Source organism: Phaseolus vulgaris, chromosome 3 (assembly GCF_000499845.2).
Source record: "Phaseolus vulgaris cultivar G19833 chromosome 3, P. vulgaris v2.0, whole genome shotgun sequence".
NCBI lineage: Eukaryota > Viridiplantae > Streptophyta > Magnoliopsida > Fabales > Fabaceae > Phaseolus > Phaseolus vulgaris.
In genome coordinates, this window is record NC_023757.2 from 5,172,917 (window position 1) to 5,245,005 (window position 72,089).

General features: G+C 31.4%; 4 protein-coding genes across 9 annotated transcripts; 1 reads left to right on the forward strand and 3 right to left on the reverse strand.

Annotated features, from left to right (window-relative positions):
- Window positions 1–18,085: 18,085 nt before the first annotated feature.
- LOC137806392 (protein NSP-INTERACTING KINASE 1-like) lies at window positions 18,086–23,585 on the forward strand. The gene is made up of 11 exons (XM_068606499.1): window positions 18,086–19,327; window positions 19,423–19,555; window positions 19,659–19,730; window positions 19,813–19,956; window positions 20,064–20,135; window positions 20,232–20,291; window positions 20,428–20,519; window positions 20,801–20,950; window positions 21,045–21,386; window positions 22,179–22,558; window positions 22,930–23,585. Exons 1-11 carry the CDS (start codon window positions 19,228–19,230, stop codon window positions 23,248–23,250), a joined length of 1,866 nt encoding a protein of 621 aa, XP_068462600.1. The 5' UTR covers window positions 18,086–19,227; the 3' UTR covers window positions 23,251–23,585.
- Window positions 23,586–27,176: 3,591 nt separating this feature from the next.
- On the reverse strand, window positions 27,177–29,260 carry LOC137806394 (F-box/FBD/LRR-repeat protein At1g13570). Of its 3 annotated transcripts, XM_068606501.1 has the most exons (4): window positions 28,890–29,239; window positions 27,904–28,729; window positions 27,651–27,809; window positions 27,177–27,505 (listed from the first exon to the last, which is right to left on the reverse strand). In XM_068606501.1, the coding sequence occupies exons 2-4, from the start codon at window positions 28,714–28,716 to the stop codon at window positions 27,212–27,214; spliced, it is 1,266 nt and encodes a 421-aa protein (XP_068462602.1). In that variant the 5' UTR covers window positions 28,717–28,729; window positions 28,890–29,239; the 3' UTR covers window positions 27,177–27,211. The 3 variants fall into 3 exon arrangements, with proteins under 3 accessions (XP_068462602.1, XP_068462601.1, XP_068462603.1); XM_068606500.1 differs by having other exon boundaries at window positions 27,904–29,260; XM_068606502.1 differs by lacking the exon at window positions 27,651–27,809 and having other exon boundaries at window positions 27,904–29,195.
- An 8,743-nt stretch (window positions 29,261–38,003) lies between these two features.
- Window positions 38,004–41,994, reverse strand: LOC137806395 (formiminotransferase cyclodeaminase-like protein). The gene is made up of 3 exons (XM_068606503.1): window positions 41,821–41,994; window positions 39,083–39,494; window positions 38,004–38,588 (listed from the first exon to the last, which is right to left on the reverse strand). The coding sequence occupies exons 1-3, from the start codon at window positions 41,842–41,844 to the stop codon at window positions 38,071–38,073; spliced, it is 954 nt and encodes a 317-aa protein (XP_068462604.1). The 5' UTR covers window positions 41,845–41,994; the 3' UTR covers window positions 38,004–38,070.
- A 6,964-nt stretch (window positions 41,995–48,958) lies between these two features.
- LOC137806396 (inorganic pyrophosphatase TTM2-like) lies at window positions 48,959–63,372 on the reverse strand. Of its 4 annotated transcripts, none has more exons than XM_068606508.1 (13): window positions 63,035–63,352; window positions 61,778–62,124; window positions 61,346–61,460; window positions 60,597–60,792; window positions 60,398–60,511; window positions 60,093–60,266; window positions 58,253–58,447; window positions 56,887–57,009; window positions 56,692–56,813; window positions 56,170–56,290; window positions 55,781–56,053; window positions 50,359–50,488; window positions 48,959–49,563 (listed from the first exon to the last, which is right to left on the reverse strand). In XM_068606508.1, the coding sequence occupies exons 2-13, from the start codon at window positions 62,112–62,114 to the stop codon at window positions 49,505–49,507; spliced, it is 1,959 nt and encodes a 652-aa protein (XP_068462609.1). In that variant the 5' UTR covers window positions 62,115–62,124; window positions 63,035–63,352; the 3' UTR covers window positions 48,959–49,504. The 4 variants fall into 4 exon arrangements, with proteins under 4 accessions (XP_068462609.1, XP_068462606.1, XP_068462607.1 ...); XM_068606507.1 differs by having other exon boundaries at window positions 49,322–49,563; window positions 61,778–62,133; window positions 63,035–63,370; XM_068606505.1 differs by lacking the exon at window positions 50,359–50,488 and having other exon boundaries at window positions 61,778–62,133; window positions 63,035–63,372.
- Window positions 63,373–72,089: the final 8,717 nt, after the last annotated feature.

The following is a 72,089-nucleotide window of genomic DNA, read 5'->3' on the forward strand; positions in this document are numbered from 1 at the left end:
AATTATTAAATTATACCTAATTATTGTATGCAATATTGTAATGATATTGTAGTTAATTATATGCAATTAATTTAATAATGATAGAATCATGATAAGTGAATCCCTATCTAATTAGATTGTAATTTGGGGGAGAGAATGTCTCCTCCTTCACTATAATATATTTTTTTATATATGAAGTGATGTAAAGACATAAGATAATAAAAAATATCTCTTTTTTACCATTTTTTATATATCATTTTCTTATATACTTTGCTTTACAATTTTTTTAATGATTATTTTACCCTTGAAAAATTCGATTTTCAAGTGGTTATTCGGATTCCAAATTTTATAATTGACATGCATGCACCATCTTTTATTTTTATATGGAATATGTGCTATAGAACCAATGAAATTAAATATTATTATAATTTTTAGTGGGTTCTTTCTTTCCAGTTTCTAGAGTTTTTTTAGGGTTATATTCTGGGGATCAACATTGGAAGAAGATTTCTTTCCTTGGTGATCACACTCAAGCCACACATTTACTTCACCAATAAAGTCATATTCTACATCAGATGCCTATAAATATCTTATAGTAGAAAGAATTATTCCGTTAGAAGGGTTGCTAATAAAGTCAACACACACATATATATATATATATATATATATATATATATATAACAAAATAAACTAATAAAAAAATTAATTATTATATTAACTAAATTAAATACTATTTTATAAATTAATAAATTATTAATATTTAAAATAATTTTATTATTCATAAAAAATTATAAATTAAATTTTTAACTATTTAATTAGATACCAAAGTTTAAACTATCACAATTAGTAGCTAAAATCTTAGTAGCTAATTAAATACCAATTTAAAAATTAATTTATAAATTTTTATTAATAATAAAAATTAGCATAGATATCAATAGTTTTTTAATTTATAAAATAATATTTAATTTTATTAATATAATAATTAATTATTTTTCATTTTTAAAATTAGGTTTTATTTAATAACGTTTTTAGTAGTACACAAACTATATAAAATCATCACAAGACATGTTTAAATAATCATTTTCAGAGAATAAAAATAATAAATGTAACTTTTTTTAGTTATAAATTTATCAAGTTATCGAAAATCATGAAATAAAAATTAATTTTAGAAAAAAAATAATTAGTTGTTATAATAACTAAATTGTAAACCATTTTAGACATTTTTTGTTTTTAAATTAGTTTCTATTATTGATAAATAGTTTTTAGATTGATATCTAATTAACTATCAAAATTTTAACTACCAATTATTTAGATTCTAAATTTGGTAGCAAAAATCTTGGTAGCTAATTAAATACCAATTTAGAAACCATCTTACAATAATACAAACTAATTTAGAAACCAAAAGTTTTTTAGTTTTTAAAATAGTCTATAATTTAGTCACTATAACAACTAATTATTCTTGGTCTTTAGAATTACTTTTTATTTCATAATTTTCTTATAGTGTACCAAATAGTTGTAACCCAATTAATTAATATTTTCGGAACTAAGATCCAAATATACAGTATATTAAATGTTAAAAGACAGATTTTGATAATTTATAATAATCTTATCCCATTTTTTAGGAAACAAGAATTTTCATTACTAAGACATCAGTTATAACATAAAACATATGCACAATAAATTCTATAACCTAGATGGTTATATATGTATGTCAAGGCAAAATTAAGATCATGCTCCAAGTTCCAAGTTGCTCTCATAAAACTTAATTACTTGTAAATTTACCACCATGTCTATGCAGAAGCAACAACAATTATAAACATTAAAACATCATAAAAATCAGACAGAAGTTGAATAAATTGTAACAACAATAGTACATAATGCAGACGATGGGTTGCATTTTATGAGATGAGACTGGGCACATTGTGACATATGGTGACCGACATATATGTGAATTTCGTACGTTGTTTGTTGTTTGTAGGGAAGAAGTTGATGGGAAAATGCAGTGAATGGGTGAGAATGGATGCAATAAGGGGAACAAGCTGGTGGAACAGGGTGTCAATTGTGAACAATTTTGGAAGCTTTATAATTGTCTTCTTTTTTCTGAAGAACATGGCCAAAGGCATAATCATGTGGTGTTTGGTACAATTTGCCATCATAGACCCTCCTTCCCCTCCATTGAAACATTCCTACTCAGTAAAAACAACAATCATTTTCCACTCATTTGGGCTAACTCAGCAACGTTGAATCTACTCATTAGGGTCATCCTCAACTTCTCTCTTTAATCCATTGCTTTGACTCTCCTTTTAGGGCTTCAAACAACTTTACATCAACTGTGATTTTTTTGGCTAAAATTTTTGGTATTTTTTTTTCTTTTGGTTTTGAAGAGTTTGGTTAATCAAGGGGAAGGAACAAGTATGTCTAAGCAGAAGACAAGAAAATACTTTTCAAGAAATCAGATAATATGGCATGACATGGATAGAACTTCAAAGGGGAATTTCTACGCCCACCACGTACAATAAGTGTTGTTTTTCTTTAAGTAAATAATGTCACCTTTTGTACACAAGTGTACATTTCTAAGTTCTAATTCTCACCCTAATTACATATAGCTATATTTATTTTAAACTTTGCTTCATTTATTTGTAAATTAGCCACTGTAACACTGAAACATGGATGAGGATAAGTGACAAGAAAATAATGTCTAGACGTTATTAAAGTTGTGTCAAACTCACTTAAAAAAATATATTTAAAATATACAGTGTGTGTTAAAGGGATGTTAAGCTTACCTGAAAAAAAATATAAAAATTAGCTTGCGTTGTACAAGTTAGAAATAATAAAAAAGAATTAATTTTAGTATAAAATTAAGATAATATTATTTTAGATGGATAAAGTTGGCTTCACACATGTTACGAGCATTTATACTTTTGTGTTGGTCTAATAGAGAGACGCTTAGTGGAAGAGAAAAAAATATCTGAACATGTGTCTCTCTAGCCGACCCAAATTAAGAAATTAATTTAAAATTATACTTTTATATTCTATTTTTCTAAAATTTTGAGCGTTAGTCTTAATATCAGGATTTTCTCATCTTTCATTATGAGTTTGACTAGTGTGGTAAGGATTTAGAAAATAATTTTAGAGTAAAAATGATATATTTGTTGAAGATCTCACATCAATTAGAGATTAGAATCTTTCATTATGTATAAGTGGGTGTAAACCTCAACCTTATGAGCCGATTTTATGAGATTGAGTTAAACTTAAAGTTTACTTCGTAATAATATTTTAAATGAAATCTGTATATTTTATTATTAAAGTAAAAAGAATATATAAATAAAAATTAAGTTAGTCAGGTTTCATTTTAAAAAAATCATCATCTTTCTAAACTTTTCATTTTTTCTTCCTTTGTCTTCTCTCTAACTATTTGAATATTTCTGTCATTAGAATGACGATCAAAGTTTTCCATTGAATTTCTAGCAGCGAATACTACAAAATTGTCTTATCAGAGTTTTAGACAAAAGTTTATTTTTGCTCTTTTTTTCTTTGAGTTAATTTTTGAAATGTTAAGTATGTCTTGGTATATGTTGTTGCATGCGAGGTTTCTAGCTTTAAGATTAGTTCTTGTTAGCTTGGGGTTCTAGTGATGTAATTAGATCTTTGATCAGAACTTTGTGGTGCATGTTAAACTATCATTGAACTTTTGGTTGGTTTAGAACTCTTAGTGAGCACCTACTCAAATTCAGGTAAGGGAAGCTATTTTTAATTTCAAATAGAACACTAGGTTAGAAGATCTGGATGTGGGGGTGACGTGGTCAGTAATTCCAAATTTTGTTTGCAAGATTGATTGTTTCTGAGTAATGTAGGGTATTGTTTGAATCAAATGTGAATATGTTGATTTTGAGATGGATGAGTTATGGTAAATGTTTTTGTTTGAATATGAAAAATTGGTTGATTTGTATAACTGATATAATGTAAGTTAATTTTGAAGTGAATGAGTTATTGAATTTGTTCTTGCTTGACTCTAAATGATTTAAATTGGGTTATATATAGTGATGATACATGTATATGTGTATATATATCTTGTCATATTAGGTGATATGATATTGAGATTATTTATACGCATAGTTGATAGTTGTGTGGATTCACAATGAGGTAGTATGACAGGTGCAAATATCTGAGTCTAAGTCAATGAACGAATCTTCCAAAAGTAGAGTCAAGTGCTTGAGAATGTTGGTCAGTTGAAGTCTGACCTGAGTAATGTGAATTATGAATTATGATAAAGACTTGATGGATTTTGAGAAAATGTATGAGAGTTGATAACTTTATGTTTGTTAATTGAAATTGAAATTATATAACAATTTTTTTTATAGCTAGCTTACTCAGTTGTTGTTGTATTTTGTTTTTTTTTTTATTTCGGGTGAGAGAACTCCACAACGAGTTGATGAAATATATATTTTATTTTTATTACTTTATTTGGTGTATGTAAATATTATTTTTCCTATAAAAAGATATGTATTTTGAATTACTATACATGATATAAATATATGTTAAAAATTCATACATATTATATTATTATATATGGGAAAAATAGAGATCTTACCAGGCTTATGTGAAAATCATTGATTTCGTGGTGGGTGAGAGTTTTGGTAAGATGGTATCTTGAGATTCTTGGCTGTTGGAGTTTGTCTTTTTGGTCATGTTTGATGGACCTAGCACCTTTGTTAGCGTTTTTTTGTTATTCATAGCGTCCAACATAAACCTGGTTTATTTTTCTCATAGTGAATTTATTTAATAATAAATTTATTAAATTCTTTTAGGATTATATGTATTATGTCCCGAAGATTATTTTACTTTATAGGGATAATAAATATCCTTAAGACACTCTTGTTCTAGTCAAACAAGTGATAAATGTTTTTACAGGTGTGCATAATTTTTTATATCAAATGTTTAATTAAGTTTCGTTGATGATTAATTTTTATTGATTATCTTTAAACGTATGTCGGATATTTTCATAAGATGAAAAAAGAGATTTAATATAAAAAGAAATAAATAAACTCATAGGAAATTAGGAGACTATTTTTCATTTTTGAAACTCCAATACTCAATAAGATATTATTTGGTAGTGGTAACATCGGTTTGAATGTTGCAATTTTATATAATAAAGAAAGTTAAAAGGAATTATTTTCTAATAAATTCAACAGCAATTGCAAAAATATTTTTAGATAACAATTTTTAAGATGGTTTTAAAATAGTGAGAACATCGTCTAAAGTTATCTAATATAGCTTTCACTTTCTTGAGTTTTGACTTCATGTCACTAATTTTATGTTTATCTAGTGAAAACATTTATGTACAATGTCACAACAAGAAAATCATGAAATAGAAATCAATTTTTTTTTTTTAAATTAGTTTATATTATTGTTAAATAGTTTCTAAATTAGTATCTAATTAGCTACCAATGTTTTAACTGTCAATTATTTAGATTCTAAATTTGGTAGCAAAAATATTGGTAACTAATTAGATACCAATTTAGAAACTATTTAACAATAATAGAAACTAATTTAGAAACAAAAAGTTTTTTTAGCTTCTAAAATAGTCTCTAATTTAGTCACTATAACAACTAATTAATTTTTATTTCTAAAATTGATTTCTATTTTATGATTTTCTTGTAGTGGGTGATTGGAACCGAAAGTATATATACTTCATTTTGTGTAATGGTATTTGCATAAAGTTAGTACAATATATTTGGACTTTGTTCAGTTTGTCCCATTTTCCCCTTCTAATTAAAGTCATGGAAGCATTGGTCATATGCACAACTAGATCCACTTCTAGCGTAAGAATTTATAACCCACCCACCTATGCTTAGAATGTTTGGTTTGAGAATCAGTACAATCATTTGTTAGTTCATTATATTTTGTTTTTTCTATGATAAATAACTCCATGCATTGGTTCCTATTGGTATAAGAATGAGATATGTTTTATTGAAAAACCATCACAAATAATTAAATGAGTTAATAGTGTGTTTGGCAAATGAGTTAATAGTGTGTTTGGGAAAGAAATTTGAGGAGAGTAATTCAAATTTGAAATGTTTAATAACAAAATATGTTATTTGAATAAAGAATTTAAAAAAAAAAATTATAAAATTTCAAGAGAATAATGATTACATAAAATTTTAAATTTCACTTAGAAAAAATAAGAATTTAAAATTTTTTATATTCTAAAGTTTATATTTTTATCGGTATTTTTTCCTTAACTTGATTCTGGTTGGGACAATGATATTGACTTGATTACTAACTTCTTCTCTCATCACGGGATCATAGGAACATTGACCACTAAAATTGTTTTCTCCACAAGCCTCACATGTCCTTGACTGACTCTATACTTGAGGAGAATTTATGGCATGCAGTTGATGTGAAAATTTAGACATTTACTTTGTTAAGACTTCAGTCTACCGAGTCATAATTTTGTTTTGAGCTAGGAGTACATCAATTATGTTAAATTTTAACACTCATTTCTTTTAACCAACTTGTCTTTCATGTCGTACTCGATAATCTGTTGAAGACGAAGCATTAATGATTCTGGTTGCTTGCTCTGCATCTAATATCAGTTTAGTATCAAACCTTAAACCATTATGAAATATAGTTAGATGGGATATGTCTTCAAATCCAAAGTTTGGACATCTTCTACGTAGCATCTTGAAGTGCTCCCAGAAATTAGGATTTATCTAGTCCTTGTCTAAATGCAAAAATATCAGATTTAACTTTTATAAAGCGAGAGAGTGGAAAAAACTAGTTTAAGAATTTTTCTTCAACTTTATTGCAGTTGTTCAAGTTGTGGTTGGGATAAGATTTAAATCACTATTTTGCTTTTCCAAGTAGTGAGAAAGGGAATAATGTTAAGCAAACTAATTCCATATCCCTTTCTTCAAATCCTATAGTTCCAACTAATTCATAAAAAGTTAATAGGTGAGTGTAAGGGTCCTCATGATCCATTCCTCTGAATTCATGGCTACAAATCAAGTTAAAAAATGTTGGCTTTATTTCCAAAGATCTAGTTACAGTTGGCATGATTATGCTTAAAAAATACCTTGGTCCTTGTTTCATAGCAGATTCTCCTTGAGGATTTACAATTATTCCTCCATCATTGTTCTTGTTTCCTATTTGACCAGTCATGTTCTCAGGTTGAGGTGTTTGAGATTGTGAATTGGATGCGTTCAGATCTAGTCCTCCTTCCTTATTTTCTTGGTTTTGTTTGAGCCTATTTCTTCCTTTTCTCAAAAGTTTCTCAATATCCCACTCAAACAACAAGTCTTCTATAGAGGCTTTACTTCTTGTTAAAATAAATATAAAAATTCCTTAAAGAAAAGATAAAACAAATTCAAACAAACTCAAATAGTTAGAAAAACAAAAGAGGTTAGACTATTCTACAATAGTTAAAACTAAATCTATAGTTAGAAAGTTAGTTATACACAAAAATTACAATATTTACTACTTCAAATAGAAAGTTATGACTATTGGTAAATCAATTAATCCCGAACAATGATGCCAAAAATTTGAGGGTGGGATTATTAAAATCTATTATCGACAAGCGACAAGTCAACTGTAGTAAGTTGATAAGGGGTTGTCATATTCACATGGACTAAAAATTACCAAAGTAGTAATATCTTTAAAAGTGAAGTGAAAATACAATAAAGGTTGAGTGCATATGTGATATAAGATAAATATAATAATTTTAATACTATATTTAGTGATAACAAGTGTTAGGATTGAAGTAACTTTGTAAATCTCTTTTGTTGTTGTTACTTACAAATACTATGTTTATTCAAGTTCATTGTTTCTTATGGCCAAGCCAAGTCAATCTCTTGATCATAGTTATCTAGAATAAAAAACTATTATAATCAATTCCTTGACTTACAATAGCTTGCTTTTGCATTAAGATGGAACAATTCAAGCCAAGTACTCAATTTTGTTCCCAAACATTGACACACTTGATTGATTTAAAAGGGCTAAGATACATGATCTTGTTTCCCAATATCATTCATGTTCCATAGGTATAGATGGTGGGGTCCTCACACATCAAGCATTAAGCATTTAATCAAACCAAAAGAAATGAATGTTAGAAACAAGCATTCATAAATAACTACAACTCAAAAGATATTACATTGTTCTTCAATCCCAACAAGATAAGTTTAGTTACTCATGACACATCTTACAAGAAAGCTCAAAGTTGAGTGGCTAAGAACAATAAACATTGATCCCTATATGTTGTATGTCAGCTTAGGCTCTGCTCTTCTGCCTTTGACTTGCCTTTTTTTTCAACCTGCCTATAAAGCACTAGCACCTCTCTATTGATAGAGTTTCGTGAGGAGCTCCATTAGATTCAACACTCGCTCAACACATAGTCAATCCGCTAAGCGGATTGACTTTCTTTACTCTGAAGGAAACTTTTGGCTTCAAGCCTTTCTTAAGCTTCAACAAATTTTGAGGTTTCTCAATCTTGTAGGGATTCGCTCCAAGCTTGACCCAGTGAAATCCTTTCTTATGCATGAAGAAATCTTGGGCTTTGGATTCGCTCTTAGCCAAACTCAAGTCAACTCCAAGCCTCTCCCAAGCGAATTTGGGTTTTCTTCATTATGAATGACTCTTTTTGCTCAACCCTTATGGATTCACACAACATTATAAACTCTTTAAATTTGATACAACTCTAGCCTTATTCTTCCCAACGCATGTCTTAGTGCTCAACATTCTTGAGATTTTCCAATCCTTACTCTTTGGGGTTAATCCGCCTAGCCTTGGTTTCATGCTCTGAGCAAATTGATAATTTTGCTTATCCTTTGTTTGTTTTTTTTCCTTCTTTTTCTACAATATTTCATCAATTTCTTCTTTTCTTAATCTTTTTGAGTCAAGTACGAATTTGAAGGAAAATGCATTTGTTTTATGATGTTTTTCATGTAATCCATTCATTATGCATGTCTAATTTGATGAAAAAAACTTGTGGTCATTTAACACTTATTATAATGTCATCTTCTTCATTAATAAGATGTGTAAGTTTTGGATGTTTCTACATATATGTTTCTTATTGAGTCTATATAATGTACTCTTGTTTTTAAACTTTTTTTTGAAGAAAAGGAATAGGATTATTATTTTCTAAAAGAAAAGTTGCACCCAGTCATGCAATTGTGTAAACATTTTTGTGTCTAAATTTTAGAATGTACTTGTTCTTCTTTTTGGGTGGGGTGCTTTTGCCATGGTTTCTTAATGTAATGCAATGTGTTTTTTCTTATAGGCTTGGTTCAATAATGTTCCTCACCCTCGTCTTGTTGAAGATAAAAGGAATGAATACCTGATTTTCAGAGGCAAGGATAAGTTTAGGTTTCTGCGGTGGTACACAATTTATTCATGGAGCAGATCAATATTTGGATCATATTTCCAAGTTTATTAAAGGTAATTGATTAGTGCGAGTGCATGTTGTATTTAGTTAGTGTTTCTTAAAGCTTCCAACTCCCTTTCATTTTTCCCAATTGTCTTTTAAGTTTCTACTTTTCATGATATGAATGACTGTATTTATATGTTTCAATCTTACTATCAACATAATCATTAATTATTATTTCTAATATGAAAGTGATAATTCAATCTAAAAGATTAAATCATTACATAAGAAAGTCTCATGATACAATATTATTTTCAACTTTTTATTCTTAAAGAGGATAACACTTAAGGTTGGGTTTTAGATGAACTTGTTTGGATAAAATATTTTTTTATGGGTAGCATTAATTTTAATTTTATGAATATCTTTACTATTTTATAAGATAACTTTAATTTAACTTTTTTTTGAATATTTGTACATTTTTGTTGTAGGTAGTGAGTTATCATGGTTTTTTTAATTAGTTAGTTGTTTATTTTTAAGCTTTATATGTAATTATTGATATTATATTATTTATATTTAACTTGTAATACTAACATCAATCAAGGAGTTATGAGTGCATGTATTATGTGATGGGATATATGCATACAATCATATTTGTAAACATTAGTGATTATTGAAAGGAGATAATCTACCATGAATTCAACGTATGTTGTAGATATTTAACAACCTATTTTCATTGAAGGATGTAGTGTTACAAGAGGTTCGACAGTAGTGAACATATTTTCTTTTAGGTATTTATTGTAAATGACCATGATAGGATTATTAACTTTGTATAATTAACAATTTTGAATATAGTAGAACATATTAACCTTCAGTAAAGTTTATAATTGTTAATGTACCAAATCATTTAAGATTCTATTTGAGAATGATGTTTATTGTGCATGATATTTTTAATGCAAGTAGAGAAATGAATACATCACAAAATTTTAAAAAAAATCCACTTTTTATGACAACTAAAACTAAATATGTTATAAAAAATATTGCTTTTAAAACGTGTAAAATAATAATTATCATAGAAAGTAACTCATTTTAAGACGGTTAAAATTACACACCATAGAAAGTGACACTTTTTTAATATAGGCGTGTTTTTAGAAAATAAAGAAAAAAAAATGTATGTGACGTATTTTTGAAGCTTTTTCTATGATGGGTATTTTAGAACTAACTTAAAAATTATATTTTCTATGACAATTTTCATAAAAAAAATTAGACTTTCTATGTCTTGTTTGTATCTATGTCAATTTTAGAAACGACATAAAAAATTTATTTTAGATAGTAAGGTGAAAAGAAGGTGGGTAGATTTTGGTATGTCCAAGAGTGGGTGATGAGTAATTATGTATTGAGCATTTTCAGTATTAGAGATGGGTGAAGTAGAGAAAATGTAAAATAATGTATGGTGAAAGGCTCAAGATTCTCTTCTAAAGATGGTTTAGGGGGAAGAGAAGGATGTAAAATAATCGTCTAGTGAGTGCTTTTGACTTTAAATATAATAATTCGATTACATATACTTTAGTTGATTCTAAATAAAGAATCAGTATATATTGAAGTTACTTGGTTCAAAAGAAGAATCAATATTGAAGAAATAACAAATAACTATGCATTGCATTTTACGATAAAATCTGGTAAGCAATTATAATAAAAATACCGTTGTTAGTAATCACAATTCATACACAAGTAAAGAACTGAAAGGTGACCATACTTAGAAGAACAAGGAAAACGTCTAACATCATTTCCAAGAAAAAAAAAAACCCTAACTTGAGTAGCTTAATTAACTAAACCTAATGCAAGGCATAGCTTTTTTTTTTCTTTTTGATAAGCAATGCAAGTCGTAGATACTGTGGTTCACATTTGGTTTTTATTTCTTTATAATTCAGCTTATAACCTTTAAGTCAATGTTAATTTATTCTATGGAAAAAAAAATAAAAATATATATATATATATTATTTTTTTTTAAGCTAAAAAAAGTAAATATTTGAAGTTTATTAGAATTCATTAGTTGCCAAACTTAATTTCATTTTGTTTTGTAAAAAAATCAATGTTTTGTATAGGGGTGGCAAAGCGGAATGGGCCGTGCAAGCCGGCCCGCGGTAAAAATAGCGGGATGAGCGGGCTGGTCCGCTAACTCGAAAAAAAAAATAAAAAAATAAACTTGACAACAATGATCCAGTGGAAGAGTCGCAACTTTGAGTGAAAGAAAATTAGGTTTTCACTTAAAACACAATGCAGATATGCTGTTCCAAAAAATACACACAACACACTCTCTGTTGCAGTGTTGCCGCTCGCTCCGCATGCGACTCCGTGCGGCTTCACCTGCAATTGCCGTGCTGTTGCCGCTTCGCTGTTGCACGCCGTTGTTGTTGCACACTACTACTGCCTCCACTCCTCCTCCACATTTTAAAAAAAAAGATGCAGGTCAGTCCATAAACCCGCGGACCAATCGAGTCATAAAAACCAATCCGTATTTTGTATCCAACCCAAGATTTAAGCGGAACGTATGCAGAGCCCGCTTTGTCACCCCTAATTTTGTATCGGGATTATGTCATTCATACTTGATTTTGTATGGGATTATGTCATTCATACTTTTTTTTTAAATAAATAAATAAATTATAGTCCTCTATAACTTTTTTTAATGTGTTTTGATGTGACTTGGATAAACTTTTTTTTTTAAAAGACATTACAATGATATTTTTGACGATGGATGGGTGAAGTGGTAGGATTAATGCACGTGCACCTAGGTGCCATAATAATGTAGTTACAGCTATACTGTTTCAGATGGAAACAATGGGACCCCTTTAACCTATAAAGGAAAAGCTGTTTCAGCTTTCATCACTCACCACTTTCACCAAAATATGAAAAAAAAAAATACACCCTTTATTGCACAAATATTATTTTACTAATCAATTTTCAAAATATTGAAGGATAAACATCACATTTTGTAAATCATATAACCTTCTTGTGGATTTCATTTCTTTAACCATCCTAGTTGTGTTTTTTAATATATAATATATATAGTTGTGAAATATTATAATTTTATTGGAAAATTTGACTGATATTTTTTCAATAAAATGTATTACTCTTTTTATCGGTAAGGTTAACATTAATGAAAAAAACATTTTAATGTCATTTCTCTCTATATATATTAATCTCTAACTTTGTGTTTAGTTTTATTTTGATAAATTAATAATGTCATATACTTAGCTAAAGATAAAATTATTTATAAAAATAATAACTTTTGTTTTAATGGATTAAAAAATATTTTGAACCTATTAAAAAATACAACAGATTTAGAAAATAAAACTTTTTAAGAAGATAACTTTTGAAGTTATTTGGACCATAATGTAATGTAAAGAGATACAACGAAATTTATCTAGACACACACAACTTCCAAATCATGATGATAGATTGGATTCATCAAAGCAAGATCTTCTTGGTCAACAATCTCTCCTTATTTGATGAAGACAAATAACTGATCTTGTGTTGTAGATTTTGACTAAAGGAAATCTTGCAAAAAAATACAAAGGAAAGAACAAGCAATCAAGAATATACATATATATGAAAAAATAGCAGGATAACCAGATATGCAGAAATAAAATTCTACATAAGCTAAGAACGGTTATAACAAATATAGTAAAAAACACACATATTCCCCCTTTTGTCTTCAACAAATAAACATAAAATAAGACAAAGAGAGTATCAGAGAATTTTTTTTAAGATATGTTTTGGTAATTAAGAATTCCTAATTCATTTATTAAAACATTGAATCTATCTCTAGGAAGAGGTTTGGTAAAATATTAGTAAGTTGTTTTTCTGTTTCAACAAACTTAATTTCACAGTTACCATTGATTACTTGATCTCGAATGAATGATGTCTGATTTCAATATGCTTTGTTCTTGAATGTTGGATCTAATTCTTTCTAAGATTGATTACACTCACAATAAAGGTACCCTTCTTAGTTTTAAACCACAATCTTTAAGTTGTTGTCTAGGCCATAAGATTTGCGCACAACAGCTTCCAGCAACAATATATTACGCCTCTGCAGTTGAGAGCCACATAAGCTTGTTTCTTGTTATGCCAGGAAATGAGACTAGAACCAAGTAGGTGACATGTACCACTTGTGCTCTTCCTATGTAACTTACAACCTGCAAAATTTGAATCAAAATATCAAATGAGACTAATAGGAGAGTTAGAAAGATATCATATACCAACATAGTTTGTCCCTTTGAAATATTGAAGGATCCTTTTAGCAGTAGTGAAGTGAGATTCCTTGGGATTTGACTGGAATCTAGCACACTAACATACAACAAATATGATGTCTAGTTTGCTTGTAGTGAGGTAGAGATGGGATCCAATTAACCCTCTGAACTTGGTTTGATCTACAAATTTTCCAACCAAATCAACATTCATGTAACAACTTGTTAGGGGTGGCAATGACCCGCTACAAAAATGTGCCGGACGAATTCACTAATCTAGCCCGTTGACCCGCTTTGACCTGCCTCACATAACTTGTAGCCCGCACGGGCCAATAGCGGGTCAGGGTGGGTTGGCCCGCTGGCGTGCGTAAATAAAAAATATTTTTTTTTTGTATAAAAAGTTATACCTCATTCACCCATTATTATAGTGTGATCTTTATTTTATTTAAAAAAATTAATTTAATGTACTAAAAAAAGGAATATTTTATTTTAATCATCTAAATGAGTTAGTATTAAGAGTGACAGTGGATTTAGTTTTAAGTAAAGTCTTATATTTAAAATTTGTTAATAAAAAAATAATATAAAGAAGAGATTTCAATAGGATAGTTAAAAAATTAGTCATCTTCATTAAGATATTTTGTAGCAAAACTTTGATAAGGTACTCTTATATATTTACATACATATATAAATGCAAAACAAAACTTTAATTATTTTTAATCAAGCTTCTAACAATCCTCATACATAAATTTTTTATTTTTATCTTAATTAAATGAATTGAAACACGGATAAAATTTTAATTTTTCAATAGTAGGAATAAGTTTTTTATAATTAATTAAATATTAAATTTTGAAAAAAAAAATTTCTTATGCGGGCTCCTATTTCAAATAGGTTGTCCTTAGTAGCTTCAAAGATTATATCATCAACATAAACTTGAACTATCAGATATAGTCTTTTTAATAAAAAAAAAGTCTTATCAATCATGAGATAAGAGAAAATTGCCAAGTCTCTCTTACCACTGCCTTTTTGAGTTTGAAGTAGGATGCTTGTGATCCTTAAGACCACGAGGTTGCATAGACTTCTTCATTGATAAATCCATTCAGAAATGTGTTTACATCCATCTAAAACAATTTGAAGCTAATACATGCAAAAACAAACAATAATTTCACAACTTCTAATCTTGCTACAAGGAAAAATGTTTCATCATAATCAATTCCTTCTTCTTAATTATAGCCTTTGTTTTACCTAACTTTATTTTTAGTTATCATTCCAGTTTTATCAAGTTTGTTCTTGAATACCCATTTAGTTCCAATAACATTCATATAATCAAATTTAGGCACAAGAACCCAAATATTATTTCTAACACACTGATTTAATTCATCATGCATAACGGTAACCCAATTTTCATAATTAAGAGCTTCATTTATAGATTTTGATTCAATTTGTGACACAAATGCCATATGTTCACATAAATGATTTAGAGAATGATGAGTAGATATTCCCTTATCAATTTGACTAATTTTTTTTGTCTAGTGATAAATCCCTTGAAGTTCTCCATTCTTTTGGTAAGTCATTTTGTCCTATGATTTCAACTAGTTAATTCGCACATTCATCTGTTTTTTTTAGCAACACTTTAATTTCTGAAAACCATCATCTTGATCATCTTCTTCTATAATATTTCTTTAAGAATCTTGCTTCACATGATTAGTCTTATAAAACATACAACATGTACAAATTCTTCGATAATCATTAATATTATTATACCAATAAACCATAACAAACAACAAAATACAAAGAGCTACATGGATTCAACATAAGACTACATCAGTTTAACTTCATGATGGAGAAAACTTCATCTTGATGATAAACTCAAGGAAGAATTGTCACTTGACTCTTAGAAATCAAGATAAGGTTCCAAAGAAATGTGATCACTCTCATAAGAGACAATTCTCAATAATTTCTCTAACTCTCATGTATCATTTAAAGTATATGCACAAAGGAAGAAGTGACTATATATAGCAACTCAATAACATATATGGTCGAGATTTACCACAACAATGAGACAGAAAAAATAAAAGCTTAAGATTCAAATCCTATATCTAGATTAATGTCTAAGACTGTTTCATATTTTCCATACTTTATTCACATTTCTCCTTCATAGTTGTCATGTATAGTCTTCTACATTAATTTAAACTTGTTTTTGATCGAAATTTATTTAGGCTCTTTGGTTGATTTCAAAATATTCCTTATTTTCTTGTCTTACAATATTCACATCCTTAATTTTATTAAGCTTAATAATCTAAACAAAAAAATAACTATATACGCCTATTTTATAAATAAAAGAAAATACAATAAAAGTAATTTTTAATTAAAAAATTGTAGTTAACTGACTTATATTCTACAAACAAATACTTATATAAAAATAATAAAGCTTTTCCCATGCACTCATAAGAAATTGGGAGGAGTTATGAATAATTAAATTAAACAATGTTTTCCAAACATGCACTTTGTTTTTAGTTAAGCATTATTTTAATACAAATAAAACTATTTGATTATTGTTGGATAATGAATTTTGTCATTAAACATCTAGTAATAAAAAATAGCTTTTGAAAATCTTAACTAAATTTTGTATCAAACTTACTTCAAGTTACCATATTAATTTCATTAGCATCGTTTTCTTATTGGTGATTTATTGTACACTAAGAAGGAATGGACAGAGAATGAGGAAACCACTATTGATGTAACAGATTTGTGAAGGGAGCGTGTACATCGTGGTAAGAATGTTCTCCCCTTTTGTGAAGAAAAGAAACGAAACTAGGATATAATTATATGTAAATGACCGATTATTATAGTTAAAAACATTTTTCTAGTTCATTAGATCACCTATTTGATAATTTATTACGGGATATAATGGTTATGAGTTTTTTTTAATTTAAATAATTATAATAGTAATGAATAAATAAAATATTAGCAACAATAATAAACAAAACAGTTTTTTTTATTTTTTTTCAACTAAATAATTTATCTTTTTACTTACTTAACATAGTATTATTTTATTGGTTTAATTAAGTTTCAAGCTCATAATTTTAGATATTTTCAATTAGATTTCTACTAAATTTTCTCAGTATTAGTAATAAAAGATTATATATTTTTTAATTGAGTAATTTTCTATTAATGGAATGATGTGACTGTTATATTATCCTCTTACCTTGCTTAGTTCTTTGCACATGTTATTTTGTGCTAATATTAAAGAAAAGAGTTTTGTGGTTAACATAATATGTGATTTTATTGTTGAATAAGGATAAACAAAAACGAAACGAAAATCTAAATATGGTTTTGGAAGAATGTGAAACAAGTGTTGAGTTGAACAACAAAAGAAACATAGAGTTGGAGTTGTGTATCAATGTGACATCAAATAAAAAGTTCTATTTGTGGGATGTTAGATGTCCAATAACATGTAACTTATTTTGGTTCAAAATTGACAAGGAACAACTTGTTTGGATAAGATTGAATAGCAAGTAAAAACGAAAACTTGTTGGATCATAGTAAACAAAAACAAAGAATAAAGCAAAACGAAAACTTAAATACAACGTTGAAAGACTAGAAAAACAAGGGTGAAATTGAAGAGTAGAACAATAACAACAAAATAATATGTTTTTTGATCTCCATGACATTCACGTGCACCTCCAACCCCACCCTCGTTTCGTAGTCTACCAACATCAAATTTTTTATGTTTTTATTTTTTTCCTCGATCGTTTGTGTTTAACAATAAAAGTCACATGTTATACTAATTACAAAACTACATTGCTCAATATTAACACAAACATGCAAAGACAACTAAGTAAGATGAGAGAACAATATAACAATCATGTGACTTGTTAATACAAATTAAACAGTGGAACTCAATTAAAAATATCCAAATTTATAAGAATTTAAAACTTAATTAAATCTATTTTATTTAACAAATTTATAACTTTTTCTGACAGATAATTGTGTATCTCAATATATATAAATAAAAAATAGAATTCATAAAGAAATTATATATTTCTGAACAAATATAAACTCAATAAAGTAATATGACAATTGCTAAAGTAAACCACTATATTATACCATTATTTAAGGTACACCTTACAGCTGGACCATGCATGACTAGCTTTACTTTCTTCATAAAAACTGCATATATATTATCGGACAAAAAAGTTAATCCCAGATGTGAGTTTCAGCTAAGTTTTAAAAGTAATATAAAATGAATGAGTTTAAACTAAATGAAGGTCTGACAGAAAAGTTGCAATATTTGGAATTACACTCCAATTTCGATGATTAAGATTTTGTGAGTCTAATTTGAGGTTTGGAATAATCTTAGAGTATTAGAGAAACAAATTTTATATAAAGAGAGTGTCAGTGGTTTTGCTTGGTGGGTTCTGCATGTCAGGTCTGATATGCAAAGCAAATTTGATGAAAAATGAAAATGAAAAGTTCCTATAAAAACGGGAGTGAAATAGACATCTCAGACCCCTTGTACTTCATCACACAGCAATGATGGGAAAAACTAAAAAGCCCTCACTTTGGCTTGGTAGTTAAGGAGGGTCTTGTGGGAATTTCCCAGAGTGAGAATTCAGAACAGTGTGAGAACAGCTTTTGCTTTTAAAAGTAGGCTGCTTTTGGCTTGTTTATTAGAGGAACTGTCTGATGAATGTGATTATTTGGAGACAAAATGAGTGATTGAGAATCAATAAAGCTTAGCCAACTAAGATTAGCATGACCAAAGAAAATAGAAAGCAACAGTGAGAGAAAATGGGAGACATAATTGACACAACAAAGATCTCACAAGGAGGAGCCATTGCATCACCAATCTCAACCACAATCCCTTGGGATTCTAACTTTTTCTCATAATTATTGAATAAAACGAAAGAAAGTGGAGTTCGGTACTTAAAAGATAATGAATGGCATACCACAGGGACAGGGAATGTTTTTGGATTCTAATTTTTCTACAGGACTCTGAGAGAGAGAGCTTATAAGTCCAAGGTGATCCACTTTGCCTTCTTTCTCTTTCTCACACATAGTTGATGGCAGCTAAACTCATTGACCCACTTTGTTAATTTCTCTGATTAAGGTCCATTGACAGTGCTTAACAGATAATACTTCACTTGCTCTCACTTTTTTTTTCTTAGTTTATATTTGGAGGAATAGAATTATACTTTACACTCCTGCTCTTTAGACCAATGCATGATTGATGGAATTTTCTTTTTCAATCATCTTTTACATTTATCTAGAAAGAGGCTAATGGAGGGATGCCTCATGGCTTTTTATTATATATTCTTTCCTTTCTTTCTTTGTTGAACCATCAGCAGGCATGCTGGCTCTCTTTTAAGTCTTTTTACCATTGGCTCTGATTCAAGTCTGACACAAGGGTGGGAGTGAGTGCAATTCTGCCTTGAAAGCAGGTGGGAATGGTACTGTTGGACTTGGTTGATGAGGTTCCTCTTCTGATGTAAAACATGACATGTAACAAAAACAAACCAAGTTGGACTTGGTGGTGTTAGATGAATCATTCAAAACCTGCTCCTTTACTTGCCTCCTCCTTAAGATATAACTTGATCTAGTTTTGTTGTGGTAATAACTAATACAAGTTTCTGGTGATTCTTCAACCCAATGGAGAGAAGAGGGGATGTAGCTCTCTTTTGTTTAGCTTTGTTCTTCCTGTCTACTTCAGTGGTTGGTTTGCTTTCTCCCAAAGGTGTCAACTATGAAGGTGATTGACTGGGAGCACTTCCCTTACTTCTTAGAGCACACATGATATGTGTAAGGTCACTCTCAAGTGCTAATAAATTCTTGTCTTACATGCAGTTCAAGCTTTGATGAGCATTAAGAACTCTCTGATGGATCCTCATTCTGTCTTGGGTAACTGGGATGCGGATGCTGTAGATCCTTGCAACTGGGCTATGGTCACATGTTCTTCTGATCATTTTGTCACTGCCCTGTAAGTCAAACTGGAAAAAACCAAACCATAACAAGAAATATTCAATTTCACTGTTTTTCTGCTTCTTAAGATTCTAAGTATTTCATCCTTTTCTTTTTTGCAGTGGGATTCCAAGCCAAAATATATCTGGTCGTCTCTCACCAAGCATAGGCAGTTTAACAAACCTCCTCACTGTGTGAGTGACATGCTATTTATAGTAAAAGAAAGAATTTGGGGAAGTTTGTGTCAAGAATATTATCTTACTATGCATTTTGCAGGCTTCTGCAGGACAACAATATCACAGGACCAATCCCCTCTGAGATTGGAAAGCTCCAAAAGCTTCAAACTCTTGATCTTTCTGACAATTTCTTTACTGGTCAACTTCCAGATTCTCTTTCCCAAATGAAGGGTCTCCATTACTTGTAAGTTCATGAACATAATGCTACAGTTTCTTTTATATGCTTTACAGAAAAAAGGTGTCTTAATTCCCTATCTAGAATTTGAAGATAGAAGTTTGAATTTTTATCAGGCGGCTAAACAATAACAGTCTCACTGGACCAATTCCTTCCTCTTTAGCTAACATGACACAACTTGCTTTTCTGTAAGTCTCTTCTAGTCTTCTATCATCCACCTTTTTTTCCTCCTTAGTTCAGTTGATTTATGGTCAATTATTTGTCTTCTTCTGAATTTTTCTTAGGGACATCTCTTATAACAACTTGAGTGAATCTGTACCAAGAATAAATGCAAAAACATTCAAGTAAGGTGTTTGGTCTTAATTTTTTTAATTTTACTCATTCAAGTTTTTCTCTGTTTTCCTCACGTTAGTTAAAAAATGTATAAATTGTGTTTACGTGTTATTAGTTAATTGTATGTTTTTCCTTCTTTCGAAACAGTATCGTAGGCAATCCTCAGATATGTGCCACTGGAGTCGAGCAGAACTGCTTCAAAACAACGCCAATTCCTTCAGCTCCAAATAATTCTCAGGGTAATCATAGTTCTTACATGTTTTAGATTTGTTTTTGCTTTTTCACCCTCATGATGTTGCATCTAAAGTTTTTCTTCTTATCTGTCATAAAGTGGAATTAGTCTAAAACTTAGTCCAGAAGTACTGTTTTGGGGTGCATAATTATTTCACAAAACTGTTCAAAACTATCAAGTTCTAAGTTGTCTTAACATGTTTATAATCATTGCTTCCATCATTCTCCACCCCCATATTTACTTTTTTTTTTAACTTTTTTCATGTAACTTTCTCAAATGCTTTTCAAGATTCACGATCCACCAAAGGACCAAAGAGTCACAAAGTAGCCTTGGCGTTTGCTTCAAGCATAAGCTGCATAGGCTTACTAATTCTGGGACTTGGCTTCCTCATCTGGTGGAGACAAAGACATAACAAGCAAATATTCTTTGATGTTAATGGTTAGTTGATCTTGATGGGAAGCATTCATAGGCCAACTTGGTAGGCATATCATTGATTTACTCTTGTTTAACTCGACCCTTCTTCCTCTTTCAGAACAACACCGTGAAGAGGTTTTCCTTGGAAACCTCAAGAAGTTCCACTTCAGAGAACTTCAACTTGCTACAAAAAACTTCAGCAGCAAGAACTTGATTGGCAAAGGTGGTTTTGGAAATGTCTACAAAGGGTATCTCCAAGATGGTACAGTTATAGCAGTGAAAAGGCTCAAAGATGGTAACGCCATTGGAGGTGAGATCCAATTCCAGACTGAAGTTGAGATGATCAGCTTAGCCGTCCATCGGAATCTTCTTCGACTATATGGATTCTGCATGACAACTACAGAGAGGCTCTTGGTTTATCCGTACATGTCAAATGGAAGTGTCGCTTCCCGTCTGAAAGGTATGGAAAATTAATAATGCCAGATTACAGTTGTATATGTAGTTTTTCACACAATTTGGTTCTTCAAGTTGGTAGCTTGTGGTACTTTGGTATTTGAAAGTCCATGTTTATGCAAATTGATCCTCCATAGTGATAACTAGCTAACAAGTTAGTCAGGCTGAGTTGTTAACTTGTATACAATTTTATTCTCAAGGGGCTAATTTGTATAAACAAGAACTTTCAGTATCCAAAAGAACAGAAGCTGTCACTTTGTAGGACCCAATTGAATATTAACTTGGATAAGATACACTTAGTCCCATATTCTCTTGGTTTCACTTTGATCTCCTATATTTAAGAAGTTTCACCTAGTATTTCAAAGTAGCTTTGCTAAACCAAAATGGCCATTCTGTTAATTTTTTGTACTAACAGTATTAATTTTTGCTGAGGGTGACAAACATGTATGTCCACAATTTTCTACTAACTAAATTAATCTTGTATATTGATGTAAAGACTAACTTGGTCATACATAGATGTTTTAAGGATCCAATATTTAAACCTTTTAAATTTAGAGACCAAATTGAAATGAAAGCAAAAGAAAATTACATGAGGGGCCAAATGCTTATTTTATTCTATTAACTTGTATATGTATCAAGTATTATTGGGTCTTCTGTCATACAGATGAAACTTCTGTGCAAATCTGAACTCATCTGTACTCTTTATTCATACAATTGAAGTAAAAGAGTTGTTATTAGTTTCCAAACATATAATTTGTTTCATGAAGTAGGAATATTCATTACCTTTCATATGAAACAGCCAAGCCAGCTTTGGACTGGCCTACGAGGAAGAGAATAGCTTTAGGAGCTGGAAGAGGCTTGCTGTATTTGCATGAACAGTGTGATCCAAAGATTATTCACAGGGATGTGAAAGCAGCAAATATCTTGCTTGATGATTATTGTGAGGCTGTGGTGGGAGATTTTGGGCTGGCAAAGCTGTTAGATCACAGGGATTCACATGTGACAACAGCAGTGAGAGGCACTGTGGGACACATAGCCCCTGAGTATCTCTCAACAGGTCAATCTTCTGAGAAAACAGATGTGTTTGGGTTTGGAATTCTTCTTCTTGAACTAATATCTGGCCAAAGGGCTCTTGAGTTTGGGAAAGCAGCAAACCAAAAAGGAGCCATGCTAGACTGGGTGAGCTAACCAGAATTAATTTCTTTTTATTTATGGCTTAATATGCTAGTCAGTCCTTAAATAAAGTGAATTTTGACATTACTTTTTACAAATTTCTGTTACTATTGTAATCATTTAAAATAATTATATTTATGAGGACTATAACTAACCCGAAAAGTTTTTGAAGTGTACATGCCTAGATACATAGCACTTTACTTTGTAACCATTTAAAGTAGTTATGTTTATGAGACTAAAACTAACCAAAAAGTTTTTGATGTAATAAAATTTGTCTTGTTTACATGCCTTTTGTTGCCTATTTCTTTACTTAACTAATGAAAAAATATTCACAGATAAACTAGTTAAAGTAATTTCTTTCTTAACTTCTTTTGCAGGTGAAGAAAATCCATCAAGAGAAGAAAATTGACTTGTTGGTTGACAAGGACCTGAAAAACCACTATGATAGGATTGAGCTTGATGAAATTGTGCAAGTGGCTCTTTTATGTACTCAGTACCTTCCAAGTCACAGACCCAAGATGTCTGAAGTGGTTAGGATGCTTGAAGGAGATGGTCTTGCAGAGAAATGGGAAGCCTCACAGAGAGCTGAATCAACAAGAAGTAGAGGAAATGAACTCTCCTCTTCAGAGCGCTACTCTGATCTCACTGATGATTCTTCATTACTTACACAAGCAATGGAACTTTCTGGGCCAAGATGATATATACTAAGCCACTTTGTGTGATATTTAAGTTGGTGAAGAGTGAAAGAAAGTTATATTTTCTTCAAATGCAAGTTCCTTAGTTGCAGTGAACTTGGTGTAACATTAGCATCATAGTAGCATCTCCAAGAGTGATGCTAGTTTCTGACTGTACAGAATCTGATTGAAGACATTGACTTATAGATTGAGTGTTATGTATTTTTCTTAAGTGATGGACCGAAGATTTTGTGGGAAATGTCCTTCTGGCTCCTTCAACTTGTTAGAAGAATAACGTTCATATAAATATATTGTACTTAAACTGTCAATAATAGTATTTTGGGATTTGAGAGTTTTCACCTATGACTCATTGCTTAATTTGCTTCTGTTTTCTGCTATACATTCTAACAGATTTTTTGTGACCATTGTGTAACTTACACGAGAAAGATGGTAACCCTAAGAAGTTCCATTACAAAGGACTTTTACCTTGCTACAAAAACTTCTGCTGCACACACTTGATTGGAAAAGGTGCTGGTTTTGCTACCAAGATGCTGATTGTCTTCTCTGCTGTGCAGTCAGGTCGAGCAAATTTGGTGTTTGAAAAACCAGTTTAAATTTCCAAATGATTTCATTTGTGGTTCTGATGCATTGTGAAATAAATATTATTGGAATTATTATTGTCAATTTTTGAGAATTCCACATTCAACTTTGGATGAAGATTTTTGAAGGTTAAAATTGTGAGAGGTAATAAATTGACATTTAGTTAAATATTGTTGAAAACAGTCTCACCCCACCTCTGTATAAAGGGGATTTGTGAAGGGTTGTAGCAACCTAATCCAAGTCCAAGATAGGAGAGCAATGATATCATTGTCATTAGAAAAATAGGAATTCTAGAATTCCAGTGGTAATTTGGAGAAAATCCAAGGATAAGCTATAAGGATTTCCAAGAAATAGAGGAACTCAAATTTCTTATTGAATGTAGAATAAACAAAGACTCAGACAAAGTTTCTATATAACAACTACTAATCGTTCTATTATTTCTTAAATAAACTATTTATAGAAGAATACAAGGTAATGATAATAGTTATAACTGTCTATCAGAAATTATTTCTATTATTACCCTCTAGTTTCTTTGCAGCAGTAAAATTTTGTTGATACATGGGAGGGCTAATCCAACATAATTTTTTTAATTAAGATACATGGGAACGCATTATGCACTTTAGTATTTTCTAGCAGAAGCCGTTTATAAGCTACTATTCCCACTTAGTTATTGAGGGCCCAAAATATTCAGGTCTCAACTTCTCGTTGCTTTCTTTTGCTACTGAATTTTGTGTATAAGATTGTAACTTATCACGTTGTCTAGGAGAATTTAGTTCTTTCTTTTCGCAACGCCATTTCATTAAGGTGTTCAGAAACTATGATGTGGGCTAATGAAAACCCATCCAACCACAACATGTACAAAATAAGGCAGTTTCTTCTTGCACTCCTACATTTTTCTTCCTGCATCCCCACAATTTTGTAAATCTCAAAATTGACCTTCACCTTTTATTTGAAATAGTGTGTTACGGATTCATCAATCTGGAAGTGAATCATATTGCTTTCTGGATGAGGGGTGTTCCAGAAGCAAAGTTTGCATAAATGTTGATTTTTGGATTGCTGAATCCGGAAGCCTAATTTTTATTATGGATTGGTGGATCCATAATGCATATTTTGAATGTCGAATTGGCGGATCCGGAATGCATATTTTTTAACACTACAATTCATGTACTACCTGAAGCACCAATCTGAGAGATTACCGGAAGCACCAATCCGGGAGATTACCGGACGTGCCAATCCGAAATTTTACCAAAAGCGCCAATCCAAAAATTTACCGAATTTTATAATTCAGAATGCAAAAAAATTAAATGTACAGTTTTTATATAGGGACACTTTTGTCTTTGCACAACATTGTGGGGGTGCATGAAGAAAAATGTGGGGGTGCAGGAAGAAACTGCCACAAAATAAACAGGATCTTACAAATAGATTGAGCCTAATTGGACCTCCACCCTTCCTTATTGGGCTCAATATCATCTTTGAAGAGGTCAACTCTAGGGCATGATAAAAACAAAACAGATGATGAAAGACCTCTACTCTAGGGTAACATCAATCAGGGCGATGGATCAAAGGACTTAAGAAGATTGGGTTTCAACTGACATCAGTAGGTCAAAACTACTATCATCACGGGCAATCCTTAGTCTATAATAAATTGTACATAGTAGATTATGATATTTTGGGACTTGTATTAGGCCAAGTAGTGTGAGACATTTGGGCCTTGTATTTGGACAAAGTAATGTAGGGTTTTGTGCTTGTATTTTGTCCCTGAGTAGATTAAGGTTAGAGTAAGGCAAATTCTCCCTACACCATATCTTTTATGATTGACACCCAACAGGTTAATGTGAAATGACTGTTTTACCCTTAATGAGGTAAATATTAGGTTAAATTTAAGATGCACCCAACACTGCCGTAGTAAATTCATTCTTATAGATCATTGAGGCTATGGTGGAACTCAATATATCCGGAATTCCATACACGCCAACGTTCCTTGAGGCACGACGACGACGATGGAGAGGAGCGGCATAGCAAGAAGGAGGTGTCGACGACGGAGGAGGATACATAGTGCAGAATGGTAAATGATACGCAGTATAGAACGGTAAAGGATACGCAGTGCATAACGATAAAGTTACTCTGCACAAATATTGTGAGAACTTGAGTGAGTATTGTCTCCTCTTCCTTTTGGTCTTATCTTGAAGATAATGAAACTCTCAAGTGGCAATCTAACACTTATCTTGGTGGTTTCCACCCACCAAGTGGCGTGACCACCCACCACCATCTCCATAAGTTTCTTCTTCCATTTCCTTCATGTTTCCTTTCCATTGATGTTTCCTAGCTTTCTTATTTATTTCCGCAATTTGCATACATTCTCACCATACAATGTCTTTGTTCTTTGATATTCTTCTCATATTTGCACATAGTATGTTCATCCTTGAATACAGTTGGCCAGTAAAATCCTGATTTGCAGCACTTTTTTTGTTATCCTTTCTCCATTGTAGTGGCTACCATATGGAGATTTATAACAGTGCCACAAAATACTCAGAGCTTCTTGAGATGTCTCACATCTTAAAAGGTTATCAAAGAGATATGGATCATCCCATGCATACTTCTTTGCATCTCTAAACAATTTCTTTCTTTGATGCCAATCATACTCTTCTGGAATGTCTTTGGCAACTTTAAAATTAGTTAAATCTGCAAACCAAGGTATTCTTGAAGTGCCAACAACTTCTCATTAGGAAACTTTTCTCGAACTTCAGCTTCTTTTGTGGTGACTTCTTGGTTTACTAACCTGGACAGGTGGTCTGCAACCACATTCTATATTGAACTCCTTCCTACAATAGAAGTACCCATCTTCTAATCAACCAAGGTTTTGAATCAGGTTTCCTCAACAAGTACTTTATTGCAGCATGATCAGTATAGACTATCACTTTTGATCGTACTATAGCTAGCAGCTCTTTTTCGGTTGTAGAATAGTTAATATGTACTTCATTTAGGACTTTACTAACATTTGAGACTATATGCACTTAAAAAGTTTCCAGCCAGAACTCAGATGTCTGAAAGTTCAAATGCTAAAAGGAAATAAAATTGGCAATAAAAAGGGTGGACTCAGAGGTAAGGGTGAAGAACTCTCTACCTCAATGATATTATGTGATCTTACTCGAGTAATAGAATTTTCACAGTACCCAACCGATAACTATTTTGGTGGGAACAAGAATCATTAATTTGTATAATCAGTAGTATGCCACACGTCTTCAATCCATCTTTATAAAATTCCTACTTTAGCTTTAGAATTTACAGGTTTTCACAGTGGTATTTTAAAACAAAGTTATGCAGAAACCCAGTGGAAGTAGCAATGGAAATGTTATAAAAGAATGCATTTTATAACTCCACAATTTCACTCGTGGATGAAAATAACTTCTGCTCTAGAAGAAGCTCTTCGACATTTCACCAATTCGATCAACATTTTCAAATTATTCTCCATGTCAAATACACAAGGAATGATACTCAATGTCTCAAGCACAGGAGAACGGCAAAGCAAATATTTGATAAATTCTATCTCATGTGGCCAACCGCCCATTTCTGACAACTTCACAGTTTTAAGCTTGCAAAGTGCAGAATCTGAAACGCATCCTTTTTCCCAAAAATCCAAGTCCGGAGCATCTACAGCAACTGGTATGTTCGATGAACCCTGCCAAAGTCAATTGCATAAAAATAATGCAGTAGTAAATCTTACATAAACAAGGCCTGATTTACAAAAACTAATAAAATCATTCATTATTACTTGTAAAAACCAAAAATCTCTACTTCTGCAATGAGCAAGGACCCGGACTTACAGAAATTTGTAGTTCTTTTAGATTGGGAGAGCTTGTAATCATGCGAAGGATGACAATTATCTCTTTTGTATCCTCAAAATTTACTTGATATAATTCAATAGTCTCCAAATTGTGGTACATTATTGGAAGATGCACTGAATCAATACCTATGCTCAAATACTTCAAGAAAGTCCAGAAATGAATACGTAATTTCAAAGCACCCTTTCTTTGGGGATGATAAACTAACAATAAACAGATGAGAAGAAGATGTTACCTTTGTGAAGTAGATAAGCCCTACAAGCTTCTCAAGATTAGGCACACCACCAAGAAACTTCAGAAAATTGCAGTTTGAGCTTTGCTCAAAGTGCTCAGCAATGTCATCAGTCATATACATAGCAATAGATATTTCAACCAAAAGTGGAGTATCTTCAAGACATATATCCTTGAATTCACCTTCAAGATACAAGTACTTAAGATTCGGGGCACAGATAGTAAGAGCCAAATTATCAAAATATGACAGTGATAAACTCTCCAAGAGAGGGCATCTGGAAATTAGGGTCTCAACTGCATCAGGGGATATCAAAACTTGGTGAAGGTTGAGGCTCCTCAAGCACACAAACCCCTTAAAACTATGCGGCGGATCCAACTCGCACCGCGATAGCTCCAACTTAGTCAACTTCCTACAATTGAAAAGGCTTGAAGGTATTCTAAAAAACTCCCCTTCTCCCAACTCCATAACCAACTCCTTGATACCATTCCTCGAGAGGAAAAGAATCCACTGATCAATTTCAGGACAGCTCTGCAACTTCGAATTCGTAATTTGAAACTTATGAATTGGCCCTTGGTGAAGAAACAACACCCTGGTGATGAACTTCACAACACTCCTCTCAACAACCTCCCTATCATTATTAAAGGGCACACATTTGTCATCAAACACAAGTTGAGTAATTGAAGCCCATTTGTACCTCCATTTACTAGACAAAATGCTACTTCTCACAGCATCTCTAATTGGAAGCTGCACCAGAATACTCTCTATAATGCTTTGAGGAAGGTCACTGATCAAGTCAGGACCCATCACATCAGCCATTCTTATGCCCCACCTAATTCACAACACAACAACAACACAAGGAACCAGAAAAAAAAAACAATAAAAAAAAACTCAATTTGCCCACAATTCTTCATAAATCAAATCACCCATTAACGAAAAAGAAAAAGAAAGCACACCCATTTACTTTGTATAAGTATATATATATCACTAACCCTGGTTTTTTATTCTTGAGCTGTGAACCCACGCAGTGAAATCTAGGATCTGATACAAACACACTTTTGAGGGCTAAATTGTTTGCATTGGGAAAGAACCCAATAGAATGTACCAAGATAAAAGGCACCCATTAGCGAGATTGGAAGCGAATTGTAGCTGAAGAGGGTGGATCACGGATTCATGGGAATCATGGGATTGGATTGCGAGAAAAAGGGGCATTGGGGAAGAAAGGAAAAGGAAGAGAATTGTGGGCACTTCAATGAAACTCTAGAACAATGATTCTCTCTCTTTGGGTTCGGTGCAGTGAGAAGAAACATTGAGAGAGTAAAAAAACTAAAATATTGCGTGCAAGGATTCACAGTGTCTCCGTAGAAGTGAATCTTGAATAGCATGAGAAGTAAAGTTACCGGGCAGTTTCTTCCTGGACAGGTGCAAAGACAAAACTGTCCCTATACAAAACTGTACATTTATTTTTTTTATTCTGATTATGAAATCCGGTAAATTTTCAGATTGGCACTTCCGGTAGAATTTTGGATTGGCGTGTCTCGTAATCTTTTAGATTGGTGCTTCTCCTAATACATGAATGACAGTGTTAATCAAAAATAAAAAAATGCAAAACATCCATAATTGAAAAAACCATTTCGTATTCGCCAATCCGTAATTTATGCAAACTTTCGTATTCAACAATCTGAAAATCAACAATTTATGCAAACTTTGCTTCCGGAACACCCCTCATCCGGAAAGCAACATGATTCACTTTTGGATTGATGAATCCGTAGAACACTATCAGATCTCAAATTCAAATAACAGGTGAAGGTCAGTTTCAGAATTTACAAAATTGTGGGAGTGCAGGAAGAAAAATGTAGCGGTGCAGGAAAAAACTGCCAAGTTGCCGTCGTAGTTTCTATTATGGGCCGAGTATACGGCCTATCTGTACAATCCTCTCTAGGCAATTCCTTTTCGGCAAATGCTCCTTGCACCCAACACTTTTGAACCTGTACCCAACATAATTTCAAAAATTCCGAAAATACTCTTTATTCCGAAAATAAAAATCTGAAATTGAAAATAATGCATTCCAGAAACAAAAATCCGAAAGAGGTTTTTGTGTTTCAGATATAAAAATCCAGACAAAAAAAATCAAAATTTCATTCAAGATAAAAAAATTCAAAACTGAAAATAATACATTATGGAGAAAATTATCCAGAAGAGATTATTGTGTTCCGGAAAAGGGGGTCCAAAATGTAATTTTATATGTACCCCATTTTCTTAAGGGTATTTTCGGTATTTCCCTGTGATTGGGTGCAATGATATGGTGCAGGAAGCCATTGCCTTCCTTTTCACTCTATAATTCTTTTTGGAATATGTAATATGAAATAAAAGGATTTTAGACTATATATTTAGAAAATATTATGGAAAAATTGATTCCGCATTGAGAATTTCAAAATGTATTACAAAATCTATAATATAAAGTTAACTAATATGAATTCGTTACATGATACTCCACAAATAGATTTATTAATGAATTAACTTTTCAAAATAATTTTAAATATTTTCTAGAATTTTTAAAACAAATTGTTGTATCGTCACCACCCGTGCGTTTTTTCATAGGGTTTGATTTTGTCTTTGATATAAATTTGATTTATGGATCATCTGAAAAACATATAAAGAAAAGAGGAAAGATCTTGACCCAAATTGTGATTTCTCGGTTGAACCAATATTATCAAGAAAACGTGATTCTAACTACGACCTACACTAGAACAAGCAATATAAAGTTCTTGACCCAAGAATAAAAAGAAAGTTTTCATGATGAGAACACTTAATTTGATTAATCTAAAAGTTGTGCTTAGAATATTACGAGAGGGCTTTATTTATTATTTATAGGTCAAACTAGGCAACCCTTGAAAATAATAAATTTCTAATAACTATTTCTAAGAATTTACTTCTCATTAACTATCACAAAAATTCATTGACTCTCATTAATCACCATAATGACTTGAGAAGCCTAAAACAACTTAGAAATTGAAGGTTCAATTAATTCTAAAGAATGAGTTTAATGGAGTTTAAACTCATTAAATATCAAACAATTAAAAACGTCTAAACAAGAGTAGAGTGAGATAATTAGATAAAGATTTATGCTCGTTTATCCAACAACAAGGGCTACGTCCAGCCCCCTCAAACAAGTCATTCAAGAGTCCTTCACTAAGTATTCTCCACCTCTCCAAGTACACAAGTATTATTCACCTCTTCAGAACACTCAATATTCTATACAGGTCACCCAGTATTCTTTCACCTCTATAGGTCACCCAATATTATTATACCTTTACAAGTTACCCAATATTCTTACACTTCTACAGGTCACCCAGTATTCTAAACCTCTGCATGTTCACCTATTATAAACCTCTGCAGGTCCAGCCCCAATCTCCCCCTGAGATCAAAACCTCTCAACACAATGAGGAAAAGTTCCTCGTTCAAAAAGAACAATGAAGACTCACAGGATATACTTCACAGAAGTGAAAGATTTACAATGGTTAGTTCTCTACCCAATTCTCAGTGGTTACTCTTCTCTAGCATATATGAAATTCTATACGCACAATTCTAAAACATAACTACAAAGAAGCTTCTTTGTACAATTGAGTATTTCGTATATGGCTTGTGCATACTTTGTTGTTATGCTTTTCACCCTTGAGGTCTTTATATAGAATTTCTAGATGTTATTATGGTATAACAAAGCTCACTCATGTGCAGTATAAGCTTAGACAAAAACACTAGAGAAGATGAGCAAGAATAATTGTCTTTAAAAGTATCAAACAATACAATAGAAAAGAATGTTAGATGAACCAACGACACATGCTCATAGCAAAAGGCCATCGAACGATCCTATCATGGTCTTAACATTAAAGAAAAAAATTAAGAGGTTATAAAGATGACATCTAAAGAAAATACGTATTAAACTATATCAAGAAACGCATCAGGCAATATCGAGAAACTCGTCACATGAATAACTATGTCAAGGAAGTGTCCATATTAACCTTCTAATTATTTGAATTATTTATGACCCTTCCTATTCAATTATAAATCTTATTTGATATTCTTGACTTATATTTTCTCAAATAAGATTATTGGTTAAATTTTTTTGGAAAACTTCGTAATTGAGAATGTAACACATGGACATTCAAAAATCTCAAATACCTTGTGCTTTAATGTTTTGTGCATGAAAAAAGGTTTTCCATATGGGTTTTAAATATCATTGAATACATCTATGCAAATAAAATAAAATTTAAGAATATAATGGAAAGTTTTTGCATGAACAATATTTTACGGTAAAGATTTTAAAAAACAGAGCATGAATATTTTCTATATCAAAGAGGTGTAAGAATATTGGATGACTTGAATATGTGTAAGAATACTTGTGAACCTTAAGAGGTGTAAGAATATTTGTGTATATGCAAAGGAGAAGAATACTTAGTGAAAGACTATTGAGTGGGTTGCTTGAAAGGACAAGACGTAGCCCATGTTATTAGTTGTAAGAATACGTATAAATGCTTCAAAATTTTGTGAATGAAAAACACTTCACATATTGATCATAAATGTTTTCGAATACAGTTGTGCATTCACGATTAAGTTTAAGATTGTATTAGACAGTTTTTATATGAACATTGTATTAACTTGAAACCTTTGAAAAACATACCATGATCATTTTGATATAAAAGAGGTTTTAAAAATATATTTAGTAGAAACACATCCAAATTAAAATATGTTTATACTCAAACATTTAATTATTGTGTTAACTTGGGAAGTATTTGAAAAAGAACTTACAATGAAAAATCTGAGAATAAAAGGTCTCGATAAAACAAAGATATTATAAGAGATATTGTTTTAGTAATATCAAGGAGATGTGAACGAAGATTTGTAAAGAGAAAGAAGATTTGAAGCGAAAACAAATTAGAAAGCACTTTGAAGATGCATATTTGAACTTACCTATTTGAGCGCCTAATACGAAGCAAGAGATGAATAATGTTGAAGAAAAGATATTAAGTCAAGAAAAGTTCAAACCTCAACGATCAAAATTTATTTAGATAAAGAAAATATTTGAGAAACAAAAAGTGATTAAAGACGTGAAGATTTCATCAAAACTAATATTTTTATTTAGAGTGTCTAATACGTGGAAATTGATGAGCAATGAAGAAAGGGAAGTATTCAAGTGCAAAATTGATTCTAGCTTAAACGTTCAAATATATTCAGTTAAATAAACTTTTTGAAAATTTTATAATATTTCAAGAACACGCAAATTGCATCAAAGCTTAAGTTTTCATTTGAAGTGTCTAACGCATTAAAGGAGAAGAACAACTTGGCAGATTTGAGCATATAAAACGCCTCAACATATGAGGAAAGAATTTGAAATATCTTACACGTTCAAGACACGCAAAGATCAATCAAAAGCAAATGTTTCTATATTGAGCGTCTAACGACTATATGGAAGAATGAAGAATGAAGAACGAAAAACTTCAACAATCACATTTTTTAAGACTATATAAAGACCTTGAAGGTAATGAACATAATAACAAGAACGCGAACGAATATTCAAAAAGTACATAAACACTTTTATAGTTGTGTATTAAGAATAGTGGTATACAATTTACATATGCTTAGAAGAGTAAAATTGTGAGCTAAACCTTTGTAAATCATTCACACAATGAAGGATACCTTGTGAAATTTCATTGTTCTCTTAAATAGAGAGGTTTTATCATTTTTAAGAGGTATTGATCTCATGGGGAGATTGAGACTGGCTTCGTGGAGAGGTAGAGAATACTTGGTGTACTTGGAGAGGTAGACAATAGTTGATATACCTAGAGAGGTAGAGAATACTTGGTGTACCTAGAGAGGTATATATTACTTTTTGGCCTATAGAGGTGTAAGAATATTAGGTGTACCTAAAAAGGTGGAGAGTACTTAGTGAAAGATTCTTGAGCAGGTTGCTAGAGGGAATTTGACGTAGCCTTTGTTGTTGGTTAAACCAATATAAAATATTGTGTTTATTTTGTTAGACCTCTCAAGGATCCAACTTTGTGTTTGATGAAACCATGTTGAAGATTTGCTGCCTTAAGTGATTAGGTAGTTTAGTTTTTATTTTGTGTGTCTTTAATTTATCTTTTACCTTAGAAATGATGATGAATCCAAGAATAAAGTTTTTTTTAAGTAGTTAAAAAGTTTTTCAACTGGTTTTTAAATTGTTTTATGGAAAGTTATAGTCTTTCAATTTGCTATCTTTTAAATCAATTGATTCAAAATACTTAAAAGTTTTAGTATTTTTCTGAAATATGTTTTATATACTAAAAATCATGTTTTAATATATGACATAAGAAATGTTTTCAGATTGAGTTCTTTTCAATTGAGAAAAATCAGTTTTCATGCACATTACATTTCTTAAAGTGAACTCAACAAATTGTTTCGATTTTTTAACAGGTTGATTTTACTTAATTGCACCCTTTTAATAATTTTTTTTATTAAATCTCTATAAAAGGGTTTGCATTGTTTCAAAAAGAGATAACTCACATGTTTTACGATTTTACATCTGTTAGAGCCTTTGTGATTCATTTTTTTAGATAAATAGTTTTTAAAAGATTTTTAGGTTTCTTGGAGCAAAACTTCCATCATCTAGGTTGAGGTCAAAGATATTTCACTATTGTTGTGAATTTGAGGAATCCTGTTGTATTTCTTAATTCATTCCTTTCAATACTACATTGTATTTTTGTGTTAGATTGTGGCCAAGATAGGGTTTCTTGGTGTGTTTCACTGTTGTGACAGGGTGTTGTACTGAGTGGTTTATGTTTGTGTAGTGTTCAATAACTATTTTGTATTTCTTGTAAATAAATTGTGTTGTTTTAATGAAATCCACCTTGGTGTGAGGTGGACTGGATGTAGCTCTATCATGAGTGAACCAATGTAATGTTCTTTATCTCTGTTTATAAAATGTTTGCATAATAATATGTGTCGATATAATCAATCAGTTGTTTTTAGAAATTAATCAGTGGTTTTTGTTCTCTGCATACTTGTTTGATTCTCTATAATAATGGAAATTGTTGTGATAATTAATATTGATTGTTACATTTAATTTTTATTGATATATATTTTGTATCAATTTGTATTAGTTATTGTTTAATAATATTAATTAAAACAATTTATAGTTTAATAAGTTTTCACTAATTATGATATAATCAAATGTTGCACTGATTGATAATTCTAAAATTTGTACCTATCATAATTTGTATAAATCTATTTTTAGTATATTTTTATCATAACAAGAAGAATATGTTAATTCCAAAAAGAACCTCTTGAAATTAATCCAAATATTTGTTTCTTTTAAAACATATTTAGATATTTTCAACTGTATTTTTTATTCATAAGACTTTGTTATAAGATTTGTGTATTGAAAAGTTTAATAAACTGTTTTTAAATAAAAAAAATATTCATTCATTTCCTGTATTAGTGTATTTCAACTACAAAATTATTTTTTTGTTTTTCAAAATAATATGTTAAAATTCTTTCTGAATTGTTGTAAACAAAATATTTGTGAAAATCTTCTAAGTACAATTCACCCCCTCTTGAACTTAACTTCCCCTTATTTCAACATATTTCTCTCTTTCTCTATCTTTTATCCATTAGACATTTTGCTTGTTTTGTTCATTTCAAGTTTTCAATTTGAGTTCAGGATCCATTTAACCCCATTTTTAGAGCCAACTCTACCTTCACATAATACCTATAGAGTATTCTTAAAAATAATTTGAATTGTGAAAGATCTACAAATATATGATCATTCCCAAGAAGTACACACTGAATTTTTCATACTCACTTATACACTGATATTTCCTAAAACCCTTATTGACTTGAGTGTTAGAGAGTCTTTTGTAGGTGGACTCCCTCATTTATCTTGTCTCTAGCAGTATTAGAGAGGTCGACTTACAAGGAAAACAACTTTTCACTCCCTCAAAACTCCAATGTTTCAATGATGTAAGAATAGTTAAAAAATTTAACTTTCTAAATTGATATTAGAGCATATCAAAACCTATCTTAGAAAAGGACTCTTGAACCTTTTGTGTCACTTGCTATTATACGTCCTCAATTATCATATTTAAGATATTTTGTCTTTAGCATAAAAAATTATATTGAATATTTTATATCAAGTAAAAACATAATCAAATTAGTATATAAGTGAAATATAAACCTCATCTTACCAATTTGATTTTACAAAATTGAGTTAGATCTAAAATTTATTTTCTAATATGATATGACACATGAATTAAAATTATGAGCAAATTAATATGTAAGTACAACGTAAAATTCACCTTCTTATACTAATTTTGTGAAATTGTATTAGATCATTGGATATATATGATTTTCTATTTTATACTCGTCATTCTTTATAAAGGAGTTATGTTAACATTGAATCCATATCTCAATCTTATTAGAAATGACAATGTCTTATGGGCTATGCGGCTCAACCCACAACTCGATAAGAAAAAACATAGGACAAATTGACTATAACAACCTGTTGACCCACTTAAACACATCTCACATAACCCACCATCCACATAGACTAATTACGAGACAAGATTGCCCACATAATATTTATTTTCCTTCAATTAAATTATCACACTCGATGTTGTTAAAATAGAAAAACAAATACTTTGAAATAAAATAAATCACGATTAATTAGTATAATTTCTAATAACTTAATAAATATTTTATTTTATATTTTTTTATCTATAAAACATGTAATTTGAACATATTTATTTAATATAAATATTGATCTTATATTTATTTAACTATTTAAATTTTATTGTCAAATGTAAACATAATAAAAATGTAAAACCTAAATTGTGTTACCCTTTACTCATCATTCTAGCCAACCAATAAGGAATCACAACTTCTACAAATGGCAACCCCCACAATATAATTATGAAAATGTTTTGTTAACACCCTTTGTCAACTAACAGACTTGATTCCGCAAACGTGACATTGGGTGACGATGTGGCAGTGGGATTTTTTGTAATTCTAATGGCAGTGATATGGCAGTTTTGTAAGAGTGAAAAAGTTTAGCGTTTGAGTGCAGGTGCGGAAGCGGGAGAGTTTCGAACAAAAGGGAAGGTCGAACAAAAGGGAAAAAGAATCAGCGATCTCGTCGAAGGGAGGGAGAAAGAAGCAGCGAGAAACACATATATTACACTAGTTAGATGGCTTAATCAATGTAATATGGGTTGTTATACCAGTTAAATGGCTTAACCGGTGTAATATGGATCATATATTACAACCACCCTACCAAAACTGGTTACCCAACCATAGGTTCTGGCACACGCAAAACTGGTTACCGTATATTTGTAAGTGGTTACTTCTATAATGTTTATGACCATCCACTCCTCATGAAAAAAAAATTCAAAAAGTTTTTGAATATGGCCATATATTACACCAGTTGGATGGTTTAACCAGTGTAATATGGACCATATATTACACCCATGGCAGAACTAGACACTCACCCTACCAGAATTGGTTACCCAGCCACAAGTTCCTTCACATGGCACATGCAAAACTGGTTACCCGTGTGTCTGCAAGTGGTTACTTATGTGACGTTTATAGCCATTCACTGTTCATGAAAAAAATACAATTTTTTTTAATAAGGGCCATATATTACACCGGTTAGATGGTTTAACCAGTGTAATATGGGTCATATATTACACTCATGGCAGAACTGTACACTCACTCTATCAAAACTGGTTACTCAGTTATAAGTTCCTCCATATATACTGACACACGCAAAACTGGTTACCCGTTTGTCTGTAAGTTGTTACTTATGTTACGTTTATAGTCACTCGCTTTTCATGAAAAAAATTCTAAAAACTTTTGAATATAGGTCATATATTATGGTTTAACCGATGTAATATACCAATGTAATATGTTCTGAATAAAAAAATAATATATTACACCAATTGTTAAAAAAAAACTGTGTAAAATATTTCTTTTACCCTATTTTAAAACTCATGCCTCTCTACTCATTTTCGTTACTACTCTATTTTAAATTTGTCACGTCATTATCACAGCAATGAATATATCCGGACTCATAATTAAGATCACTTTTATGTTTCATCCATAATTAAGTCCGATGGTTACAGAAACAGTTACAGAGGATCAGGATTTGTTAGCAGTGATTAATTTCATGTATTGATCCACAATCATTTCCGGAGAAAAGTCAGTGAAGTAACCCTTTTCCACACCAAGTCCTTCTTGTGCAGCCAGCATCTCCACCCTGTGCTGCACTCTGTCTGCTCCGATCACGTTGGACTCCAGCAGCATGCAGGCTATCTCAGTGGAGTCCTCGCCATGGACAAGCCCAAGCGTTTGCACTGTGGGAAGCCCACCACCGCGACCACTCACCTTCCGTGCGATTCTTCTTGCTGCTGACACGTCAGTGCACAGGATCGGCACGTTGTAGAGTGCCACCCAAGGGCGAGCACCGATCATTGAGATGCCTTTGGCCCGTGAAACCACGTTGGGCCCCTCGTCTGGGCTCTGCGGGAGGGTGTCAGGCATGGCCCATCCAGCCCATTGGCTGCCTCGGAAGTTGGGCCTGTAGTACCCAAGCTCTCGCCTTATAGTGTCCAGCTCCTTCCCTGTTGGGTGGGCAGCGGCGTACAGAAACACTGGCACTGCATTCACGTATACAAAATTCTCAAAACTATCTTTATGCTATTCTTCAATTACAATTAAATTTAAACTTATTAATCTGTATTAGATTTTTATGCAAAACTTTTATTTTATGAAGTATAATATATGCATTTAAAACTATCAGACCTTCATAAATGTATAATATATTATTCCGTCTATTCCACAATTTAGAGGTGAATGTAACATTAAAAATTATTAATGTTATTTTTAAAAAATACATTATTTATAAAGAAGAAAGAAAAAGTAATTAGTTTATATACTTATCAGAAAGAAAAAAATTAATATTTTATTAGAATGTGGAAAGTAATTTTTCATATGATTAAAATCGTAACTATTAAAGAAATGTTTAAATTGATTTGAAAAGGATGATTGTAAATTTTTTACATAAATAGATTCCTAAAAATTCATCTTTCTTCCGCATTAAACATATATATGTATATAAAATATGTTGAATCATGATTAATTCAATACTTACCACTGAATCGGTTGCCTATGTCTGCTGAAACCGCTTTGGCGAGCCACGCTGCCTCATCCAGTGAGGCGCGTCCGAGAGGGTGGAAAACGATGTCATCCACTGCGCCCAAGCGAGGGTGAGCGCCGTCGTGGAATTCGAGGTTGATGGTGTTGAAGGCAGCCTCAGCCATGGCTATGACGGTTTGGTGCAGGGGGCTGTAGACGGGACTTCCTGTGCAATCGTGCAGAACATAGGAGACAAGAGTGAACCTGGCTCTGTTGTAGGCTCGATCGTGAAACTTGTTCACAATCACCGTTTCCGGATTTGACCTCGCAGCGCATTCTATTGCCTCCAGAGTGGCCATTCTGCGGGATTCGGAGACGAAGAACTTGCAGCATAGCAAGATGGATTGGTCTACGCCTTTCTTTTGATCCTAAATAAGTTTCAAACAGACTCAAAAAACGTTTTATTGAGGTGGTGATTTTTCACAGAAACAAAAAACACTCACACAACTTAATATTTAATCAGATTTTTTTATTAATATATTATTAATGAATAACACTACTAATGATTTACATCACTCACATAAATAAAGAAATTAATGTTTTAATATGCTTATATTAAAATTTAGCTATAAATCGATTATATCCTTTTGCAAATTTTATCCACAAATATTGCAGGGTAGATATTTTACTACCAGTATTTTCAGATGATATTTCTTTATTAAAATAATTTGATGAATAATTATTTACAATCACGTGCACATTTATTTTTGTAGCACTGCCTCCTCTAAAAGCCATGTTTTCATTATGAATCAGAAATATCAATTTGCTCCAAACCAATCTCCATTTTGGATTCAAAACCAGTGAAACCTAAAACTGGTATCAACCAGTCAAACCAATAAAAACTCATATCAACAAAAAATATTAATAAAAAATATTGGTCCTCCTTTTATTCCATATATAAAGTTGTTATTATTACTAAATATTTATGTATATTATTCAAATTTTAATTTAAGTATAATAAAATACTCTTTGACATTTTCAATACTAAAAAATTATAATTTTTTTAAATTTAGATTTGAACATGATAAAATTATGATATGATGTATTTTTTTAAACTAACCAATCAAATTTGATTTGTGCCGGCCGAATAACAAGATAAGAATAGTGACAGTTTATAACCTTAAAATTTAAGGGGATTTGTTTTTGTACCCTTTTTTATTTTAACTAATAAATATAAAAAACCTCAGTTTGTTTTTAATTTAAAAGTTACTAAGAACTTTTAAATTGTAGTATCTAAAAATTATTTTTATTTTTAATTGTATAATTTAAAAAAAAATAACTTTTAAATTGTATAATCTAAAATATATATTTAATTTTTACATTGTAAAATTTGAAAATAATTTTTATTTACAAATTGTAAAACTTAAAAGTTATTTTTTACATGAAAAAAAAGCTTGTCAATTTTTAGAAGTCATTTTTAACTTCCACTTTCTGCAATTTAAAAATCAATTCTTTTAAAAAAAACTTGTAGATAATGTGATAGAAGGTCTTCTAAATTACACCATTCAAACATACCTTTTGTCTAAGAAAAACTAATCAAAAAGTCACTTTAATATCAAACAATATGAAAAATTCATTATTAAACAACTTCCCTCATGATATGCTTACCTATTCTAAATCGTCAAAGTATGAACATTAGAAATTTTAAGATCAGAACAGAGGATCATCAATGGAGGAAGAACCACACACAACTCAGAAAAAGATAACAAATACTAAGAACTTTTTAATTTTACGCACCCTTTTCAAGTTTAGGAACCAATCCAGTATTTCTGCAATTTCTTCTATGATCCTTCAACATACCAGAAAAAGAAAAAGATACGCAAAAGATTTTGTTATAAGGTACAATTCAGGTTGATATTTATTACGTGGTTGATTATTTAGTCCTTATCAGTATACACGTGGGTCCCTGACAACCACTCTTATCCGCGCTTTCTCACACACGTGACTTTTTTTTTAACCTCATTCAATAGAATTCTGGAGAAGATAACAATGTAGGAGAAATAATTTCTTAAAAATAAAAGAAAAAATATATTTTTATTAGTTATAAAAGTAGCATTTTATCAATGAAAGACTAGATTGAAATTTTTTGAAAAGTTATGAAACGTGCTTTCACCAATGTAAATAGATAGATTTAAAGTAACATTTGTTAATGTAAAAAATTTAAAATATTTTGAAAATTTGTGAACTGTATCTTTCTCAATGTGAAAATAAATAATTATAAAGTGGTGATTTTAATGTAGTTATGAAAATAACATTTTGTCATAAAGGAAAACACATCCCTCGTGATACAGTCATCAGATATTTTTCGAAAGTGAAGATAAAAGAAGAGAAACTCTTCATTTTGGGATTCATCATCCATGGCTATAACTCTCTCTACTTATAAGAATGTGTTCGTTAATTCTTCATCAAGTGAAACAAGAAAACTGGAATTGACGAAAACCACAAATGAAAAAGGGTTAACCGCTGTATGTAAACAATCCCCAACCTAACCCTCTTCTCTTCCTTTTGTTCTTTCTGTTTCTCTGAGTATTTGCTAACATTTTGCAGTAACAAACAAGTTGAGAGAGATTTTGAGCATTGAGAGGAAAAAACAAACCAAATAAGAACATTAGGTTGATCTAATATTTGGGGCTTCATCATCATAATGATGATCATATGAGAGAATCAGAGAATCAGAGAAAGAGATTTTCTAACCTTGGCAGTGCAGTTGAAATCCATGGTGAAATTGATCCTCTGCGCCAATACTGCAACCGGTGTTCACGAGGTGTGTTAGTCAAAATATCAATGACGAACGCATGCCAGTGCCAGTGGATATAAATACTCACATTTTCATTGCAAATATTAAATGCTTACGAACAAAACTTATCTACAACATCTTTATATACCTCTTATTATATAAATTCTTTAAAAAAATACTCTACATTTAATTTTAAAATAACACCAATTATATTAAATTAACAAGTTTTGCCCACGTGTTGCTTCTTTATTATTTTGAAGGAAATAGAATATGCTGATGTAGACAATAATTTTAAATTCAAGTTTAGGTACAGTTAGGTTGAAACTTCTGTACCTACAACATTTTTTTTTAATTTTTTTAAAAATTAAGTAATTTAACTTTTCTATAAAAACAAATTTTATATATTTTTCTATGTTAAATGATTCATCTGTTCTAACTTATCTTTTAGTTTTAATATTTTGATATTTTAAAACTGTTTTAGTTTCTATGACTTTGGACAAGATTAAATTATATGCATAAATTAAAGTTAAAAAATTTTAAATATAAAAAATAAATAAACCTGTTTTTAAATGGTTGTCAGTGTTTCCACGTGATGCCACGTCCCTCTATTACCTTAGAAAGAAAACAAAATCATGCTTATCTAAAGTCTAAATAATTTTTTCATGTCAAACGCGGTTTAAAAAAAAACGAAGTTATTTATTTTTTATAAAATAAGATAATTTTTAAAAAATGGGGAAGACGTGTTTTGTTGGATATATGTTTAGAAAAACAAATAGTCTTTGCTCCTTCTCTTCATTTCCTTTCAGCTTTTATCTTCTGGCTAACTATTTTATTTTATTTTCAAAGTTTCTATTTTAATGTTAAATTTTAGAATAAATGTATTAATTTTTTAATTATATAAATCTAATCATGTTCTTAAACCATTAAGCGCACTTTATTTAATACATCTTTTTAAATATTGAGAAATTTGTTAAAAGATCTTATAAAATATTAAAGCATCCAAAAGTGTGAATCACGCTAATAAAAGAGGATGATATATTTAAACAAAACAACTTGAAACTTAAGTAAATGTAGACTTTATCCAATTACACCAGATTTTTGGATTTTTTTTTTTATAAAAATACGTTGGAAATATATTTCTGCCTATTTTTTGGGGTGTTCTCTTCAAGTAAATTCTTTCATGGATTTAATTTGTTTTTGCGAAATTTCAAATCCGCTGGAATTTTTTTTATAAATTTGTTACTATTTGTTCATATTTTAAGAATCTATTATATTCTATAGGAAATTTTTCTTAAATTTTTGTTTTGAAATTTTCAATAATATTTCTATTTAATTTATAATAGTACCCTCACTAAGTGCAACAACAACAAAATCACGGAACAGTTTACCTTGAGTATTTTCTAATTTTATTTTTTAAATAAAAAAAATATGTTTGATTGAATATTAGAACTTATTATTGGAATCTAATTTCTTTTATAACAGATTTAACTATCTTTTGAATTTTTGTTTACAAAATTCTTATAAAATATAAAATCCAACACTTATGATTTTGATTAAGTATTAAAAAAATTAAGTATAACTATATGTGTATTTGTATGGACAAAGAGGGACCTAAATAATACCTGTGATTAGGTGCACAATTGTTGACGTGTTGGTGATCTTCAAATTTCTTCAAGTCTTCTTCCTTTAGGGTTAATGCTCGGACGGTCGGAGGGGTACCTGCAATTACACTATGACGCTCAAGTTAGTGCTATGATTTAAGTGTATTCTAGTAGAATGTGAAAAATGTACCTTACACCTCGACAAATGATTTTATTTATAGTGTTAGTCATGAGCCCTTTTCATGAGGGGCCATATATCAGGTTATTGACTGAAATGTATCGTGATCTCGGATTAATATGAAGTTATATTGGTATATAGATATATTGGAATATTTAGAAAATATTTGTAACATCTTTCAGTTAATCAGTATTTAGTTGATTTGTCAGAGATATTTCCCGCATATTTCGGGATATGGATGTGACTTGTAAGTGCTATTGTAATTGTCGTTACTCTTATTGATTGCGTAACTTGAGGTGTTTTTTGATTTGGTCGGTCGGTTACCAGGCCCAAGACTGACTCGTCCGGTACAATATGGTTTATATTCTATCAATAAGATAATAGCTTTATGAAATAACAAATTATGTAAGACGACAGTTGTTTTGTCTTACCGATAATATAACATTGTATTATTTCTCATTACGTTTGATAAGGCAGAAAGAAGTTCAAATGAAATGTGCATAAAATATCATAACGATATGCACATAGACTTATTTTTATTTATAAATAAAAATATTGTTATGGCTTAATTATAGTTTTAAGTAAAACATAAGATAGAAACTACAGTAAAACCATAGATCGTCTAATGGTTAGAACAATATGAACTTCTATTATTCTAAAATTCATGTGTTGAACAAGGTTACTTTGATGATTTTAAAATCCAACTTTGAGGACTTGAAGAATCTGTTGTTGTGTGTAGTTAGGTAGATTTTGAGTTGTTAATTTGCACTTAGTTATGATCCAAGTTCATATGATTTGAAATCTCTTTTGAAAGTTTTGTTTTTCAAATTTGTGTTAAATTTAGTTAGTTATTTCGTGTTTTAAATCAATTGAAAAAACTTTTGTTCAAAGTTTGATGACTACAACAAGTTTTTCAACAGGTTGATTTATACCACCAATTGAATTACACTTAAGATTTTAAAAATAATTTGTTTTCTTTCATCTTTTATGTAAAACAAAAGCAGTCAATTATTTCGATAAATGAACTGACTTTTTATGTTATGATTTTCAATCTATTTTTAAATGCTTTTAACAATTTTCATTTAATGATCAAACAATTTTAACCACTTTTTAAAGTCTGTATAAAGACTAGTGAATGATCATTTCAAAAAGAAGAAGAAAATTTTGCTAAAAATGTGTTCAAGAAAAGATCAAAAAGCTTTTAATCATTCTTGGAGTCTCAAATCAGTGCTTTTGTGTGAAGTAAGAATCTGGGTTTTCATTTCTATTGTTCTACAACTTTGTAAAGCCAAATTTACTCTAATTATTTCTTTCAATTTTGTATTGTGTTGTAAAACAGTTTCAGATAGTGTTTCTGGAAACTATGGTTTTGTTGAGAGTGTTGTGTGTTATTGAGGGGTTCAAGATCAACACTCTTGAATGTGGTTTGTAAGAAATTTGTCTAATAATGTTAGAGAAAAGTATAACACTCATGTTTTGAATAATTGCTAATACACTAGTGCATAAACATAAAACAAATGCGGTTGTTTTGAATTTATAAATGCGGCTTTATAACCGCATTTGATCAACACGCACTTGTAAATCAAGAAATATAAATGCGGCTATATAGCCGCATTTATAAATACCATTTACAAGTGCAGTTATTTGCTTTAACCGCACTTGTATATGCTGAATCATTAAAAAAAATTAAAAATTTTAAAACATCGTCAATCTTGTGTGAAGCCAAGATTGATGAAGAGTCACGGGAGCAAACAACGGTGGCGGCAGTAAAAGCGACGACGGACAGGGAAGCAGCAACGGAGCAAACCAAAAAATCCACAAGAAACCACGAAGACAATGAAAGAGTGCTTCGAGACCACCAATGCAAGGAAAAAAACATATATAAGAAAAACAAAAAACATTTATGCATATATTTGTGAAGATGAAGAGGAAAAAAGAGAGTTCAAGAAACTTACATTGCACAAATGGAATGCAGATGCAGTAGAAGGAGACGAACTCAGAGTGCGAACGCGAAACGAAGGCAAAGACGAGAAATAAAGTTTGAAATTGTGTGTGGCGCGCTTCAAAATTTAGGGTAAAAAAGGATTTACGAATGCGGTTAAAGGTAAAACCGCATTCGTAAATCAAATAATTTTGATTTACGAATGCGGTTATTCAAATAACCGCATTCGTAAATCAAAATAATTTCAAAAATGCCACCGCGTTTTTTTTGAAAACGGGTAGCGCAAAAGCCGCACTAAATAAAGCGTATCCTTTTCTTCTTTTTGCACTAGTGATAACAATAAAGTATAAAATATGATCATGCTTCATCTGTAAGACAAAAATCTTTATTCAATAATATATCATGTAAGACGCATGTCTTTTGACTATTGCAACACGGTGTTGTCTCTTTTTCGTTTGATAAGTAATGTATTTTCTCAGACAATACACACATAAACTTAAAGAGAGGGTTGAATGGAGCCTTAGACTTTTTTCACAACGGATACAAAAATTAAACTGTCTAGTAAACCATCTACCTGATCGTCAAACAAATCGTCCAATAGAAACATTTTTTTAAGACCTATAATAGATCGTCCTACAATAAGAATCAAAGTATGAGTAATAACAAAAGTAAAGAGAGTCCAACACACAAGAATTTATCCTAGTTCACCCAAATCTACACTACATCCAATCCCCTCAAGCAACTAGTTAATAACTTCCATTAACCAACACACTTAGTTATAACAAGTAGTCTCACCACTATATGTTATAACGAGTATTTTTACTTCTCCGAGTTATACCTTTTAAGCCTACTTGTGATATTAAGCAACTCTTGTATGTTTAGCAACATCACTAATATAACTTTTGCTGCTTGGTTTGTCTTGTTTTCGTTCTTCACCTTCAATCCATTTTTTGGATATGTATCTCTTTGATAAAACAAAATTTTAGTAGATTTATGATTCAAAAGATTTGATTTAACTATTATAATAAAAAAAATATGTTACTCGTTCAACACGCTCATCAAATTGTGTAGCATGAACAAAAATAGTAGACGCTCAAAGGGTCCACTATATACTAGGTCTACTATATACTACAACTTCCACTTAAGCACTATTAGATTATTTAAATCACAGATAAAGTATAAATCATCTAGTATCTTAACATATCGTCTATAGGGTCTTAGACTGCTCAGGATCTCAACAAATGAAATGCATGTTATATAGACTAGATTTAGCTTCTTCTTTTTTTAGTTTTTGTTATCATCAAAACATAAGAACATAAACTCCACATATGATATTCTTGTATTGTTGTCATCGGATTGTCCATATGGTTCATAGACCCTCTAAGGGCTTATTGGACAATCTAGGCAAACTGTCTAGATCATCTAAATTGTCCATGGTCTAAACATAAATATGTTATGTGTCTTTTGGCTAGATGAAACACTTGTGTATGTCAAAGCACTTGTATCTGTCGAGATCTGATGCTTATAAAATTATATTTTATACTTTATTGTAAAGCACTCAATCAAAATCAGAAGGAGGTATGATGAATTTTGCTCTATCACATATACATTATATTATTGGTTATTCCATTTGAAAAGACATGTGAAAGTGTTTTATATTTTACTATAAAGTAGTAAATATAGTATTCAAAATCAAAATGGAGTGCATTGAATTTTACTCTGACACTCATGCATAATATATTGGTTATCCTTTCAAAAAGATTAGTAAAAAGTGTTTTATAAAACCATTAGACGATGCTTCTTGCATTTGATAAAGTCTTTTTTTATGGAGTTCTCCCCCTCCTTCCTTAAGTTCTTCAGTTGTAGATGGTTTGAATGATTGGAGAAGACATGGCAGTTAAAGAATTGAATAGAAATGGGTAAGAAAATGAATGGGTTTGTGTTTGGAGAATTGTGCTAGGAAGGAGGTTAAGCCAACCTTCTAGCTTTTTCTAAGGGTTTTACACTTAGAAAGTGAGAGCAAAAGAAAAAGAAGACTTGAGATAAATTATGAAAACCATTTTGGTAGAAATTCATTACTCAATTCAAGTCTTATTTTTACAATAGAAGAGTTCTTTATTTAAAAAGCCAAAAGTGACTAATGGAACTTAAAAACTCTCATTCATGGAGTGATATGTGACACCTAAAAACTCTTCATTCACGAGTAGCCATGTGGCAATCCATGCACCTCAAAGCATTCAAGATATAGGTATCCATGTGACGCCTATATGGATGCCAAGTAAACTTTCTTTCAAGCTCTTCACTTCTAATCTAAAAATTAGACCAAATACAAAGCCCAAAAAGTTTAATACAAAATTTTAAAGACTGAATTACAAAATCATAATTACTCTACACAAATTTACAAGGTTTTAGAAAAAGAACCTTATAATAAAGAATCTTCTATTCAACACTTCTTCTCTTTGAATCTAATGATTTAGGTGATTGGAATGGCCTTCCATCAATTTTTCTTTATATGTGTGTATCTTGTGTGTGTTTCACTTTGCGAACTTTTAAATATTTTTAACAATTTTTTTATAAATTCTTTATAAAATAATTATTTTTTTATTTTCTAGGTTAAATATTAAAGTATAATAATTTTTTAACATTTTTTCATTCATAATATATTATTATAATTGTACTGACCAGTGCTCGGTAATATTTTTGTATGCTCGGTTATTTTGTGGTGTGGGAGTTTAGCTCGGTTGTTAGGTCTTGGTGAGATTTGTGATGACCCTTTTTCAGGGTAGGTCCAAAGCGCGTGGCAGAAACATTACGCAAAAGTAATTTTATATATGCACCTGCTTATATATATGTTTAGGGCGGTGAACATAATATTGTTATTTTGCATGTTTGTTGTGAGTATGTGACAATATTTTGCATATTTTTGTTTCATATCTGTTACACATGACTAGTTGCTATTAACCCTAATAAGGTAGGGAGATGCATTGGTAACAGAAAGTGGAACTGCGGATGACACCGGAAGATCATTGATGCCCCTATTAGAGATAAAAAAAAATTAACGTGCTTAGTATATTTTCAGTTAAAAATTCCTTATTATATTTTAGTCCATAACAAGTTTCTTCATAAGAATTTTTTAAAAAGGAAAAAAATATAAAAAGGATAAATTTTTCTGTGAGTACTTATTATTATATACATAAATTAATTTGTAAAAACAGCTTCATATAGTTTCTCCTTCAATTTCATCTTTTATATTTTTCTCTTTGAAACTCTTATGGAGAAAGTCACCAAAAGAATACCTTAAATATATTACATCTCATTTTTAATTCCTGCAAATACATCATGTACACTTTGATAACAATTATCATAACTTGAAATTGACATAACCAAAAGTAAATATAATTTTTATTTCGTATGAAACAGTAATATTATAAAGATATATCCTCACTATTACTAAGTATTTAATTTTTTAAATGGGAAAAGAAAGATAATGAATGGTATAGCACCTGATAATTCTAAAGCATAGATATACTTTGTTGTGTTTAAAATGGCATAAAATTGTAATGAAAAAGTAAGCCCACGAAGTCACAAAATTTCAAGTGGGCATGCATGCATGCAGCATTCTCTCAAATCATCCTCCTAAAAGACTGCCTCCTCAATTCTTCCACTGTCAATTGCCTCAACACTCTTCTCAGAAAGGGTTGTGACAGTGAAGAAAAATATCAATATGTTGAATCTAAATCCCTGACTATACCTAGAGAAATCAATTTCGGTTCAACAAACCCTTCATCAAGAAGATACCCAAGCAACCAACTGCCACCACTGCCATAACAGAAGTTCCCATGGAATCTGATGCTGTATCTATGCTTCTCCGGTTAGTTCTTGTTTGCTGAGACTTCTCCCCTGAGTTCCCTCTGAGAAGATTATTCAGATTGTCCAATTGATGCATGATCTGACGCTGACTGCGTGCAATGCTTGATATCTGATGATGACACAATAGTCAAGAATATCAAAAAGAGTCTATGCAACATTAGTCATACATAACTTGGTGATTCAGATAGTTTATCATTTTACATGATTGCACTAAAGGTCATACATTTCTTGTTCATGTACCAAAAAAAGCTAAGAAAATCAAAACCAGAACACTGGGGCACATTTGAAAGAATATATTTGCATCCCTTCAAAACCATTACAGGATCATTTCTAAAAGCTGTTGCAGTTTTGCATATGCCAAGAAAGAGAAAATTCTGACAGTTTCTATCCTAAGTTAAATCAGAACCATTGTTTCTAGAGCTTAGACACCACACCACTATCAACTTGTATCCATAAAACATGCAGAATTGTTATTTTGTAAATCATGACTTTCATTACTAGCCAATTTCACCTTGCAACATTCAATGGATCCATAAAAGTAAATCACATTTCCTTGTTGACACTCACCCATCTTTAATCTATCATAACTTGCCAACATTAGGATAAGCACAGAACAAAATAATAAATTTAACTAAATGAGAGAGAAACTTCTTCAGTTATTGTTAAATATACACATCATGCATTTTTTTATTACATATATTGCTGGATGTGTTTTTATTACATGTAAACATGGAAATATTCTGTTATTAGAGATTACGGATTTCATTGATTCCTTATATGACTTTAAATAAACAGCATAAATGTAGGCATTAGACACATTCAGTAAATCCTTTTTATATGGTATTGGTGCTTTAGGTTTATTCACAATCCTCTGCCACAGTGGGTTTCTGTTCGGTTGAAGTACCCATGCCACAGTGTGCTTCCTTTGACCACCACCAACTCTTTTTCTCTAGTGTGCCTACATGATCAAAACCACCATCCTCCGACAACCACCACACCATGGCACACACTTTTCTCCTATGTGTGTGGCTCACCTGCCAACACCAAATCTGAGTGTGAGTGATGTGGACATCAAAGCCCAAGGACATGATGAGAAGGATCAAAACCAAGACCCAATACAAGATTTTAGGTGGACCCATGACTAGAGGAAGCTTAGAAAGGTCCAAGAGACTACAGCCGAAGGTGGTTCATCTATCGCAGGTATAAATTGTGGAAGGCTCAACACAATAAGAAGACTAGGTTGATTGCATGTACAACATGCTTGTAGAGCTAAATTAAAATTGTTTAAAAAATTGATTAAAGTTAGGCTTTGAACCCGAAATAACAAGTTTAGAATGTGTTCACTTGACCACTAGTTCAAATCAACTCTATTTGTGGTATAGGGATTTTATTTTTTTCTTTTATTACTTACAAACGAGGCAAAACTCTGAAACTAAAGCTGTATTAAAACATTTTGGAATAAGAAACTCTGAAACTAAAGTTGTATTAAAACATTTTGGAATAAGAGAGAGGATGATTTTTTTGACAAAAGTGAGAATATTTCTCTACTAGGGTTCTTCCTTGTTTTGTGTGATCTTATCATGAATTCACTTATTCTTGTGACAATCATTCTTAGGCTTATCAAACTTTGTTAATGGTGCATTCCTTTATTAAGGTTTTTCCGTTGTTATGTTTCCAATTCCTAATTCCTTGTTTTAATTGATTCCAATCCCTAACCCTAAATTCCCAAGTTTTGGTCAGTTCTATTTTGAATCTTATCAGTGAGCCTTTTTATGTCACAACCCACACTTCATCAACCCCTTTTTATGCCTCAATTTTCCTTGATTCATCGTGGCCTCTCGGTTCATTCTTTGGACTTCTACAGTCACATTTACCAGGACAGAGACAGACAATTGTCACTTGAGGCTACAAATGTCCAATTATGGTTAAAAGCCCAAGGTTATGCCACTCACATGACAATTCAAGCCAGGGATCAAGCTTGATGGAAGCAAATGAACACAAATTTATGCAATGTTATCTATGGTGCTCAAACTCAACTGCACTACCTGTTAGATTTCATCTTTGAACCAATTGGCATTAAGCGAAATAGTCCAATAGATATACAAGTCACACTTTAATAGGTGAGGGAGCGATACCCACCTCCACATATGTTTGCCAAACCAGGCAACCTACCAAAATAGGAAATTTTCAAGATGAGCTTCGCTACCATATCAGATTTGTTGATATATTTTAGGAAGTTTTAGATTTTATTCTTATTAGTTTTAATTTTGTATTTATTTTGATTCTGTATATTTTGTTGTATTTTGCTTTTATTTATAGCATAACAGTCCACAACCTAAGGAATTCTGATTTATTAGAGTAGGCATTATTTATTTCTGAAAACACCCAACTCATCTATAATAAGAAAGAATTTATTCTCTTTCAAACTTGAGATGCTATCAGAGCTCATGATCCTTGGGAACCTCTGATCATGTTAAATTAATTGCAACCTTAATTTCTGTGTAAACTTAATTGCAGCCTTCATGCAGCACAGTCTCTGATCAGTGTATGTGTTTCGGCCTATCACAGCCTTCACTGCTGCAACAGATCCAGGTGTTTATCAATTTCTTTGTGATGGCTGAAAACGAAAATGGAGACAAGCCCCACAATGCAGGAGAATTGCAGAATGTTCATTCAGCCTATCGGTTGAATAGAAAAATCATCTCAAGTGGTCTCTACTCATTAAGAACATCTTGAAGGGAAAAGGAAAGGCTAGCCATTTAAGTGATGAAGTTCTTGCTGTTGATTATCCTTCTTTCACTCTATGATAATGGCATGGTCATGGAATTCAATGGTTCCAGAAATCAGTGACACATCTATGTTTATTAATTCAGCCAAAGCAATGTGGATTGCAATAGAACAAACCTATTCTAAGGCTTGCACAGATATATGATGTAAAGGTAAAAACCAGGGATGGAAAGTAAGGTACCAAAACTGTCACTGAGTATGCTAATCAGCTTGAAACTTTGAGGATGGAATCGGATCACTACAAGGTCATTAAGGCCAAATGTTGAGGATAGTTAGAAGTTGAAACTTTTGATGCCGCTGAACTACAACAAAAAAATACTAGAACAATCAGAGATTAAACCCCAAGAGTTAATACCTAGAACAAAAACTTGAGAACACTTAACCCTCCAACTACCCTTTTTCCAAGTTCGCTCACTATTCTAACACTGATGACTTTTTCAGTGACACAAGGCCAAAACTGCCGGACACCAATATATATAGTTGTCCAAATGTGGCCTGGGACACTATCCATGCACGACATTTCCAAATGCAGATCTGCCACCTTTGCTAGAACGTATAATGATGTCCACCTTCTGGCCAATCATCATTAGCTCGCCAAAGCACAACCTCAATTGATGCAGCTCCATTGTACTTTGTTTCGATCTGAGTTTTTCTCTCCTATGATTATTTTATTATTAGTCTTTTTCCAAATTTCATAAGAAAAATGTCTCCCATCGAGAAAATGGATATATCTAACTATTCAAGTTGAGCTTCCAAACTCAGGTTATGGTTAGTGGTTTGGGCTACAAATCGCATCTCACAACTATGGTTGAATCCATTCCTATAGAAAAATACAAAAAATTGATAAAGATTGATGCTGAATTGTGTAGTGTTATTAAATCCATTATCCACACCTCACTCAAACTTATGCTTCATTCCCATGAGACATGTGCATCAGTTTGGAGTGAGGTTTGTGTCCTTTATACGAATGATACAGTATTTGTACGGCATGTTGACACTTAGTGCTCTAGGGTGCTATGTCTACTCATCTTGGGCGGATTCATGTTGCCTTACATGATTTTGATGAGCTCCTTAATCCATCAATATATAAAATTGAACTTGAGAACCACAATCTGTTTTTAATGACCCTAGCCTTGTATGCCTTGCCACAAGAGTATGTTGTTCAGATTTCTACATTGTCAATATAGACTGCCTTGTTTGAAAGGTAAAAAAACTGCATTTGCATCATAGAGTAATAGTTCTAAACGCTTTTGCATGGGCAATTCTAAAGCACATCCAAAATGCAAACATTGACACCACATTGGACACACCATTGATAAGGATTGGAAGCTACATGGGAAACCCCCTCATTCACCAAATATTGCCCAGTATTGGACATGCATGTTGCTCCTACATTATCAGGTTATCTTCCACGTATGACACTGGAAAGTCTTTATGAAATGACATGAGACTCATGAATATACTAATAGCACACATTGGTAATTCACATGGTTGTCTATCTCAATCTCCTTCGCTTAGTTTTTGGGTCATTGACTATGATACAACTCATCATGCATCTTATTGTCGTTTTCATGCAAACAAGTCCTTAAAATTTTCCCACCATGCATCTAAGTCCTTCCATTAGTGAGACTCTTAACAAAAGTTCAAATTAGAATGACACATTTCTCATTCTTACATGGCTCTTATGTGCTAGTCACAGTGGAATGAGAATTACAGGCATGTAAATAGATCCTTAATTCATTGTTACATCTATGTCCTTTTGTTACTTTTGAAATCTTTTCAAAAACTCACTTGTAAACTCAAAAGTCTTCATCACTCTTTGTCTCTCCCCATTGCCATACAAATCATTATGTTTCAAAATAAAGGTTCTAAGTTTAAGACACTACTTTTGTTGGGGTTAATAGGTGTTGCAAAGAGTTGTTTCTGAGTTTCATTAACAAGGACTAACTTATAACTCAATTCAATTGATTTTCTTTCACTATGAGAGAAAGTGTTTGTTTGCGTGCCACTTCAACAATCATTTTACTATTACTATAAGCTGAGGTTTGCATTGACTCATATTATAATTTGATGATATATATCTAGTTGATGTGGAATCTCCAATCATGGAAAAGAAAAAAGCAAAATGTTGTGGTAGAAACAAGTGCAAAAGCAAAATACAAGGCAATGACAATAATCAACTGCGAGTTCATAAAGCTAAAGCAACTCCTCAAATAGCTTAAATTTGGAGAAAATTCCTAAATTCACCTTATATGTGTCTACAATGCAACATTACACATTGCCTGTAATATTGTCTTCCATGAGATGACCAAACATATTGATGTAAATTATCATTTCATAAGAGAAAAGTTGGAATCTAGAGACATCACAACTAAATTTGTCAACTTTAACAAACAATTGGCCGACATATGCACCATGCTTTTGGAAGGACAAGGATCAAACATATTTAAAGCAAGCTAAGCACAAACGAATTATATACTCCAAATTGAGGGAGGTGTTATAATTATAGATATAAGGCTCAAATCTTTTATAATCAAGAATATCTAGATTATATATATATATATATATATATATTATTAGAGGATATCAGATCTCCTCTATTCTATTTATTTATTAATTGAATTTTCTCAATATAATTAAGGTACCCATGTTATCTTATAAACATGGTTTCAACTCAATGTCTCTCCATTTCATATAGTTTAGCAAGATCTTTAAAATATTGATGGGTTACTTAGTTGGTTAGAGAATCTCTTCTATTCTATTTATTTATTGAATTTTCTCAATATAATTAAGGTACCCATGTTGTTTTATAAACATGGTTTCAACTCAATGTCTCTCCATTTCATATAGTTTAGCAAGATCTTTAAAATATTAATGGGTTAGTTAGTTGGTTAGAGAATCTCTCCAGATAGGATAATGCTTCTCAATTGCTAGCACAAAGTTAGCCAATGCTTATTCCTCAAACACTATCATTGCTTCTTCTCTAGGAAAATTCCACATTGTTGCTTCATGTAGCAATTTGGGTCATGTCAGTAAGATATAAATAAGGGATGAAGAATAGGAGAGATGGAGATTTGTTGTAATTGTAAATTGAGCATTGACAATTTGAGAAAGGAGAAATCCTTTGAGCCCTTGAAGGAGATTTTTCTTGTCCTTATTATTCTATTCAATAAAAATCTCTTTCTTTTTCTTTTCAATTCTTAGTTCCTAACACTATGTTTCCCATTCAAATATGTTTAGTGAATCCCATATTATATTTGCCTAATTCTTAAAAGGATTATTAGGGTTAGTGTTAAAAGTATATATGTATCTCATATATTACATATAAAGTGTTCATAGGAATTATTATCTTGGAAGTAGAACTCACTTATTCCAATCATGTCTCTAATTCTTCTCTCTCACTCCAACCACACCCTCCACTATTCAAAAGTTATATCGGAAACATGTAACATTCCATCCCAAAAAAAGCACCTCTCAAGAATCTACTTAAAGAGTCAGAACAATAGAATACTCTGAAAGTGACATAAGACTTAGAATACCTCATCCATTAAAGGAAAATCCTTAGTTAATTGTGATGACGAAGAGGAATTTGCCATTTTAGATCCAGTTAGGGAACCATTGCCCAAACCAGTGATGAAGTATGAGGTGGGAGCTGATCCATTGCATGTCTCAGCTTGAAGTGACATATTTTGTTGGGTTGGAGAATTTCTCTTGATGTTTAACTTGGAATTCAGCTCTTCAATGCGATTTGTAAACTCATCCATTCTATCATTGAGGGCAGAAATTTGGTCTGAAAGCTGATTGATGGCTCCCTAAACGAAAACAAAAATTAGTGAGTTAATTGGTAAATGAACGAATACAGAAGTGATTATATGAATTCAGTATCTATACAAGAATTAAACAAAAACTGCTACAAGACTGAAGGTACCTGATTAACTGACATTGTACTGGACTCTGAATTTCTTTCACCAAACCTTCTATTGTTGCCATCAAATCCAACCTTGGCAAGGTTTTTGTCCCTTTGATTGGTATATGACTGTGATATCCCACTGTTGAAGATAAACAATAGTCATACTATTAGGTAACTGTAAAGCAGTTTTCCTAGAAGTATACAATATGTTTCCTTCAGTAAACATTGTCAAATGACATACCTGAGTAACCAACCCATAACTAACTAAATTATATAAAGTACCTCAACAAACACGATTCATGTTTGTCAAATAAGTAAATTGATTTTCTCTCAATATAGCACTGGGTAATTTCACCGATTTCAATTTCACCAATGGGTGGTTATGATATGTGACAATTTTGAATTCAATTAGGCCTTGTCTCAACAGGTAGGATTGGCTAAGAATTAATGAACACTATTACAGGTTATCAAAAAGAAAAATTAGATAAGCAAGGTCTTTTTAGTGGTTTCTTCTAATGTATTTAGATGGAAAATTTTCACCTCCTCAGATGTTTATTTCTCATGGCAACTCTGTCAGCAGAGGCTCTAGAAAGTGCTTCTTTGGGGCTTGACACCAAATCCTCATCCAGGCTGAGTTTTGTCTTCAAATCATCTGGTAGGGCCTGTAGAAGTGGAACAATTTCAGAGAAAATGCTGAAACAGAAAAACATATTAGCAGAAGGTAAGCTCTCATACCATAACCTCATCCACAAGCTTTTCAATTTGAATTTGCTCAATGTACGTACGAGGAATGTAGGAACCATCTAGTCCTAGCTGCTGTCCTATGTATTTTAAAACCAAGCGATCTCTTCCTTGTACCTGTTTATCAATTAGTTCCAAAGTCCAAACAACTCAGTTAAACAAATAGCATGTTAACAACGGTTGAAAGGATCAATGACAAAACAAGTCATGGATGATGGTACCGCTTTGGTGCCATGTTGAGAAGGGAGAAATTGAAGAGGAATATAATGAATTTGTGTGTTGAGAACACATATGAGCATTTTTATTTAGGTTAAATAAGCTTTTTGATCCTAGTATTATGATGATTTTTTTAATTTCGTCCCACCCACTATTTTGAATGTTCTTAATTTGGTCTCACTTTTTTTAAAAATGAGACAATATAGTCCCTTCCGTCAAATTGATGGAAACAACATTATAACAATGACATGTGGCATGAGCAACAAATGACATGTTATGAATCAAAGTCAACTTGTTGATGAAAGTGACATGTGGCATGAACAACAAATGCGACGTGACATTGCAGTGACATTGTCAACATGAATTTGACGAAAGGGATTATATAGACTGAATTTAAAAAAAGCGAGACCAAATTGAGAAAGTTCAAAAGATATAGACAAAATTCAAAAAAACCTATTTAACCTTCTTTTTATAATAAAGAAGAGATATAATAAGAAGAAACAAAATCAATATCCAACAAAAGGAAGAGATATAATAATAAGGAACAAATCAATATTTAATAATGGGAAATATTTGGTAAGATATTTCACAATCAAATCATATTGTAACTACCAATTTCATCATATCTTTAACATAATCAAATCATCTTTCTAACAACAACCATAAAATCAAAAATATAAAAACAAGAGAAATGAAAGTAAAAACATTTAACTGGTCAATATTGAATGATAAACAAAGCCTATTACCAAAAGCAACCTAACAATTTTTAACTTCATATATGTATTTTTTTTGGATGGTCATTCCATACATAGAATGGTGAAAAAAATGCAAGGAGATGAAAAAAAAAAAGTTATTTGAGATACATCATCTCTTAATGATGTTAACAACTTGACATAAAATCAATTACCCTTGAGCAATAGATATATGCACAAAACTTAAAATAAAATAGAAAAACTTATTGATTCCCATAAATTCAAAGAATCAGGCTAGTAATGAGTGCAATTGAAATTTATGATGGATATATATATATATATATATGCAAATATAAATAAGAAATCTGGTGAAAAAGGGAATTTCAATAAATATATTCCACCATAGCATGTAACAGTAGCATGGTAGTATTACAGGCATAATCTAATATTACCTGAACATAATGTCTATTGAGTTGCTCAAGCCAATCGAGTTTCACACAAACCCTATCATCAGAAAAAACATGGCTGTTTCTCTTAAGGATAGTAGCTATTGTGTATCCCAAGGCCATTAGTCCACCAAGAAGGCGCACACTGACCTCAAAAGTAATTCTTGGTGATATGACAAATGGATTATCTGTCACCCATTCCTGAAAATTGATAAGACATCAATTAGTTAACACTGTTGAAAGTTCATTCTCCATGAATCCTGGGAGGATTATAAACAAATATAATATGCTAAACACCAAAGATATGAGATCTTAATAGCATATCAAGGCAACAAAACGTGTTGTTGGAAAAGAAGTGACAAACCAACAAACTATGAGCCTTTAAAATTCTAAACAAAAGTATTTCGACTACAAAATTGGAGAAATTGAGAATGCTCAAGCATCAAAATAGAATTCCAACCTACTGCAATTCAACAACAAACCTAGCAGTTTAGGAGAGAAAATAAACTATATAGAGGTAATCAATTCTGTACACAATAATCTAGTGTATCATCTATCCAAAGTGCAATGGGAGAATTTCAAAGCATAATTTACAGAATATGTGCACTCAATTTCTATAAAATATACTTTTTTTCCCATCTTCTGGAGATCAAATATACATCTCATCCTCCACTCCAATAATATTAGACTTTAGTTTCAACATTTTAAAAAAGTATTAGCATTGTATGCTATTGAATGTAGATTATTGAATGCTGATTTCAAACTTCAAAAAACTGTTTGGTTTCATATAGTTCCTTAAGCTATCAGTTTCTAGACCTAAAACATCCAGAAGCAAATTTATCCGGGCATCCAAAAGTCATAGGTGTCATGAACAAATCATTAGGAAGTGGACTTCAAGTCCAACTCAAAGCTCATAAAATTAACTTATAAGGTCAGGTTTGCATTAACTTATACACTATAATTTGACTTTATCTCAAGTCAATGTGGGATGTCTCCAACACACCTCTCACGCTGAGAACTGGACATATCGAACAAGGAACTAGATATTTGTGAGTGGTTCAACAACGACTCCGATATCAGGTAACACAATAGGCCCAACAAACCTCTATAGGATAGGCTCTGAGACTATGTTAGAGAACCCTAGACAAACCACCAAATGGTACTGGAACAAAGAACAAAGGGCAGAAATGGGTTCAGAAGAGCTAGTCAAACCATGGTGGACAAAAGGATTCCAACCACTAAAAGGTGGCTATTGAGACACGCGTGGCTAGGGCAACTGAGACATTTGACAGCACATGACTGTGCATTGGTTGGAATTTGAATGCACGGTCACTGGGTTTGAGTCACACTCCTTGAGGCGCATGGGGTTTGGGTTCCACTCCCTCGAGGTGCACTGTACCCAATTATTGACAGAAGAAACTCCAACGACAAAAGGCTGTGGCTAATGACCAGATGGCAATTTCTTTATTGGACAGAGACATGCAAAATAGGATTGACCCACTCTGATACCCACTTGATAAAAATACAAAAGAATTAGAATGAATTTGTGAGAGTATAATTCCTTCTCTTAGGATCTCATATTTATAATAACTTTGGATACATAAAATACAATATATGAAAAGAGAAGAGGATATGAAAAGATATGTCTAGGAACTAGGTACAACACAAAACATAGTGCACCTCAAGACTATTTATTCTAACAGTTAATTGAAGTGCCAAACAACACCCTATTTGTGACTATGAAAAATAAAACTTTGAATTTATAGTGCAAGCTCACATCTATGCATCATGTGATATGGAGTATACTGTTACATTACAAAATATGAAATATAGCAAGGAACCAAACCTCGAACATGAGACTGTATTTCCCGTCCTTATTTCGCATCCGCAAATATGACTGGCAAGTTTCTGGATCTTCACCGGGTGGTAGAAGATATATGTCATAAGTTTGCTCTGTTGTTTCCTTAAAATCCTCAGAGAGAACAGCTTTGATTTGATCCACTGCTAGATTCTTTGCTGACTAGAACAGTTATACAATGGAGTTTTTATTTAGACATAATCTCATATCAACATCAGAACACAGAACTATCCTTTTTTTCTTCATTCATATACACAAGTGGAATTAAAATAATGATTTATTATGGCACTAACCTTTAATATGTAAGTTGGGCTCTGGAATCCAGTAAATGGATTGAATTTGTTGATGATTTTTATATGTGCTGTCTGGAGATCTGGCTCAATAAAGGCCTTGTACATTGGATACACCTGAAAATGTTTAAACATTGGCACTTCTAGAAACAGTTATTTTCTAAATCTGTATAAAAAGATGAAAGATATTAAGAGTATGAACCGTCTCAGATATTTGATGAATAATTTCTTCAGGTTCTTGACCAGCACGTTGAATATCACGTATAACTCGTTTTACAAGGTCAAGGTGAACTCCTCCTGTAACAGAGACTCGAAGGTCCAGTAGAGGTCGCAACTTTTCACTCAATGCATAGATGCCCTCTATAAACACAATACGAGAAGTTGGGGCTTCTACTGTCCTGTAAGCAGGGTACACTTTTAATATGAAAATGAAGGCACACATAAAATGGAGTACTTTAAATGGAGTACCAGCTTTGAATTGCATTAAGTATAGAGTTTAGATATGCATGGTAATTGCTGCAGATCACAGAACATCAAACAGAAATTAAATGCCAATATGATACAACAGTAGGAAACTACATCCCTAAACCTTATAAGGGTATTCCAGAGTTTTGCAGAATTTTATAAGAATCAAATTTTAGAGAATTGTCCATCGTTCCATCAACTGACTAACAAGTGCAGCATATGTAGCATTTATAGTTAGAACTAATTGAACTCCCTAACTGAGAGTAACATAGAGGAAATACACATGAAACGACTGAAAGTTTATATAGAAGCTGATACAGAATATTCTCATACACACATATAGCCATTGATTGAAAATTATTACCCAAATATACATATTTTCTATTTTTCATAGACATTGTTCTCTGATCAATGTCTCGAAATAATTTTTCTAGACATCAAAATATGCCAAATTGTACAGTTAATCAAGATGGTTCAAAATTCAACCTGTATCCTGTTCGTGTACTGGATTTGAAATCATATATGGGAACTTGAACAGGCTTTCCTTCCTTTAAATCACCTAAATTCTGGAGTAATGTGTCGTAGTCTGTTAAGCGTGGATCTGCACAAAGGTATAAAAGAGTTCAACAAGATTGGTGTCAAACTTTTAGCTGGTGTTTAAGTTCAAATGTCATAATAATCAAAGCATGAATATGATACCACATACACTTTACTTTTGTGGATCTATGTATCAGATGCACACTAATAGACATAGATACTACCTCACCACTCAACAAAAATATTTTATTCCCAAAGGACCTATGTCACCCTACAATCACGAAAGTTGTGTTTAATTATGCTATGCAGCCTGTATTCTAATAATGCACCATGGTGAGAATAATAAAAGCATTGCAAAAGAAAAGGTCAGATGACATTTACCATCAAAGTTTCCATCAACAATCCGACTAGAATCATTGTAATTATCCATTGAAATGACAGCAATGCTGGGCATGAAGTTGAGTATCTTTTCAGTAAATACAGTCTTGCCTGCTCCGGAAGGACCCGCCACCCCTACTAATACTATTCCATCATTCTTTTGGGCTAACAATTGACATGCACGAATTACAATGAAGAAACCCTTCTCAAATGATAGTTGGTCTTGGATTGGAGCAATCTCATGGCGATCAGAGTCTTTCCTTTTAACCAAGTGAACTTGATCTTTTAAAAGACCAAGACGTTTGTGATGGGAATCAGATTCGGAAGTGTTTTTACCCATTGAACAATTCCTGTTTTCTCTAAGAGAAAAAAATCATTTTTAAAAAATGCATAAATAAATATGTAACATAAGATCCATGTTAAACTCATATATCCTTGTATCACAAACACAAACATACAATGATGGATCATACCTTTCTACCTACACTGTTAATTTTTCTAACATAATTAGCATTTTTACTATCATTTCATCAGTGGACAAGTAATTTTGCACACAACAGTAGTTTACATTTAACTCATCCTAATGCACATATGTAACAAACCATACAGTTATTTAAATTTTATTCCATTGATTGGAAATGAACAAGTCCAAACTCTTTCTATAAAGTGCAAATCTCACTTTAAAGGTGCAAAATTCAGCTAGAATATAAGTTGGGTTTAATGGAACATCCTACTGGCCCAAGGAGTGAAATTTAAAAATCTAGCTTAGAAATTGTCACTGATACAGCAGGACTCTATGAAGACAGATACAGGGGGTTTTCTCAGACTGTGTGAGAAGATAGCTTTCAGGGTATCACCATCAGATTATCACAATTCCAACATCACACACAACACCGTCTCTATATCCAACCTAAAAAACTAAAATTGCACATAAAAAACAAATAAAAAAATAAAAAACAAAACCCTGAACCTACAACTTTTTAAGAGCGTGAAAAGGATCGCCCATATAAACAAAATTATTAGAGAGAGAAACATTAAAAAGAAAAGAAATAGCCCAACCAGGAAACAGAAACCAACAGAAGCTGTTTGCAAACAAAGCAAAACCAAAAAAGGGCCTTGAAAAACTCAGTTCCTGAAAGCATTTTCGATCCAAAATCAAAAGGAAAATTCCCAAGCTTTGGTACAAAGAATACCCAGAAGAGAATGCACATCAAAAATTGATCCAATGTAGACCCTTGTGGTGATTATCAGGGAACTCACCGAGCCTCCCTGAACGAGCAGTTACAGTGAGTTCAGCAACAACACAACAACCAACGGCAACCACAACCCAGAAGAGAACCCATCATATCATTCCAAGGTCGGTTCTGCTATATGCCCATGTATCAATATTAATATTAGTTCTAATATTAATATTATTTCTTTCTAGATGTTACCCTTCTGCCCGAAATCAAAGGAATGCGATTTTTCTCCATTCCGGGATATTTTGTGATGTGGGATTAATTTCTAGAGGATCTGCTAACGGTCTAAAGAGAGAACAACAACAATAAAAAGAGAAAGAGAAAGAAGCTTTCATGTATAAGGAATGGTGAAGGAAATATACATTTTCTTATAAATATTACGTTTTATTAAATGTTACATTATACTATATTATATTATACAGCTTTACATTATATTATATTATCTATAACTACTAATAATTTTAATAATATTTTTTATTTCAATAATTATTATAATATTTAACTTTTAACTATATTTTGTATTTCTTATATCACATACAAGTGGATATACTGTTCCAGTATACGATTATAGTTGCAGCAGTGATGTTCAAATGTGCTTACCCTTTTCTCTCTGAGACAATTCACAGGTAAAGGATCACTTGGGGTCTTGCACTTTCACAAAAGTTCTGTTTTTTTTTCTGTTCTTGCACTTGGATGTTGTGAAACTTGATGAAATTGGTATTCTAGATTTAACCAAATTTGTTTACCTTTGTGTTTGTCAATTTAGATATATATTTTGTTTGTTTTCTGGTGTGGGAACATTAGTCATACTTTTAATTTTTATTGAAGTCAAATATTTTCACAATCACTATCGTGACAATATATGATGTTTCATCACCAAATGGATCATGACACGAGGTTAATGTAAATTAAATCATAATAGATAAAAAGACTGAGATTTTTATTTTTTAAAACTCTTCAATATAATATTATATATCACCAGTTTTATAATTGTTAAGAAAATATATTAAATAACTGTTTTTTATTAAATGCATGCTTACTTTTTTAAGTTGCTTGTTCATTTTAGTGTATTTTTTATTTTTATCTATAAAATAAATTTTAATAATTTTTAAAACATCAGTTGTCGAAAATAATATTGTCATAATTTAGAATATTTTAATATTAATATGATTGATATTAAAGTATATTTCATTATTATGATTTGTAATTATATCTAACTTTGTTAGTATGGCTTTAATTTTTTAATCATTATCTTCCTTTCCGAGGATCTTATCTGAAAAAGGTATTGCTTTCATAATTAATTATTATTATTATTTGAACTTTATAATAATTATTTTCCGAAAAAAAAAATCTTATGATATTGTTTTCTTAACACGAGTGGTGAGCTTTACTTAATTATAATACTACAGAGTAAATATATGCACCAAACTTAAAATATTAAAATATTTATAATAAATATAAATATAGATTAAAATATTATTTTTAACGTAGAAGGAAAACATTCAAGACTTAAAAAAATGTCTAAAACGTTAATACAAACAAAACAAATTAAGAACAGTAAAATATACATTCTTAAAAAAAGATCAGAGGCACATAGAAGGAGGAGAAAATACTATCTGATTTGTTAATGGGAGCTCACTAATTGTTGATGGTGTTTTTGTTAATTTATAAACCACTTCTTAATAAAAAAAAATCAGTAAAAACAATTAATAAATTTCAATCAATAATAATAGAAATATGTCAACAATAGCTACAAATTGCAAATTCCTTTATAGGTCAAGTTACCTAAATGAAAATAAATTTCACCCATTTTGTGACTCATCCCTATACGCATATTATGTGATTTTTTTTATTTTTTTTGTGATGCCACATAATAAACATATACCATATTTATTATATTGAATAATCGTATTAAATTTAACAATATAATTAAATTTTTATATTATATTTAATAATCAATTTATGTACTTACAAATGATAGGAAGACAAATATGCTTATGATGTTTATCTCATTATTTCATAAGAGCAATTTCAATATCATTTATTGTTATTGCTTGATAAACATTTACCTATTTTTATTGGGTATCAACAATTTGAGTACAATCACATCTTACAGAGTTCAATATGGTGTTCAGTGTGACAATTTCAGCACTCTATTCCAATTTCATGGTACAATAATCACCATGTGTCACATGCTTTGATGTACACCCAAAAATTTCGACCAACATATTTAATAAAATTTATTTTAGACACAAATTAAAATAGAGCTTAACCTACTAGGTTTTAGTCAAAGGTAAATAAAAATGTGATTTTTTTTGTGTGTGATTTGAAGATATTCTATTAAAAGTGGTAGTGTAAATCTTTTCGAAAATATATAATATATAATATATTGGATATATATAATAATATTGGATATTAGGTTTTGCTTCTATACATGGCAAAAATATAATGCCTACGGTTATGATTTCACTTTATATACAACAAAAATATCACATCAAAGTTTAAACACGCCAAGTACCTGATAAACAATAGGTAAAGATAAAATAAATTATTTTGTAGTAAAACTTATTAGAACTATACGAGTATCTAATAGTTTTTCTAATAATTTGATAAAGGTTTTTTTTTATGCATTTTAAACATGGTTAAAAGAGCATAACGTTTTTTAATAGAGATACTCAACGATCTTTAGATATATGATTTAAAGTTGTTTTTTACGCAATAACTCCTCTGAAAGTTTATTTGTTTCGTTATCTAAGAAGAGAGTACACCTAGCTTGTGAGATATTGCTTAAAGAAGAGAAGAGCATTTAATGCAAACATGAAGTGCATTTAATGCATTTTCTATATCCAAGTTGCTCGGACATAAGGAGTTTAAGTGAGTTTGAAGTTACTCAATGGCCAAAAAAAAACTTTATCCAATAAGAGATAGGTACACCCAACTTTTAGGATGCTGCTTAGAGAAGAGAAGAGCATTTAATGCATACATGAAGCACATTTAGTGCATTTAATACAATATCAATTAATTCAAAATATTGTATGATCTATTCATCCATGATTGAGAAGAGTGAGAAAGATTAACTTCAATCCCAATTTTATCAATTGAATTCTTTTAATCATTTACTTTGTTTTCCTTTAATTTTCATGCAAATTTATTCTTACAATTCCAATATCTTCTCAATTAATTTTTTGCACATCGTTCAATATTTAGTTAATGTTATACATTAAAATTTTAAAAGAACTATTCCTTGTGGGTTCGATATTAATCTTTTGAAGACAAATTATTACTTATGACTTGATACACTTGTCGAATTAGGTCAACAAAAACTCTATAAATAAAATTGATTATATGGATGAAGGAGATGGAATAAAATAGATGATATTGAAAAAAGACAAAAAAAAAGAGTTAGACTTAGAGTAGTTATCTATTTTCGGTTTTTTAGTTTCTTTGTTTTGACTTTTCCAATTCCTATGAAAGTTCTTCCCTTTTTTTTGTCTCTTTGTTCTTCATTTCTTTTTTGTTTTATCTTCTTCATTTTAGTATTTCACATTTTAAATTGATTTCAATTTTTTGCATTTGGGTTAATTGCGAAAGTGAATCATCATGTATAACGATTGTCTATGCAATGTTTCTTTGTTCAACTTTATAAAGTTTCATTGTCGATTGAAGTATTTATCTAAAGAATGTACAAAATGGTTAGCTTGTATGTTCTTTGTTAACAAGGATTCCAAATTTGGGTCTTGTGAATTGAAGTGAAGAACATTAAGCATGATTCATGTTTTCAGTTTTCTTCAACCCAAAATCAGATTTTATTTTCGTACTTCATTTTAAGTTTTTTGCACTTTAATTTTCCAACACTTAATTTCTTGCAATTTAAATTTTCAGCAATTTGGTTTTTATGCACTTACTTTTCAATAACTTTAATTGTTCAAAACTTTAATTTTCTACAATTTACATTTTTAACACTTTACCTTTGAAGAAATTTATGTTTTTTGTCATTTACATTTTTTTGCAATTTATGTTATTGTTCATCTTCAATTTCCGTTATACGGTCTCTTAGGCGATTGCTCTCAGATTGTTTGATAGTTAAGTGAATGTTTACATAGGACATGTTAGACGTTCTAGTTCATGATTGCATGCTAGATTTTTTAGCATGATTGTTTAAAATTTTTCTGCATAATTCATTCTACATAAAACTACATTAGACAATCTGATTTGCGATTGCATGTTAGACGATCTATTGTAGTTACGTTTTTCATGCTTAAATTTTTTTGTATAGACTTCACTACTTTGCATTTATACAATTCTTTTTACATGTCTTGTTTCAATTCCACTTTTCCCCCTTTAGTTTGTATACAAAAAGATTTCACACAACTAATTCTGATTGTTACACGTATCTCTTTGGAGATTCGATCTAAGTTAGCCCTATATTATATTAGGAGGAACTTAGTTTTATTTTGATAATTAGATGCAAGTAAACAAGATTTATTAATGTTTTGTGAGTCTAATGGCATACACCATAATTTCTTTTCACCAAGAACACCACAACAAAATGGGGTTGACAAAAGAAAGAATAAAAATCTCCAAGAGATGGCAAGAATCATGCTCTATGAGAAATGTTGATATAAATAAGGATGAGGAAGAACCTGTTGAAGATAAAGAAAAATAGAAAAAAGAAATAAACTCAAGAAGCATGACAAGAAAGAATAAAGAAAAAGAGATAAACGGGAGAGGAGACTCCAAGCCATGGAGGAGAAAATTAGAAGACATGTACATTTGTAGTTTCTTAGTTTTTAGATAAACTTGAGAGAAGCTAGAACTCCATGCTTTGAACATGAAAGGCATTAGAAAAATGCTTGAAAGTGAGAAGTGTCTATGGGAGCTTCTAAACTACCACAAGTCACTTTTAAGTGAATAAGGGGTAGTTTAACTCTTCCACTTTTTCAAATGTAATCACTTCTCTCCCTATATTTAAGGATCTACCTATGTACACTCTCCAATTTCAAGGGATTATCATGTACTAATCATGTTTAGGAGAGTTAATTGTTGATTAGTAAAGTTAACTGATTTTTGTTGTCTCTTCAACTCCTAGGCCAAGCTTCCTTTCTATAAAAGGAACACTCTTCCATTTGTAAACTCACCCTTGAATATTGGATTAAATTCTCTTTGTGACTTCATATTTGAAAGTCTTAAGAGTTCTTTTCTCTTTTTATCTTAAGAAACTTTTCAGAGTGACAAATGTCCATGCACTTATCCTTTTATTCTTCATTGAAGGTGGTGTGTTTTTCTTCATTGTCTAGTCTTAATCCATTTTTGCTTTCATTTCTTTACTTGCTCTTGTTTTTACTTTGAAACTAATGTAAATCGAAATGGGTTTCTCCATGGAAACACATGATGCTTAAAAAATCATGAAGTTTCTTTTCTCCACATTTCCTTGAGTTTATCAAGATCTATTCTAAGGTTTACATGAAGTGGTCATCCAAGATAGAATCAACCCATTATAAGGGGGTGTTATCACATTTCAAGTAAGTGTTCTTCGAGAATGAGTATAAAACTCATTTTTATTTGGATGTGATTATTGGTTCTTTCTTATGTTCTTGATTTGGCCAAATGCTCTTTTTGAATACATTACTTTATTAATCAAGTTATTGTATCCATATCTTGTTATTAATACTCAATTTTTTCTATGTAAATAAAATTTGTTTCTAAAAAAAATAAAAAAGAAAAGCAGTTGAAAATAAAATAAATGAAAGTGAAAAAAATTTAAAAAATAAAATAAAAAATAAAGTAAGAACACTACAAGAAAAACATGATGTTTCGTGGGCCAAAAACCAACGAAAATAGGCAAAAACTGACACATAAGCGTCGGATTTACGTGGGTCAACAATCCCACAAAAAAAACTATAGAAGCAAATGAACATAATCGTCTGCCAGCGAAACATTGAATGGGCCAAGCCGACGAAAAACGGACAAAACTTTTGTCGTCCAGGCCGGCATAAAAAGGACGCAATTGTGGTGGCTTATGCGTGGGCCAAACTGACGCAGATTTATAAAATCGCCTATGTGTCGGTTTTGCCGACGAACTGGAAAATAAATAAAAAATGACATCAGACTTTGTGTGGGCCTAACCCATGCAAAAGCCTACACATACATTAATACATTAATTAATATAAAAAAATAAGAACTTGCGTGGGCTTGACCGATGCCTAAATGGCAGCAAAAAAATCATTTTGTTTAGCCATTTTACCCGATAAGACAACAAATACCAACCAAATCAAATTCAGAATTCAACATAACAAATTGCTATCATTCACACCACATTCACAATACAAAAATCATTCAAATAGTTAAACAAAGTCATTCAAATAATTTGATCCATCCAAATATTCAGAGTGGATATGAATACTTAAAAAAAAACTTAAAATTAAAATTGTACTTTACAATTTAACTAAATGTAATCAAACTTAAAATGTTGGATAATTCAATCACATAAAAGAATGTAAATGAAAATATAAAATGGATCTCACTGTGAAAACCTGTAAAAAAATACAAACAATATAAATAAATAAATGTAAATAGCTAAAATACTTAGTACATAATAAAAATGTGAATTAATTAAACTCATAGTCTGGGATGCACTTTAAGGGACATGTTGGTAATTATGCTCTAGATCATACTCGTGGTCGAATTGAGTAGTGCTAGTGGAAGCATTTTTGTCACGTTCCATTGAGATAAAAGCTTTTCCTTTATAACCTTCATTTTATCCTCCAAGTGTGCATACTTTTGACCCCATATACTAAGTTCAGCACGAAGCATTTGATTTTCAATCACATGATCAAATTGTGAAGTGCTGGAAATAAAGGGTTGAGTGAGGGAAGAGAATCCTTGGCGGAAGTTAGCAACCAACTCTGTCGTACCATACACTCGATCTCTAGCCTTTCCTCCGGCAGCTTCCTTCCAAGTTTGAAGCTTTGTTGCAGATCAAGTCGATGGACATCATTGCTAGAGTCCTGAGAACTATTTACTTGAAGGGCCCTCAAGCGCTCATGATAGTTTTCCTACATAGGTAATTATGAGATGAAAATGTTAGGAAATTAAAATATAAATATAAAAAACCTAGTAGAATAACTTACATAAGTTTCACAAGCACGTGTATCAACCCAATCACCCTTCTTGTTTGTGTGGGTGGCCATAAATAGTTCATCAGGTTCTGGAGGACGACCATATTGACGTTCCTAATAATGTTGTACAATTAGAAGTAGTATAGGTTGCAAATGTAAAATGAATTTCATGTAAGGCAGTGATAAGTATTTGTATGTGATTTTTGACTTGTGGAGTGCAGTGCTCCACCACGAGTTGAATCCCTATTGACTTTATTCTGAGTTGATTTATCTTTGAACTGTTGTGAATCCCAATAGTTCAGAAGCTCAGTCCATGCCTACTCGCCTATCCAAGTAGGTCAGACACCCTTTGCCTTAACTTTGGTTAACATGTCACAAAGTCGTTTTTTGACTTTAGACTCATAAACCTTTTTAATATGTCAATCATCCTTAGGTTCCCAAGTGTCTCTACTCTATTAAAAACAAGAAAATAGTTTGTTTCAGTTTTCCCATTTTGGTTGATTTATATGAAATTGTAATTAAAAATTAAAATTACCTGAAAGTCATTCCACCATTTCAGTTTGTCCTCCACAGGCATGGCATCATAATAATGATATGGACCTCTAAATTGAGACCGAATGCAATGTCCAATGGTGTCAATAGCAAAATGATTTGGCGTCCAACTACAATACAAAAAAATCAAATTACAGACATTGTAATATAAAGATAAAATTAAATATAAATTTAGGATGACATACCCTCTACCAAGAAGTCAAATGATAACCCTACCAGTAGGGTCACACTAGACCTCCTTAGGGGGGAGGGTCGTGCTCTAAAGCAGCAGCAACACCATGCTCAACATGGTTAAAGAGGCCTTGCACAAACTCAGTCGTAGTCGGGACAGAGGGAGAAGATGTGGTGTGGACAATGGGATAAGGAGTGGTCTGCACAAATGTATCAGGGGTGGGCTGCAGAAATGTACCAGGGGTGGACTATAGAAATGTACAAGGGGTAGGCTGGAGTGGAAAACTCCAAGTCTGGTGGAGTGGTGCAGGGACACTCTGATGGTAAGTCAGAATAGAGAATGATGGCCCTGGTAGTATTGGAATACTAGGAGGGTGTGAAGATGATGAAATATGTGTGTGATGAGGTGATATAGTGGGGTGTGGATAAGCATACCGAAATTCTCCATGCCTAGAGGATGAGGGGGTGGAGGAAGACGGGCTAAAAGACGGTGTCGAGGAATGAGATGAAATATATGGACTACCAGGATCAGACGATGGTAAAATACCAAAATAAGGGATGCTTCCTAAGTCTATAGCTAGTTGTTTGTGCATCAATGTAGAAACTCTACATCTCGGCTGTCCACGCCTAACAATCTTACCATCCTTCCCTCTAGTCTTAACCATTTTTCCTGAAAAATTATTTGTTCATAATATTAGTATAATTATATAATGATAATATGTTTGTTTATAGTTTATTAAAAATAATATACGTTAGTAATCATTGTTATCAAAATCATCTTAATAGTCATTACCTACGTGATGTTAAATAATCTTGGTTTAAAAGCTCAATCTTCTTTGGATAATAAAATTGGTTTGTTTTTTTTAAGAAATTTTGGACCCAACACTTATTTTAACCTAAAAGCCAAAACTCAAAAAGCCACTCATGAAACACATGAATCACCTTTTCTCCTCACCGACTGCACGTAACACAAAAAAAAATCACTCACTCTCTCATGCACTCTGCATGCTTTCTCTTTACACACACATCACGCCACTCTCACTCACTCTCACTCACACATATATTCATTCATCTCCACACTCACTCAAAGATTTCCATTCATCACTCCTCACTCACTCACGTAGCATGCACACTCTTCTTCTCCTTCACCCTCATTCCAACTCCTTCACTCTAGAGATTATTTTTCTTCTTTATGTCTATCTTGGGCTCACTTTAGAAAATGGTGAGTGTTCTCTC

Bases quoted from the DNA above. Each gene is read 5' to 3' on its own strand.
- LOC137806395 (XM_068606503.1), bottom strand. From the start codon at position 41,844: ATGGATTTCAACTGCACTGCCAAG. The intron at 39,495-41,820 runs GTTAGAAAATCT...AAACTTATTTAG, and splicing joins ATTTCAACTGCACTGCCAAG to GATCAAAAGAAAGGCGTAGA. The intron at 38,589-39,082 runs GTAAGTATTGAA...ACGTGAATGCAG, and splicing joins CATAGGCAACCGATTCAGTG to TGCCAGTGTTTCTGTACGCC.
- LOC137806394 (XM_068606500.1), bottom strand. From the start codon at position 28,716: ATGGCTGATGTGATGGGTCCTGACTTGATCAGTGACCTTCCTCAAAGC. The intron at 27,810-27,903 runs GTAACATCTTCT...ACTTTCTTGAAG, and splicing joins GGCTTATCTACTTCACAAAG to TATTTGAGCATAGGTATTGA. The intron at 27,506-27,650 runs GTAAGTCCGGGT...TGACTTTGGCAG, and splicing joins TAAAAGAACTACAAATTTCT to GGTTCATCGAACATACCAGT.
- LOC137806392 (XM_068606499.1), top strand. From the start codon at position 19,228: ATGGAGAGAAGAGGGGATGTAGCTCTCTTTTGTTTAGCTTTGTTCTTC. The intron at 20,292-20,427 runs GTAAGGTGTTTG...CTTTCGAAACAG, and splicing joins ATAAATGCAAAAACATTCAA to TATCGTAGGCAATCCTCAGA. The intron at 20,951-21,044 runs GTTAGTTGATCT...TTCCTCTTTCAG, and splicing joins AATATTCTTTGATGTTAATG to AACAACACCGTGAAGAGGTT.
- LOC137806396 (XM_068606505.1), bottom strand. From the start codon at position 62,114: ATGGGTAAAAACACTTCCGAATCTGATTCCCATCACAAACGTCTTGGT. The intron at 60,267-60,397 runs GTTAGTGCCATA...TAACTGTTCTAG, and splicing joins GCCCAACTTACATATTAAAG to TCAGCAAAGAATCTAGCAGT. The intron at 58,448-60,092 runs GTTTGGTTCCTT...ATCAATTTTCAG, and splicing joins AATACAGTCTCATGTTCGAG to GAATGGGTGACAGATAATCC.